We start from the raw sequence: 71,001 nt of genomic DNA on the forward strand, positions 1-71,001 counted from the left end.
CCCACGAAATGCTCAGGCTGCAGTGCGAGGCATGGAGACTCGGACCTGCCAGCCTGAGCAAGTGCCCAATGCCAGGTCCTCCTGGAAGTCTAGGCAATGCCCGTGCTGGCCAGCGGCGCCCCCTGCTGGACAGAGAGCAGTGTGGCAAGACTCCCTCTTGTGACCTCCCCCACGGATTGCAGAGCCAGGGGTGTGGACTTCATCATGTGTGGGTGGAACACGTGACACACGGCCATCCAGGAAGAGCTGGTCATAGTCATCTGGGGAGCTGACTGGATGCTTATGGAGGCCGTCTTGAGATCCAGATCAAATATTGTCCGTGTGTGTGTGTGCGTGTGATATACAGGTTTTAATCCAGGAAGCGAAAGTTGGATCCCAAAATTTCTGCAGGATGACCTAGCGTGGTTATTTTCTGTGGCTTTTCCCTTCGTGGCTCAGTTGCACATACACTGTTTGCATTTTACCCACGATTCTGCCCACTTTAGAATCAAATCCACAGGAAAGATGGATGTCACGTGTGCATGTCTTTTGAGCTCTAACATCCAGCTAGCCCTGTTGAAGTCTTTCACTGAGAAAGTGCCATGTCGTCACTCATCTGTGGAATAAAAAACAAAACAGAAGAACATAGGGCAAGCGAAGAGTAAATAACATAAGATAAAATCTCAGCGGGAGGCAAGCCATAGGAGACTCTTCAAAAAATTTTGTTTTCTCTTTATCTTAGAGAGAGAGAGAGAGAGAGAGAGAGCATGATCAGGGGAGTGGCAGAGAGAGGCGTGCACACAGAATCCAGAGCAGGCTCCAGGCTCTGAGCTGTCATCACAGCGCCGGACACGGGGCTTGAAGTCTCAAACCCTGAGATCATGAGCTGACTGAACCAGAGTCCCAACTGGCTGAGACAGCCACGTACCCCAGGAGAACCCTTAAGTGGAGAGAAGTGAGGGTTGCTAGAGGGGAGGAGTGGGTGGGCTCCATTTGCAACCGGCGTTATGGAGGACCCCTGTGGGGGTTGGCAGTGGGTGTTTCATGTAAGTGAGGAAGCCCTAAATGTAATGCCCGAAGTTCCTAAACCTCCCACAAAAGACCACCAGAGTCGTGAGTCAAAGCCAAGCGGCAAGGGGCGTTTATTGCAGGTTCGAACCTGGACCTCTGCGCACTCGTTGCCGGTGACGCTAAGAGGCCTCGATCAGAGTTGGTATAGGGTTTTTATAGACAGGGACAAACAGCATAGGTGAGTGAGGGTCCTGATTGGTAACTTCTAAAGTAAGGACATTTGTAGTTTTCTGATTGGGCGTCCTTTGTCTGTCCTTCGGCGAGAAGGCTTTGTCCGTTACTTGTGGTGGGAGGAGAAAAAAAGGGGGAAGGGGAGGAATGTGTTAAGCAAGCAAGATTACAGAAGCGAAGGACGCCAGTTAGTTTGTGTACAATTACTATAGTTACTCATTTCATTACATATCAGACTACATTCATTTAGGGAGATTTACAACCCATTCTACTACACGGCGGGTTACATCCAGGAAAGGTCTCACAATGCTCATAGCAACCAGCAAGCAAAACAGACTTCTCAGCAATTGTATTTCTTGTCAAAGATCCACAATACGGGAAGAGAGAACTTAGCTTTAAACTCTTTGGATTGTTCTTTTCATTCCCCCCTTTTTCTTGTGCCTAAAGAGCCAATCTTGGATCTTCAGTTTTCTATTTGTAATGTCTCGAGCGGTTGGTATTGAGTTCGTAAGACCATTAATTGTACAGCATTGAACCTGTCTTGGACAAACTTAATAATTTTGTTTATGATGCAGGGGCCGAATGTGAGAGCGAGAAGTAGGATGGCCAGAGGCCCGAGTAAGGCGGAGAGCAGGGTAGTTAACCATGGGGACGCACTGAACCAGGATTCAAACCATCCAGCCTCTTGTTCTCTTTCCTTTTTTCGTTTATTTAGCCCTTCTCGGACATTGGCCATAGAATCTCTTACTATTCCTGTGTGGTCAGCATAGAAACAACATTCTTCTCCTAGTGCTGCACAGAGACCACCCTGCTGTAGGAACAGCAGGTCTAATCCTCTCCCGTTTTGTAACACTACTTCCGAGAGGGAGGTTAGGGACTTTTCAAGCGAAGTGATGGCAGTTTCTATTCTTTCTATATCTTTGTCAACCGCTTCTCTAAGTATACTAAATCCCTTGTTTTGTATAGTTAAGGCCGAGATCCCTGTCCCGGTTCCGATGGCCCCGAGTCCAAATATGGTTGCCAGAGTTAGAGCCCCTGCAGTAATGAGTTCTCTTTTAGTCACTTTTTTAGGTGCTATTTACATCTGGTCTACATACTCAGCTGTGTGGTAGTATTATAGACTTCATGGGTTTCTAAATTAGAAACCTCCCAAGTTAAAGTATAGGGTATATGGGGGTTGCTTGCAATACTTATCAGTCCGTAGGAGGTGAGCAAGAGTACGCTTATGAGTGCTCCTCCGATCATTGTGGGTCCGGAGCTGCTGCAACAGTCTTGGTATGGGACACCCAGGCCTTTGGTCTTAGCCGGTTTTCGGGGTCAGGTTTTCGACGCAGAGTCAATTTTAAAGGATGGGTCTTACTCTGGTCAACCGTCCAGGCGGTGTTGGCTTCCGGCACGAAGTCTTTTTGAACCGCAAAGGGATCAGCTGGTCGGGCGTGGGTGTAATGGATCCAGGTAGCAATCCCGTCGACTTTGAGAGCAGTGGGTGTGGTTAGGATCACAATGTAGGGTCCCTTCCACCGTGGTCGGAGGGTCTCTTGCTGGTGTCTCCGCACGTATACCCAATCTCCGGGTCGGTAGTGATGCGGCTCAGGAGGGGGCCCGTTCTCATAAATAGCTCTCAATCTGGGCCAAACTTCCTGGTGGGTGTTCTGGAGTTCCCTCAGGGAAATAAGAAGTTCATGATCATCAAATTCAGTTAACATTTTAGACTGTAGGTTGGGAATTATAGGGGGGGGGGCACTCCATACATGATTTCAAAGGGGGTTAATCCAAGTTTTTAAGGGGAGTTCCGCACCCTGAACAGAGCGTAGGGGAGTAAGACTACCCAGTTAGCGCCAGTCTCTATGGTCAATTTGGTTAGGGTCTCTTTTAGGGTTCTATTTATTCTTTCTACCTGTCCTGAACTTTGGGGTCTATATGCACAATGTAGTTTCCAATCGGCCCCAATGAATTGCGCTATCCCTTGTATTACCTTTGAAATGAATGCTGGTCCGTTGTCTGATCCTATTAGGGTAGGGAATCCGTACCTGGGCATGATGTCTTCCAACATTTTCTTTGCTACTACCTGCGCAGTCTCATGCTTGGTGGGGAAGGCCTCTGTCCATCCTGAAAAGGTATCTATAAACACTAGCAAATATTTGTATCCATATTTTCCAGGCTTTACCTCGGTGAAGTCTACTTCCCAATAGGCTCCCGGCCTGGTTCCGCGAGTTCTGGAGACAGGGTTTTTCCCGTGGTTGGTGGCGTTGGTTAGTTGACAAGCTTTACAGCTAGTAACTATCTGTTCAATTTTTGTCCTAGAGTTTTTAATGGTGATCCTAGCATGTCTTATTAAGTCTTGCATTTTTCTTGTGCCCATATGAGTGGCCCGGTGCATTTTGGATAAGACTTTATTTCCCATTTCCTCTGGGAGGATTATGCTGCAGTCCGCTGCTCTCCACCATCCGTTAAGGCACTGAGTCATAGGCAATTTTTGGATCCAGTCTAGGTCTTTTTTAGTGTAGGTGGGGCTTTCTGGTAAACTAGCTGGACCGGGGTCTGGTAGGGTGGTCATTAAAGCACAGTCCACCTGTAAGGCCACCTCTCGGGCCACCTGGTCAGCCAGATTATTTCCTCTGGCCACCGGTGTGATCGGTTTTTGGTGGCCTGGGCAATGTATGATGGCTAGTCGTTTAGGCAGCCAGAGTGCCTTTAAAAGAGCCAATATTTCTTCTTTGTTTTTGATGGTTTTCCCCTCTGCAGTTAACAGTCCCCTCTCTCTGTATATAGCTCCATGTATGTGGGCCGTAGCAAAAGCATATCTGCTATCGGTGTACACGTTTAGTCTCTTGTCTTTTCCCAAAGTCAGTGCCTTGGTTAAGGCCACAAGTTCAGCTCGTTGGGCAGAGGTGCCAGCTGGCAAAGGCTCTGCCCAGTCTCAGTTTCAGTTGTGACTGCTGCCCCCGCGTACCTCTGACCCTGATGTATAAAGCTGCTGCCGTCAGTGAACCAGGTAACTTCGGCGTCTGGCAGCGGATGATCCTGTAAATCTTTCCGAACTCCATGAACCTGTGCCAATATCTCAGCGCAGTCATGGAGAGGGGTATCCAAGTCCGGGTCTGGTAATAGGGAGGCAGGGTTTAGTGTTCGGGTGGGAGCATAAATGATTCTGAGGGGATTTAATAATAGTCCCTGGTAGTGAACCAGTCGGGCGTTACTAATCCATCGGTCAGGAGGTTGTTTGAGGACTCCCTCGATGGCATGAGGGGTTGTGATATGTAACTCTTGTCCCATAGTTAACTTATCAGCATCCTTTACCATTAGAGCTGTAGCAGCGATCATACGGAGGCAAGGGGGCCAGCCAGCCGCTACTGGGTCTAGTCTTTTTGAAAGATAGGCAACGGGCCTGGGCCATGGGCCAAGGAGTTGCGTCAGCACTGCTTTGGCTACCCCTTTATTTTCATCTACGAAGAGATGAAAGGGTTTGGAGACATCGGGGAGCCCTAAGGCTGGTGCCGACAACAGGGCGAGTTTAATTTGCTGGAAAGCCTGCTCAGTTTCCTCTGTCCACTCAAAGGGCGCCTGTTCTCGGGTGACCAAGTAAAGAGGCTTAGCCATCTCGGCGAACCGAGGTATCCACAAGCGGCAGAACCCGGCTGATCCCAGAAACTCTCTTACCTGCCTTCGGGTTGTGGGTCGGGGGATGCGGAGAACGGTTTCCTTCCGTGCATCAGTGAGCCATCGTTGGCCTTCCCTTAACAGATAGCCCAAGTAGGTTACCTCGGATCTGCAAATTTGGGCTTTCTTTGCTGAAGCCCGGTACCCCAGGGCACCAAGTGTCCGGAGGAGATTTTTGGTGCCTTGCAAGCAAGCTTCGGCAGTCTCAGCAGCGATTAAAAGATCGTCAGCGTACTGCAAGAGAGTCACTTCGGGGTTTTGATTCCGGTACTCACCCAGATCCTCGTGGAGTGCCTCATCGAACAAGGTGGGTGAGTTTTTAAATCCTTGGGGGAGCCGGGTCCAGGTGAGTTGCCCATTTATGCCTCTCTCATGGTCGGACCACTCGAAGGCGAAGAGCTCTTGGCTTTTGGGGGCCAGAGGCAGGCTGAAAAAAGCATCTTTTAAATCAAGGACAGTATACCATTGTCTTTCTGGGCTGAGGGCACTTAGGAGGGTATAGGGGTTGGGTACTGTTGGGTGTATGTCCATGACTCGGCGGTTAACTTCTCTCAGATCTTGTACCGGACGGTAGTCTGCACTGTTAGGTTTTCGTACAGGCAGCAGGGGGGTTTTGCAGGCTGAATGGCAGGAACGCAAGATGCCTAAGTCTAGGAGGCGACGGATATGTGGTATGATGCCATTTTTGGCCTCCATTGACATCGGGTATTGTCGGACCCGAACTGGATCTGCCCCCGGCTTCAGCTCTATGAATAGAGCTGGGCGATGTTTATCCAACCCCATACCCCCGGTTTCAGCCCATGCTTCTGGAAACTGTTGGAGCCAGGGCTCTATGTTTTGATTTTGTGAGGGTGGCCCCTGATGGAGTCGATATTCATCTTCTAATCTTAGAGTAAGTATGGTAATGGGTTGGTTGTGAGGGCCAGTCACTTGGGGGCCCCCTGGTGTAAAATGAATCTGGGCCCCCATTTTAGTGAGTAAGTCTCTTCCTAATAAGGGGCACGGGCTGTCAGGGATGACTAGGAAGGAATGGGTGACCTTCCCATTTCCTAGGTCCACAGTTCTTTGGGTGGTCCAGGGATATTTTTTTATTCCAGTAGCCCCTTGTACCCAGGCAGATTTTTCAGAAATTTTTCCATGGGGTCTGATCAAGACCGAATGTTGTGCCCCTGTGTCGACTAAGAATTGAACTGGGTTCCCCTCCACTTGTAGCATTACCCTAGGTTCGGGGAGGGGATCCGAACCCCGTCCCCCCTATTCTGCATCTTGAGTGAAGAGGGCGGGTGTAGTTTTTGGCTGCCACGGTTTTTGACCATGATGTGGCTTTTTCTTTTTAGGGCATTCTCGGGCCCAGTGGCCTTTTTCTTTGCAATAGGCGCATTGGTCCTTATCTAGGGGCCTGTGTTTATCCAGGGGCTTTTGGACAAGAGTAGCCAGGACTTTGGTCATTTTCTCGGTGGCTTTAAGTTGCCTGTCCTCTGGAGTCTCTCTATTATTATAGACACGCTGGGCAATGCGGAGTAAGTCCTGAATCTGTTTTCCCTCCAGGTCCTCTAGCTTCTGGAGTTTCTTTTTAATATCAGTGGCTGCTTGATTTACAAAGGTCATTACAACAGCAGCTTGATTTTCGGGGGCCTCGGGGTTCATGGGGGTATACTGTCTGAAGGTTTCCATTAATCTTTCTAAATAAGCGGCAGGGCTCTCTGTCTTACCTTGTATTATTGAATACACTTTTGCCAAATTAGTGGGCTTGCGTGCAGCAGCCCGGAGACCCGCCATTAGAGTCTGGCGATAAATGCGCAGCCGTCCCCTACCTTCTGCCGTGTTGTAGTCCCAGCTATCCTGTGGGGGTCGGGTCAAGGGAAAAGCTACATTAATGAGATCAGGGTTAGCAGTGGGTTGGCCGTCATCTCCAGGAACCAGCTTTCTTGCCTCCAATTGAATTCGTTCTCGCTCCTCAGTGGTGAACAGGATTCGGAGGAGCTGCTGACAATCGTCCCAGGTGGGTTGGTGAGTAAACATAACGCTGTCTAAGAGACTTATTAAATCTTTAGGATTGTCAGAAAATCGGGCATTCTGGGTTTTCCAGTTGTATAGGTCACTAGTAGAGAAGGGCCAGTATTGAAGTCGGGGATTCCCCGTATCATCGGGAGGCCCTATTTCCCGTAAGGGTAAAGCTACGGTGGAGTCAGGAAGGCGGAGTCCTGGCTCACGTGGGGCCCGCCTACGGGTATGTCCAGCCGGCCCTTGGACTTCGCCCCCACTAGGCATGGGCGCAGGTTGAGCCTCCCTATTCTCCAGTTCTCCTATGGGCTGGGCTACAGGAGGCTCTGCCGGCGCAGCAGGGATAGGGGCAGCTTGCGGAATAAGAGGAGGAACCTGGTAAGGGGGAGGGTCAAGGAAAGGTAAATCTTGGCTGTCGGGGAGAACAGGGGGTGCAGCTGGAGTTGGCGGCTTGGGAGAGCTGATAGGTTTAGCCGCTAGGATTTGACATGACTCTGCTATTAAGGAAGAGGCCATCCAAGGAGGAGGGTTTTCTACTAAATCTTGCCACACCAGAATATAGGGAATCTGATCCGAGTGACCTTCTTTCCCTGGTAGGAAAATTTTTGATTTTACTTTAAGGACCACAGGGAGGCAGAAGGTTCCCTCTGTAGGCCAGTTAACCCCAAAGGTGGGCCATTCAGAGCGGCAATAGGTAATTAACTTCCTTTTGTGAATGTCTAGGCTTAAGCTGTGTCCTCTAGCTTTTACGTCCCTGAAGTTGGCGAGAAGGAGGGAGAGAGGGGTGCTCTGCGTTTGGCCCATATTATGATCCTGAGGAAGAGGAGAGGAGAAGGGGGGCGCCGCTGGCCAGGGGGCGAGAAGGAAAGCCGCAGGGAGCTGGGGAAGGAGGAGAGAGAAACAAAGGATGGAATAATTAATTCTGATTAGCCGAGAAAGCACTTAATTCCAATAAAACATCCGACCCATGAAAGAAAAACAAGAACTAACAAAAATCTTTCGCAGCGGTTTCAACTTTCTGGTGCCGTCTCGGCCAGCCCAACAGAAAGGGTTATGGCTAGGACGGCTGTAATTACAAGGGCCCAGGGGTGACAATACATTTAGACTGACAAAGAAGCACTCTCGTACTCGCCCATCCGCGTCCCTCGCGGGAACTTAGGTGCCTCTTAGCATGGGCGGGCAGGTATAAACCCCCTGCTCGGATCAAAAAAATTTTGACCGCCTTAAGCTGTATGAGGATCACCGCGGAAATCGGGTTAGAGCCCACTCGAATCCCATAGCTTATGCTGTGGGACTACACATAGGGTAAGTCAGGCGCGTGCCCCTGACTCCCAACAATCATTCCATTCAACAGACAGACACACAGACATACATCACCTCAAAATACCGGTAACAATTGGCATGCCTAGATGGTTTTTCCTTTTTTAGATGCCTAGAGATATTTCTTAGCACTCTGGAAGTTCATAGAGAAAATGAAAGTATTTAGTTCGCAGGCGCGTTGGGCGTAAGCAGCCCACAGAAAAGAATCCTGATGGGCCAAAAAAGGCCCCCCGATGGACCAAGCAGGTCCCCAGATGGGCCAAGAAGGCCCCCAGATGGACCAAGCAGGTCCCCAGATGGGCCAAGAAGGCCCCCAGATGGGCCGAGAAGGCCCCCAGATGGACCAAGCAGGTCCCCAGATGTCAGTGGACGTCTCCAACTGACCCCGGCCGGGTGCCCTATAGCGCGTCCGCCAGGGTCACACCAGCTTCCAGACAGAACCGGTTCTCCAGAGAAGAAGCACAGATCAGAGAGAAAAGGAAGAACGTTAGAGCCGGCTTACTTACCGATCGGAATCAGATACGACCCATTGACCAGAAGTCTGGTGGGCTCGGGGGAGATCTCGGTGGGACCTCCAAATGTAATGCCCGAAGTTCCTAAACCTCCCACAAAAGACCACCAGGGTCGTGAGTCAAAGCCAAGCGGCAAGGGGCGTTTATTGCAGGTTCGAACCTGGACCTCTGCGCACTCGTTGCCGGTGACGCTAAGAGGCCTCGATCAGAGTTGGTATAGGGTTTTTATAGACAGGGACAAACAGCATAGGTGAGTGAGGGTCCTGATTGGTAAATTCTAAAGTAAGGACATTTGTAGTTTTCTGATTGGGCGTCCTTTGTCTGTCCTTCGGCGAGAAGGCTTTGTCCGTTACTTGTGGTGGGAGGAGAAAAAAAGGGGGAAGGGGAGGAATGTGTTAAGCAAGCAAGATTACAGAAGCGAAGGACGCCAGTTAGTTTGTGTACAATTACTATAGTTACTCATTTCATTACATATCAGACTACATTCATTTAGGGAGATTTACAACCCATTCTACTACACGGCGGGTTACATCCAGGAAAGGTCTCACAATGCTCATAGCAACCAGCAAGCAAAACAGACTTCTCAGCAATTGTATTTCTTGTCAAAGATCCACAATACGGGAAGAGAGAACTTAGCTTTAAACTCTTTGGATTGTTCTTTTCACTAAATTCCACCCCTGAAACCAAGACTGCACTCAATGTCAACTAAATTTGATTGACATTTGGAAAATGGAGGGGGGACTGGGTGCCTCAGTCAGTTGAGTGTCCAACCTCAGCTCAGGTCAGGATCTCATGGTTCGTGGGGTTGAGCTCCACGTTGGGCTCTGTGCTGACAGCTCAGAGCCTGGAGCTGCTTTGGGTTCTGTGTTTCTCTCTCTCTGCCCCTCCCATGCTCACACTCGGTCTCTGATTATGTGTGTGTCTCTCTCTCTGTTTATTTAAACATTTTATTTCATGTTTAAATAAAACATGAAACAATAGATCAATAAATGTTAAAAATAGATTAAGAAAAAGTATTTTTCCTCTATCGGCTCTGGTATTTGAACATCCAGAATTAAATGTGATTTCCTGTACAAAATTCACGTACTGACATTAGTTCCCACTAAGTGTGGTGTGTATGTTTAATGCAGACTGGAAACAACAACAACAAGAACTACAACAACAACAGGCTTTACCCTGTCAGTGCCATTGGCAAACGACCAGAGATCTCCTATATGGCCCCCCTCCCCTGGGGGGAATTGAAGGATCATGCGCTAATTCCCATTCAACAATGTATTTAGTGAGTCTCGCTCCTAAGAAATACAGGTGTCACTGAGAGCATCCATCCATACCCTGACCTGAAATACCACATTGTTGCCTCGGTGTCCACTTGAGACTGTTTTTCTGAGGTGTACAACCGAGGACCAAGATTGCAATGCAACTGAGCAGAAATCCCTGAGCCTCCTCCCTTGTGGAGGAGACTGTCCGATGGGGGGATGGTGGTCAACTCTGCGGAACAAGGTAGAGCTGCTTGGTGGCTCAGCAAGAAGAGGTGGAAGAAGGTTCCTTTCCCCCATTTGCTCTGCAGCCTCGTGGGAGGGGGATTGTTAAGGGAACCTAATCTAATGAACATGGGCCAGGAAGGCTCCACCCACCCGTCTCCTGAGAAATAAGCATTTATTTGCTCCTTGCCCTTCCAGGCAATTAGCCAATGTTCACATGAACATGTGGAGACTTTACAAAATATATTATGTATACAAGGAAACGCTTTGCACAGTTATGAATTTGTGTTTCCTTCTGCTCCTCTCCTTCGGACACAAGACATTCCTGAAAAGGCTGTCTGCTCCCACGTAGAGCTAGAGTTCTTCCAGTTTCCTGGTCATTTGCCACTTCTCCGTGTGGAAGCACTGAGATTGTGTCAAACTCCTTCCCCTGCCGGTGCATGTTTGGATATCACCGAGAGTCCCCACACGCACATGTTTGGGCACATGTACTTTACCAATACACAGAGAGTAGGGAATGGGATGATGGGACCGTGAGTCCCAGGCATTTTCACAGGGACTCCCGGTGCTCTGCCTTGTTTCCACCTTCATGCCTCATTGGCCACTTCCTCTGACCCTTTCAGGCTCTGAGAGTGCCCGATGATCCTCGGTGCTGATGGAGGGGAGAAACCTTCCAAATACCCAGCATAATCCACACCTCTCCAATAACATCATTACAGCCAGCCAGCCTTAAAGCTCAGGATTCTCCATGTCAACTGGAATGCCATACCTCTTGAATACAGCCAGATTCATGGTCCCTCCACATGTCCCGATCACACCCACCTACAACACACAAAATGTGGCCTACAAGGTACTGGGAGTGAGTGAGTAGTGAGTGAGGGCGGGTGAGTGTGCACGTGGGCAGGCGTGTATCTCAAAGCCTGTAGTGGGATCCCTGCACTGCTTCCTGAGACCTCTGTCCCTTCTTGTTCTTCCTCTTGGTAGCTCTGGCTCTGCCGGTGAGACAAGGGACTCGGTTAATGGCCGTTGCCCTCTGAGGTGGGATGTCCCTGGCTGAACTGTTGAGCCGGTAGATGTTTGGTTCACGGTGATCCTTTCCCATCTCATCTGTGTATTTGGACTGGTGAATTAGGACTGCGTCGGGGGGAAGAGCAAATTCTAGCTTCCTGAGGTTGAATTCAGACTTGGGACGGTGGCTTTCTTGGAGGAATCTCCACTGGTCTAACGTGATTGCTGGCAGTGGCGTCTCTTCCACGTGATCCTCCGATGGTGGCACCTCGATGCTGGGGTCGGTTTCAGGCCCCCCTTGGGCCGCAGCCGTGCCTGCGTGGTCAGCCTGGAGGCATGTGGATTCCCCAGCACCTGGCTCACTCCCACGGTCTCTTTCCAATTCACTCTTCTGGATGTAAAAGAGGACATAGGCGTGTTGGCTCAGGGCAGACGTCGCATCACTGGCGGTCACCTTCGCATCATCCATTTTGTACCACTGGCCGTTCCCAGCTTTGATGTAACAGAAGTAATGTCCGCTGTGACAATTCCAGCCCGCGTGCACCAGCACGGCATAGAGCACATAAGTCAGCGACCCCCCGTTCCGCCCAGACACGTAGCGTCGCATGTCAAGGCGCTCAGGATATTGCACTTCCTTCGCCAGTTTGCTGCCCGTGAAATGGCAGAATCGTTTCAATACGAGCATCAGGACCTTGGAGCAAGTGTGCAAAGTCAACGTCTTGGAAGCAGGTACCTTGTCGAGACAAGTACTACAACGATAGGCATTTTCACCATCCAACTGTTCGGGCTTCACCAAGTGTTGCAAAGCTTGGCTCACACTCTGAGCTGCCCTGATATCCAGGCTAATGTCCAGGTAAGGGTCCAAAGTGCTGGAGACACCCTGGCAGTGGAGACACTGGATTTGAGACCTCCAGTACCCCCCAAAGATTTGCCGGATGAGGGTGGCGTCGTGAGCCTGAGGCTCTGAAGGCTTGTCCTCACGCAAACACGCTTGCTGCATAGCGTCCAGAGTGAACATCAGAAACTCATGGGCATCCTCCTGCCTGTGTGTGTGGAAGGCAGCGAGCAGCTTTGGCGGAGGCCGGATCACATCTCCCGGACGGCAGAGGGCCCGGGTCACGTGAGCCTGCAGAGCACACAGCACGCAGAATGGCTGCCTCCCACAGCTTCGCGAGTGCTCCTGGGACAGCATGTAGCTGGCGAGGGGTGGTGTGTACGTCAGACACTGCAGCGCCGCATTCGCATAGCACGTGTTCCCCAGGTTCTGCAGGCCAGCCCCAACCACAGAAGGTCTCCTCCAACTCACAGGTTTCTTTGCGGGGGGCAGACCTGTCGACGTGGGAGCCCGGCCGTTAGGCAGGTCGCAGGGTGTGTGCGATGACGGTGACGGCTTCTCAGGCAGAGTGGGTCCCCCGTGGCTTTCACCACCACGCATATTTGACCCGCAAGGTTTGAGGTTTGGAAAGACATGGAACTGAGACTCCTCTCGGCAGTGGGGAGAGGGCGTCTCCACGTCTCCTGAAACGTGGAGCCTCACGTTGCAGAGCGTTGCTTCTCTCCGGAGGCCAGTCTCAGAATGATGGCTGTGGCCCTCTCCTCAGCCCTCGTAAAGCTCGCCCCACCCAGCTGACTAGGACCACGTCATCCAATCAGCTACCAGCTGGAGGTGGATGAAGGGTCTCAGGGTGTGGTCACTCTTCTGCAGACAGACAGACGACTCAGCCCAGCCTTCCTCCTGCCCCTCCCTCCTCCAGAGGCACACACACGTTTCACCACTTTCTCCACCTCCCTCGTTTCCATTGCTCCCTCTCTGGACAGACGGACTTGGGCATTTCCAACCTAGAGGAAATCCTTTTTTGAGTATCCACTTTGCTTTTAGGTAACACAAAGTGTCAAGGAATGACGGCCATGAATTTTTCAGGCTATGGAAATCATTTTACCAATTGAGCTCTGGTATCATGTAGGAGCACCTCCTCTCCGTCAGCCAGAATGTATGTGACACCAGCAAATTATTCTGGAATGAGTACTGTCCATGGATTTGATTCTCAAACTCCTGAACTGTCTCCATGGGATCTGTGTATACAACTATCATGAAGGTCCTTTGCAACATGTCTGTCTACCAAGGGGTGGCCGAGAAATTGTCCCAAGAAATATCCTTTGCCTGGTTTCGGGCTTTGTAAATGCTTTCTTCATTTTGTAGCTCCCTTCCCAATAGGAGAACAAATCCTAAACCCATCATTTGCCAAATCGTCACTGGTATTACTAGCAAATCACATAGCAAGGTAGGTATAGGTTCCCGTGGTTCAGGACATGTTTGTTGTGGATTTGTGACATTTATAGACGGTTTGACATTGGAATTTAGACATGCATGGACCAATGTCTCCTCGTGGAAACTGTGGCTTTAATGTGTCAGTATCTCTAGATCAGATTTCAGAACTGACCAGGTCTACTGACATTGTGCTTTCTTCTCTAATATTTGTTTGTTTTTCACTTTTAACATTTTAATTGATTGATTTTGAGAGAGAGAGAGAGACAGAGAGAGACACAGAGAGACAGAGAGAGACAGAGAGCGAGAGAGAGCGCTCATGTGGACAAGCCAGGGAGAGACAGAGAGAGAGGGAGAGAGGATCCTCAATTAAACAGTCACCTCCTCAGGGTCACCAACTAGGAGGAAAAGGCTGCGAGCACGTGAGGTGTCTCACTGCCAAACACACTCGTGTGAGGGGAAGGAAAGGGGCAAGGGGTCAAGGAGGACACACAATGGGATGCCCAAAAGGAGTCTTCAGACTCTTGTGACCACAGCCTCAAGACACAGGCACTCTCCCTGCCTGGTGCCCTCCAGCCCCACCCACGGCTTCCGTCAGCCTCTGCCTGGCCTCACTGCATGGGACAGGACCACGGCCCCACCCTTACCCGCAGCATCCTTACCCCTGCCACACCCACGCCCACACCTCATCCCAATGCTCTCCGCCCTCAGTTGGCCCGGCCTCACGTCCAGGCTGTCGCTCCACCGGGCCAGCCTGGCGCCTGCCACTCTCAGGACCACACCCCAAGGAGAATCTACCAGAGAGTGGGCAGAGGAGGGGGGCGAGCGAGGCCAGGGCACAAGCACACCTTTCCCTGTTCTTCAAATATCCGTTGGCAGGCACCAAGTTTGGGCCTGTTTCTGCAAGGAATCATCTCTCCCTTTGGTTGTCATCTCCTCCTAGAAAACCGGTTGTGTTTTCACTGGACGGTGTTAGATGGTAGGAACTCTCACGTGACTGGTCTGAGCAAAGCAAGTTGCCCTATTTAACGTAGTGACTTGAGCCAGTCCATTCCAGACCTTCCTGGAGCATAAAGCTGACCCCTGTCCCAAGACGAGACACCTGCTCCTGTCTGAGTGCCTGGCCCTGACAAGTCCATTCTCCCGGGTCTGGAGCCTGCCCGTCTTCAGACTCCACAAACACCCCCTTGCTTCTGTAGCCTCAGCCCCGGCCGCCTGCCATGTGGGCAAAGAGGCCCACAGAATTGCTTCCAAAGAACCCTTTGAGCACCTTATTCTCTGTCCTCTCTCATCAATCGCTCATCACTCTATGTGTCTATCTCCTAACTCTCGTGTCTCCTTCCCCTCTCTAGTATCTATCTGTGGAATGTCTTTCTCATCCTTTCCTTTGTATCTCTTCTATGCCACCCTCCTTGACGTGACTTGTGAATGAAAATGCCTTTGAGAGACATGTGGACAGCAGCCCCTCATGCTGATTGATTTCCCATGCACATGTTCTTTCAGTTCATGGGTTTTTATGTTGACAGACAGAGAGAGACAGACAGAGAGAGAGACAGAGAGAGAGAGAGAGAGAGAGAGAGAGGAAGGGAGGGAGAGAGAATGTGGGGGGGGGGTTAGAGAGAAAAGGAGAGAGGCAATCCCGAGGAGGGAGGGAAAGTCAAAGTTCAGTCTCCCCAACCCTGAGATCATGACGTGAGCCGCCGCCCCCAGGTCAGACACTTCTCTGACTGAGCCACCTAGGCATCCCGACCCTCATCGGTTTCGAATTCACCTCTAGCATTGTCTTGTTCCCAGGACACTTGGAGAGACTTTATCTTGAAAGGAGAAAAGAGGTTAACCTGTGTTTCTTTGCTGCTTCTGAATACTTAGTTGTTCTCCACTAGGTGAGGATCCAAGTCCCAAGTGCACTTGGGAACAAACGCAGGATTCTACTCTAAGTGACGGGAAACTACAGTGTACACACAAGAAAGAAAACCATGCACATTCGGTCGTCTCTGAGCAAATTTTATTAGCTGTGGTAACACTACACACAACGTTGCACTATCAGGGAAAAACAAAAATGCAGACAGCATGTAAAATATTCCCCGATATGATCTGCAGAAAAACGGTATCAGTGAACTGTTCTAAAACAAAAGATTGCCTCCACTTGCCCAGCCCAGACCGGAATCATTCCTCCGGTGTCCCCAAATTCAGACATTCGCAAACCCACTACGCATTCATTTCACAGATCCTTAACTTTACATTCGAGTGGACGACCTCTTGCTCTCCTGGCGCTGGATTTCTCATAGAATCTACTGAAACGAAAGAAACGAGACCTCGTTGATTGAGACGGAGCAGGTGGACCAGAAGGTGTAGATGCATAAAGGAAAAGTGCGCCACGAGCGTCCGCACGTGGGCGCTCAACCCACTCCCCGCCCCAAGCAGGACACCAAACACGGCGTGGACGCAAGTTGTCGTCCTTGCAGGTCTTCGGGGGAATTGCTGCTTTAGCAAGAAGAGGTCACGGCCCTGCCTTGCCCGCCGCTCCGCAGTCACCTGCTCGGGGTCACAAGAGCCAGAGGACGAGTGTCCGAGGACATGAGGTGTCTCACTCCCGGTCGCTCTCCTCCGAGGACGAGGAAAGCTGCAGGTCATCGTGGAGGATGCTCCGGGAGACAGGCACACAGCCTCCCTCAGACCGGTGTGTGACGGGCGGGCCCTGGCCAGGGGGGACTGGCCTCTCGGGAGGTGGCAGACAGGGAGCTGCCATGAACCTGGAGCTCCAGCCGCCTTTGTCCAGGCGGCTGAAGACCATTCGCAGGGGCTGGCCGGGTGCCTGCGGACAGGGCGGACACGGGGGCAAGGTGCACGCCTGGAGAGTGTCCAGGTGAGGTTGGGGGCATGGAGGCTGGAGGCCCCTGCTTTGCAGCGAGGCAGGCGTCTTCCTGGTCAGCTGGGCTGCCCCCGTGGGACCACATGCACTTCTCCTTGCTGGACGACACAGACTCTGGCGCAGCCCCACGTGGGTGCTCCCTGTGCTCTTGTGGGGTGGCTGGAAGGGGCTGCAACGGGGTTTCTTTCGGGGGTTCTGGCACGTGTCGTGGGGGAGCGGGGCCCATCTCTTGCCTGGTGTCTGGATGTGGGGCTGGGGACACAGAGCCAAACGGGTTGGAGGAGGATCGGGGCTCACCTCAGGACGCTGGGCTGGTGCCTGGGCGTGGCCAATGCCACGCGCCTTGGAGACAGCCCTGGGAGCTTCGAGGGAGGCACATCGGGGCCGGTGTTGTCTCAGCTGGACACCGAGGCCTGGATCCCGGGCAGAGCGTTGGTGTGCCGGGGCAGGCGGGGCAGGGGTCCCCACTTGCTGGGCATCCTGTCGGCCAGCAGGCGGGAAGGTGCTCGCCGCAGGTCTCCCGAGAGGAGCAGCCGACGGGGACAGCTGTGTCGTGTCAGGCGTCCCGCTAGGAGGCTCAGCCGGGACGTGCGGCTCCAGCACGGACACCCTCTTGGTGGTGTACACGGGCATCGGCCTGTGCGGATGCTGTGGGAACACACAACACACAGACAACGGCCGTGAGTCCTTCCTCCCCACCAAGGACACATGCACGACAAGCACAGCAAAGAAACAGACAGAAACGCAAACAACCGGGAGAGACGGGAAAGGATTGTACTGACAGAGGACAAGTCCTCCAGCTCAGCGTCCATCGGGAAGAAACACTGGGCAGTAGCCCCTTGATGCTTTGATTCCACGGGAGCGACGGACCAGAAAGGTTGTGCATCGTGCCTGCCTCCCGAAGTGGACAAGCACGTCCATTCAGGCTTCCAGGGAGAGGGCAGGCGTCCTGCAGGTGGAGGTTCGCGGTGGGGGCTACTGAGTTTGAATGGCCAATGGGGCGGGTGTATGTGTCACCAGGGAAAGATGCCTGTGCCTCCTAAGAGGTCTAGGTGTGGGCACAGCGTCCCGAAATTCTGTTGGCACGCCCACCCGGCACCCGGTTAGCACACATGCCAGGAAGCCTGCCGGATCATGGACACCCAGCAAACGTGGCTGGAAAGGACCCGCACGGAAATCCCAATGTTGAGAATCGGGGTGGACCCCCTTCCTCAGCCAGGAGGGCCGGCAAGCCCGTCACATCCCCGTCCCCAGGAGAGAACGAGAGCAGGGACGGGGGACACTCACCCTCACATAGTCACAGGATTCTGTGGAGTCCCTCCAGGCTCGCTGCTGCCTTCCAGGGCCCATCCTGGGGAATCTCTGCAGCAGCGCCTTCCTCTGCTGGGCTTCTCGCCTGCACGACCGAGAACAGGAAGGTGAAGGGGCGGCATTTCGTGTCTTCACCTGGGGAGCGAGCGATGGGGCTCGGGCAAGATCTCCTTTCTTCATCGGCCCTCCTGGCTCCCACTCCAGCGAGCCGTCCAGGTTGGCCCAAGACGGCCTTGCGCTGAGAGCCGGCTGCGCCACTGCCTGTCTTCTGCCGCCTCCCCCTGGCTCCCTACCGCAGGACACACAGCCTCAGGGACTCCCCCAGAGCAGCGCAATAGGCTCGTGAGGTCCCCTGGGGGGCGGGGAGCTCCTTTCTCTGCCTCCCCCACCCCTGTGTGTGTCTGAAGACGACACAGCACCCAGTGTCCGGGTACAGAGACACAGCGACCTGAGCTGCCGGGCCACGGGCAGGCCGGAGCCGGCCGCATCCTCACCTTTGTCCCTCTCCCATGTCCCTCGCAGCCTGGTTGAAGGGCCCGGGCTTGGGCTGGTCCTGCTGCTGGCGTGGTTCCACATTCTCCTTCGGCTTCCTGGGGACAAAGGCCTGGGGGGCCAGGCACCCGTCCCAGCGCTTCATGGGGCACCTGGTGCTGGATGCGTTGTGCCCAAAGGCTCCGCAGTCCTTACACTTGAGCTGCGGACCAAGGAGGAGGGGCTCAGTGAACCAGCACCAATCACAGTCCAACTGCAAAGGACATGACAAGGACACACTCGGGGAGCGGAGGACTGGCGTGGGTGGGCCAGGGCACATCGTGGACGGCTCGGGAGGTGCCAGGAGATGGAAGTTCCTGGGACTCTACCCAAGCCTCTGTGAGGGACGGACCGGGAGTTGGGATCGCAGGTCTCAGGCCGCGTGGAATGAGCCCCACGCCACGATGGGGACAGACACCAGGCTGGACGTGACCCTACGGCCGAGGGAGCTTATCCCAATGGGCAGGCTGCTGAGATGCCAAGGCAGGCCACCGTGGGCTGGGAAAGGACGACCGACTTGCGGACACAGAGTCTTCATTCCCTCGTCACGTGCGATCCCCGGCTTCAGAGGCATGGCTCCCCCACCCCCACCCGACCCAGCCCCTCCAACCCGCCCACTGGTTCACCACGCCTCCAGGGCTCCACTCACCCGAGGATCCTCGTCCTCTAGCCTGGGAACCCTGGGCGCCATGGGTGCTCTCCGTTGCCTCTTCCCGTTTGGGGCTTTCAAGGGTCTGGAAGGTGCGTGCTGGGCGTGACCACCCGCCATCTGCCCCCTCTCCTTGAAGGGTCGAGGCAGCCTTGCTCGAAGATGGGTTTCTGGACTTCCTGAGTCAATGGGAAAAGGAGAGTCATTGCCACAGACACAACGACTCCTTCATGAACCTTCCTCCCCCAGCGGGCATGAGGGGGCGTCATGCCCACCAGGTCAAACACGGTCCTCACCTGGGAGGTGGGACCTCTCCCTCCTGCATGTTCTACACGCTCTCCCGTGGACCCACCCGCAGGACGGCACCCTCAGGCAAGGCCGTGGAGGTGGTCTTGCGTGGCTCACCGGAGAGACTTTCGGGAAGTCTCTCCCAGCGCCCTCCGGAAGGAAAACCACACACAAAGTCCCGACCCCCATGGGCACCGCAATCCACGCTACGGCGATACTCCCTGTGGCACCCAGGGTTGCATGTGCAAAGAGAAGGATGCTTGCCTCTCCAGAATGGACCTCTCCTACCTGACTCCCAGAGAAACCACCCTCGAAGACAAAGTCAAGGAAAACGTTTCGTGTCTGCTCGACTCGGCTGCAAGCTTCCCCACGCAGGGCCTGAGCCCTTTTCTTTCACGTGGCCTTTACGGGGCCCCACGCTGAACTCACGTGTCAGCGGTGGCAAATGAGCATTTGCCGTGAAATTCGGGTGAACAAGAAAATTCCTTAGGCTCTGAGGCCCCACGGCGACATGGAGCAGGATGCTGTCACTGCTCCCGCACGCCCTTACACCAGTCAGACTCTGGGGTTCGGTTCCTTTGGAAGCAGAACCTCATGTGCTCAGGAACACCGAGAGCCACGACTTTCCTCAGTCTCTGTTCTCACAATAGTCTTCAACACTAAAGCGTCCTTCACCTGGTGAGTCGAGGTGCATCACCACCTCCATTTCCTCCCTGTCCCGCTTCTGTGCCAGCTCTTGTGAGCCCCAGATCGTCCCAACCCACCTGAAACGCCAATGTGCTCCTCCTGTGTGTCAGGAGACGTCCAGAGCGGCGGGTGGCAGGCGGACTGCCGTGGAGGAGACTCAGCGTCCGGCGTGCCCGAGGGACGGTCAGTGAGGGACGCTTCCTTCCTTCCCGGACTCTTAGACCCGCCCAAGGTCACGTGACCTCTCGGGCACTTTAATCCCATGCAGCCCATCACCTTGGTGCTCCTCACGTCTCCACACTAGGAACGAATCCTGGAGGTTTAGCGATTGCTTGCCGTTGTAACTGGTATGCACGCATGTGGAGATAGACGTTTCAGAACACATCTTCACCCTTGGACCAAGAGACTCGTGTGTGCATGCCTGTTGCATTCGTAAACTGGTGTTTCTCGTGGGTCTCCAGGGAAGCTTGCGGGGCCCCTGGCCTCACGTCCGTTCCTGTGGTTGGGGGCCCCTTCGGCGTCCTCCGTGTCCAAGCTTCTCCCTTTCCCAACGGGAGCGGTGTGTCCATGACCTATTTGCGGTGTCCCTTCACTCCACACCCTGCCCTGCCCTCCCCGATTCCCCTTTCCGTCTCTAGGGCGGTGACTGCGCTCGCTGGGACCTTCGGAGGAATGGGATCCTATGTCCCGTGTCCCCTGGGAACTAGCTGCCTTGGCACTTGGTCTCGTGACCCAAGTCGCTGTTCCTGACAAGTCCCTGTGTTGACGCAGGGGGCTCCCTGTGGCCGACGCCCCTTGTTTGGGGCTCTTTGTTCTTGCCCATCAACTCGGACGTTCTGTTTAGCTTTTGCTCCCATTGGGGGATGTTGGTGTGATTGCCACCATTGCTCCTGGCCTGGCCTGGCTGGCCTCAGCCACGGACACTGTGTCAGGGAGATGTCTTTGGGATCCTGAAGGGCCAGACCCAAGGGACAAGGTGCAACCCCATCGGCGGGGCATTCCTGAGTGTCATGCAAGCCAGCACCTTTCTCCCACAGCAGTGCGAAAGCTAGCGGCCCCGCTGGCCGAGGTGGAGGGCCTGCGTCGGCAGTGCCGTCGGCACCCTGGATGGTTTCCCTCCTTGAACGCTGGCGTGTGTTGGGCGTCGTGTGCGCTTTTCATTTGGCCTTTCCTATCTTCTCCGGGAGGCTGCTCCCGTGGCCTCTGTCCACTGCCCTCAAGGCATGGCCCTCCCCCAACCTGGTGCCCTCCAGCCCCGCCCACCGCTTCCTTCAGCCTCTGCCTGGCCTCCTCACTCCATGGCACCATACCACGGCCCCACCCTTACACGCAGCATCCTTACCCCTGCCACACCCATGCCCACACCCTTTCCCAATGCTCTCAAACCTCCGTTGGCTTGGCCTCGCTTCCAGGCCGTGGCTCCACGGGGCCAGCCTGGCGCCGGCCACTCTCAGGACCACTCCCCAGGGAGAAGCCCCCAGATAGTGGGCGGGGGAGGGGCCGAGCGAGGCCAGGGCACAAGCACACCTTTCCCTGTTCTTCAAATAGCCGTTGGCCCCCTCCCTGCTTGGTTTTGTACCCCTCCCTGTTTTTATATTATTTTTCCTTCCCTTCCCTGATGCTCATCTGTTTTGCACCTTAGAGCCTTCATATGAGTGAAGTCATATGCTAGGTGTCTTTCTCTGACTAATTTCGCTGAGGAGAATACCCTCTACTTCTAGCCACATAGTTGCGACTGGCACCCTGTCTTTCCTTTCGATCGCCGCGTAATGTTCCATTGTTTATATATATATATATATGTGCCACCGCTTCTTTTTCCATTCCATGCATCTATGGACATTCGGGCTCTTTCCATACTTTGGCTATTGTTGATAGTGCTGCTAGAAGCTTTTGGGGGCGTTTGGGTGCAGGTGCCCCTTCGAAACAGCACCCCCATATCCCTTGGATAAATACCTAGTCGTGCAATTGCTGGCTCATAGGGTCGCTGTGCTTTTGATTTTTCGAGGAACCTCCATACTGTTTTCCAGAGTGGCGGCGCCAGTTTGCATTCCCACCAGCAGTGCAAAAGAGATCCTGTTGCTCCGCACCCTCGCCAACATCGGTTGTTGCCTGAGTTGTCAATGTTAGCCTTCATGACACGTGTGAAGTGGTAGCTCATTGTGATCTTGATACGGATTTCCCTGATGATGAGTGAGGTTGAGCATTTTTTCATGTGTCAGTTGACCATCTGGATGTCTTCTTGGAGTAGTGTTCTGTTCATGACTTTTGCCCATTTCTTCACTGGATTCGTTGGTGTTTGGCTGTTGAGTGTGATCAGTTCTTTATCGATTTGTATACTGAGCCTTTCTCCGATGTGTCGTTCGCAAATATCTTCTACCATTGATGATTTAGCGGATTTGTTAGTGTAGCTGATCTGTTTCCTTCACGGTGCGGAAGAGTTTTCTTTTGGTGAGTTCTCAATAGGTCGTTTTTCCTTTTGTTTCCCTTGCCTCCGGAGACGTGTTGAGTAAGAAGTTGCTGTGGCCCAGATCACAGAGGCTTTTGCCTGCTTTCTCCTCGAGGGTTTTGATGGCTTCCTGTCTTACACTTAGGACGTTCCTCCCTTTTGAGTTTCTTTATGTGTACGGTGTAAGAAAGTGGTGCGGGTTCCTTTTTCCGCATGTCGCTGTCCGGTTTTCCCAGCACCACTTGTTGAAGAGACTGTCTTTATTCCATTGGATGTTCTTTCCTGCTTTGTCAAGGAATAGTTGGCCATCCATTTGTGGGTCCATTTCTGTTCTCTTGAGCTGAGTGTCCGTTTTTGTGCCAGTACCGTACTGTCTTGATGATTACAGCTGTGTAATTACAGCTTGACGTCGGCGATTGTGATGCATCCGGCTTTCGTTTCATTTTCAACAGTGCTTTGGCTCTTCAGGGACTTTTCTGGGTCCATACAAATTCTAGTATTGTCTGTTCCAGCTCTGTGAGGAGTGCTGGTGTTCTTTGGATAGGTGTTGCTTTGAGTATGGAGATTGCTTTGGGTGGTACTGACATTTTACCCATATTTCGTCCTCCCAACCAGGAGCGTGGAATATTTTTCCATTATGTTTTCTGTCTTCTAAAATTTCATGTAGTTTTCAGTGTATAGATTTTTCATCTCTTTGGTTACATTCATTCATAGGTAGTTTATGATTTTGGGTGCAATTGTCAATGGGACCGATGCTTGATTTTTCTTCCTGTTGCTTCATCATTGGTGGGTGTATCGGAATGCAGCCCGTTTCTGTGCATTGATTTCATCACATCCTGCAACTTTGCTAAAGTCATGGATCAGTTCTAGCAGTTTTTGGTGGAATCTTTTGGGTTTTCCATATAGAGTATCATGTCATCCGCCAAGAGGGAACGTTTGACCTCTCCCGGCCAATTTGGAGGCCTTTGAGTCCTTTTTGTTGTCTGATGGCTGAGGCTAAGGCTTCCAATGCGATGGGGAATAACAGTGGCAAGAGTGGACCTCCCTGTCTGGTCCCTGTCCTTAGGGGGAAAGCTCTCAGGTTTTCCCCATGGGGGATGATATTCGCGTTGGGTCTTTCGTATATGACTTATATGATCCTTCTAGCCCTACTTTGTTGAGGGTTTGTATCAAGATAGGATGTTGTATTTTGTCCCATGCTTTCTCCGCATCGACTGAGAGGATCGTGTGGTTCTTGTCCTTTCTTTTCTTAGATGTGATGAATCCCATTGATTGCTTTGTGCATATTGAACCAGATCTGCATCCCAGGTGTAGATCCCACCTGGTCGTGGCGAATCATTTTTTGGATATATTGTTGGATCCGATCGGCTAATAACTTGTTGAGGAGTTTCGCATCCATGTTCGTCAGGGAAATGGGTCCATCGTTCTCCTTTGTCGTGGGGTCTCTGTCTGGGTTTGGAATCAAGGAAATGCTGGCTTCGTAGAAAGAGCTTGGAAGTTTTCCTTCCGTTTCTCTCTTTTGGAGCAGCTTCAAGAGAATAGATGTGAACTCTTCTCTAAACGTTTGGGAGAATTCCCCTGGAAAGCCATCTGGCCCTGGACTCTGTATTTTTCTTTTCGTGGGGGTGGGGGGAGGGGGAGATTTTTGATTACTAATTCATTTTCTTTACTTGTTTTGGTCTGTTCAAATTTTCTTTCTTCCTGTTTCAGTTTTGGTAGTTTATATGTTTCTTGGGATTTGTCCATTTCTCCCAGATTGCCCATTTTATTGGTGTATAATTGCTCACGACATTCTCGTAGTATTCTTTGTATTTCTGCTGTGTTGGTTGTGATCTCCCCTCTTTCGTTCTTGATTTCCTTTATTTGGGTCCTTTCCTTTTTCTTCTTGAGCAAACTGGCTAGGGATTGATCAATTTTGTGAATTCTTTCAACAAATCAGCTCTGGTTTCATTGATCCGTTCTAGTGTTCTTGTTTTCTTTTTTTTTCTTTTTGTACTTGTGTTTGTTTTTGTTTTTGTGTTTTTTTTTTTTTTGTTTTTTTTTGTTTTTTTTTTTTTTTTTTTTTTTTTTTTTTGGTTTCCGTAGCATTGATTTCTGCTCTAATCTGCATTATATCCTGTCTCTGCTGGTTTGGGGTTTTCTTTGCTGTTCTTTTTCCAACTCTTTAAGGTGAACGGTTAGATTGTGTGTCTGAGCCGTTTCTTCTTTCTTTCGGAAGGCCTGGATTGCTATAGACTTCCCTCGAATGACCCCCCTTGCTGCGTCCCAGAGGTTTTGGCCTGTGGTGTTACCGTTTTCCTTGGCTTCCATGGACTGTTTAATTTCCTCTTTAACTTCTCGGTTAGCCCATTCGCTCTTAAGTAGGGTGTTCTTTAGTCTCCAATATTTCTTCCATTTCCACATTGTTTCTTGTCGTGATTTCGAGTTTCATAGCATTGTGGTCTGAGAATATGCACGATATGATCTCGATCTTTTTGTCCTCGTTGAGGGCTGATTTGTGTCCCAGTATGTGATCTATTGTGGAGAATGTTCCGTGTGCACTGGAGAAGAATGTCTATTTGCCTGCTTTAGGATGAAATGTTCTGACTCTATCTGTCAAGTCCATCTGGTCCAGTGTGTCATTCAAAACCATTGCTTCCTTGTTGAGTGTAGGTTTAGGTGAGCTGTCCGTTGCTGTAAGTGGGGTGTTGAGCTTCCCTCCTAGTATGGTATCATTATCAATGAGTTTCTTTAAGTGTGTGATGAATTGATGTATCTATTTGGGCGCACCACATTTGGTGCATAACTGTTTACACTCGTGAAGTCTTCTTGGTGGACAGACCCAATAATTATGAGATAACGCCCTTCTACGTGTCTCGTTAGAGTCTTTATTTTAAAGTCTACATTGTCCGATATGAGTATGGCTACTCCTGCTTTCTTTTGTCAACCATGAGCATGAGAGATGGTGTTCCATCCCCTTGCTTTCAATCTGAAGGCGTCTTTAGATCTAAAGTGGGTCCCTTGTAAGCAGCGTATGGATGACCTTCTTTTCTCACCCATTCTGTGACCCTACGTGTTTTGATTGGAGCATTGAGTCCATTGACGTTTAGAGTGAGTACTGAAAGGTATGACGTTATTGCCATTGTGTTGCTTGTCGAGTTGGAGTTTCTGGTGGTGTTCGCCGATCCTTGCCAGTGTTTTCTGCCTGTGGTCTGTTTTTCCCTTTTATGTCTTTTGTCCCCTGGGAGAGTCCGCCTTCAAATGTCTTGCAGGGCTGGTTGAGTGGTCAGGAACTCCTTTAATTTTTGCTTGGGAAACTTTCCGTCTCTACTTGTATTTGGAATGACCGCTTTGCTGGACAAATAAGTTTTGGCCGCATCCTTTTAGGATTCAGTGCGATGACTATATCCTGCCACTCATTTCTGGGCTGCCAGGTTTCTGTGGATAGGTCTGCTGCAAATGTGGTCAGTCGTCCCTTGTAGGGGAAGGACTTTTGTTTCCCTTGCTGCTTTCATGATTCTTTCCTCGCCTGAGTATTTTGTGAACTCGACTAGGCTCTGCCTTGTTGATGGTTGGACGTTGTTGAATCTAATGGGAGTCTTCTGTGCTTCCTGGATTTTGTGTGTCTTTCCCAGGTTAGGAAAGTTTTCTGCTGTGATGTGCTCACATAACCCTCCTACCCCCTTGTCTCTCTCTTCGTCTTCTGGGACCCCTATGATTGTGACGTTATTCCTTTTCAATGAGTCGCTGAGTTCCCGAATTCTTAAATCCTGCTCTTTTGCTTGAGTCTCCCTCTTTCCTTCTGCTTCGTTATTCTCCATTGCTTTGTCCCCTCTATCGCTGGTTCCCTGGTCAGCCTTATCATCCTTGCCGCTGTGGCATCTGTTCCAGATCGCAGCTCACTTTTAGCATTGTTTATTTCATCCTGGCTAGCTTTTACTTCTTTTATCCCTACAGAAAGGCATTCTCATCTACTTTCGCCCCCAGCTGGTATTCTTATTATCGTGATTCTAAATTCTGGTTCAAACGTCTTGCTCGTATCTGTGTTGGTTAAGGGCCTGGCTGTCCTTTCTTCCTGCTCTTTCTGTTGGGGTGGATTCCTTTGCTTCGTCACTTTGGAGGAAGGAAAGGAATGAATAAGATAAAAGAATTCAAAATTTAAAAATAAGAAACAACACACACACACAAATCACACAAATGGTGCTAGATCCTAGGTGAGTTTTGGTCTGGTTGTTGAAATGGGCTTGAAAGATGAGAGGAAAAAGGGAAAGAACATAAAAAAAGGAAACGTTTGAACATTTGGAAAAAAGAATAGGATGAAATAGGATAAAATGAAATGATGGAATTCAAATCGAATTTGACAGATTTACAAAAAATTAAACGAATATAGTCGAAAAAATTCAAGGAAATTATTTTAAACCATGGAAAATAACAACATATGTTTTCTCTTTCTGTCTTCATGAGAAAGAAAAGAAATGAAAAAGAAAAGAAAAGAGATGGACCCGCGAACAGACTGAAATACGATTGAAGTTACATTGTTGTCCCCTAGAAGTCAAAGGATGAAGCACTTCGTAGTCCATACGCTAAGAAGGCGGAGACCCTTGGGTTCCTGAAGAGCCAGGTTGGCCCAGTTGGGCGGTGCTAAGTGTCACGGCTCTGTCCTCCACTAGATGGCGCAGCTAGCCTACAAGCGCGGATTGCTGGGGCGCTTGGAGGTGCATATGCGCATGTGCGGGAGCGGAGCCCTTGGCGTCACTCAGGTGCCCAGGCTGTAGTATCTGAACTCGGCTGTCTGCAATCAGCAATCCTAGCCCCATCCTTTCTCTCCGGCTTCTGTCCACTCGCCGCTTTTACGCTGTCCGTGCCCAGCCGTCAGGTTGCCAGGAGACACCTCCCTCCTGGGATTTACCTCCCAGGCGGCTGTGTTTCCCGACCCCTCACTTCTGAGGGCCCGCGGCTGAGACCTGCTCAGATCCTCTGCGTGAGGGTCTCAGCGAGCAGTGGCCGGGTGCCGGCCGCACCCAGGAACATTGGCCACACCGTGCCGCTGCCGATGCCCAGAGACTGCGGCTGGGTGCCAGCCTGCGCCCGAAAACGTTCACGCGATGGTGCAGCAGCAGCGTTTCGAGCATTATGGACAATCACCACACACTTCTGGTACCGGGCTTCCCCCTTAACGACCTTGTTCCAGCACCAGCGAACGTGGCTGTTCTCCGGGGTCTGCTGGGACCTCTGGGGTCGGCTGGGGTGGCCACACAGACTCTACCTCGTGTCCTCGCATTAGGGGAACCCCTTTTCTCCGTGTGGTTCCAGACACCCCTTCTCCACACCCCCAGTCTTCACTCTGCTCTCGGGGATCGCCCTTGCGACCAGAGCACCGCCAGGTATCAGATGCGGAGTTTCGCACTCTGCCCTCCCCCTGTTTGCACAGTCTTCATGGAATTAAAACCCGCTCCTGTCTCCTTCCTCCCGTTTTGGTTCAGTCCCTGTGGCTCTTTCCACATTTCCGCTTTCTCCCCAGCTGCTTTTGGCGGGGGGAGGGGAGGGCGAGGGGATTGCTTTCCCCATATTCTGCCCCTGTCTCCGTCCTCTGTCTGCAGGCAAAAACAGCTCCCTGCCCTCTGTGGCTTCTCTCTTCCCCGGTTCACCTCGGTGCGCCTCGTCCCCCCTGAGTTCTGTGGTTCAGGTTGGGCAACCCGTTGCGTGAATCCTCAGATCAGATTTCGAGGTGTGCGGGATGCTTTTGTGTTGATATGGATGCAAGACGCAAAAAATACTTCCATGCTCTTCTGCCATCTTGGCCCCTCCCCCCACACTGCCTTTTCTGTATCGTCACGAATACCCTTACGAATTGCAGGGTGACATCTCTGAATTAAGCTTTCCGTGACAAATCCAGATTAGGCTGGCTGGATTTGGCGAGACCAAATACCGCTGTTCCTATTGCCGTGATCGCTCCCACATCACCGCACGTGAGGCCACCTCCTGGTTTTCCCCTATGCAGTCTTCTTTGCTAATTGTCAAGAGTTTTTAAAATTGAATGTCTTGACTTAACTGGATTTACATTTTGAAAGAAAAGTTCCTGGAATGTCTGGAAAATAGATCGTCACCAGAGGCCCGAGCAGCTCAAGGTTGTCAATTTTAGCTCAGAGTCCAGGGTCCAGCACGGCCAAAGTTAAGTCACAAGGAGGGAATCCTAGACCCACCAGACCTTCTGTAAATGTTCACGGTCGCCTTTATGCCCCACGAAATGCTCAGGCTGCAGTGCGAGGCATGGAGACTCGGACCTGCCAGCCTGAGCAAGTGCCCAATGCCAGGTCCTCCTGGAAGTCTAGGCAATGCCCGTGCTGGCCAGCGGCGCCCCCTGCTGGACAGAGAGCAGTGCGGCAAGACTCCCTCTTGTGACCTCCCCCACGGATTGCAGAGCCAGGGGTGTGGACGTCATCACGTGTGGGTGGAACACGTGACACACGGCCACCCAGGAAGAGCTGGTCATAGTCATCTGGGGAGCTGACTGGATGCTTATGGAGGCCGTCTTGAGATCCAGATCAAATATTGTCCGTGTGTGTGTGTGCGTGTGTGTGTGTGCGTGTGATATACAGGTTTTAATCCAGGAAGCGAAAGTTGGATCCCAAAATTTCTGCAGGATGACCTAGCGTGGTTATTTTCTGTGGCTTTTCCCTTCGTGGCTCAGTTGCACATACACTGTTTGCATTTTACCCACGATTCTGCCCACTTTAGAATCAAATCCACAGGAAAGATAGGTGTCACGTGTGCATGTCTCTTGAGCTCTAACATCCAGCTAGCCCTGTTGAAGTCTTTCACTGAGAAAGTGCCATGTCGTCACTCATCTGTGGAATAAAAAACAAAACAGAAGAACATAGGGCAAGCGAAGAATAAATAACATAAGATAAAATCTCAGCGGGAGGCAAGCCATAGGAGACTCTTCAAAAAATTTTGTTTTCTCTTTATCTTAGAGAGAGAGAGAGAGAGAGAGCATGATCAGGGGAGTGGCAGAGAGAGGCGTGCAGGCAGAATCCAGAGCAGGCTCCAGGCTCTGAGCTGTCATCACAGCGCCGGACACGGGGCTTGAAGTCTCAAACCCTGAGATCATGAGCTGACTGAATCAGAGTCCGAACCGGCTGAGACAGCCACGTACCCCAGGAGAACCCTGAAGTGGAGAGAAGAAAGTGAGGGTTGCTAGAGGGGAGGAGTGGGTGGGCTCCATTTGCAACGGGCCTTATGGAGGGCCCCTGTGGGGGTTGGCAGTGGGTGTTTCATGTAAGTGAGGAAGCCCTAAATTCCACCCCTGAAACCAAGACTGCACTCAATGTCAACTAAATTTGATTGACATTTGGAAAATGGAGGGGGGACTGGGTGCCTCAGTGGGTTGAGTGTCCAACCTCAGCTCAGGTCAGGATCTCATGGTTCGTGGGGTTGAGCTCCACGTTGGGCTCTGTGCTGACAGCTCAGAGCCTGGAGCTGCTTTGGGTTCTGTGTTTCTCTCTCTCTGCCCCTCCCATGCTCACACTCTGTCTCTGTTTGTGTGTGTGTCTCTCTCTCTGTTTATTTAAACGTTTTATTTCATGCTTAAAACATGAAAACAACAGACCAATAAATTTTAAAAGTAGAATAAGAAAAAGTATTTTTCCTCTATCGGCTCTGATATTTGAACATCCAGAATTCAATATGATTTCCTGTACAAAATTCAAATACTGACATTAGTTCCCTCTACGTGTGGTGTGGATGTTTAATGCAGACTGGAAACAACAACAACAACAACAACAACAACAACAATAGCAGCAACAGCAACAGCAACAACAGGCTTTACCCTGTCAATGCCATTGGCCAACGACCAGAGATCTCCTATATGGCCCCCCTCCCCTGGGGGGAATTGAAGGATCATGCGCTAATTCCCATTCAACCTTGTATTTAGTGAGTCTCGCTCCTAAGAAATACAGGTGAGACTGAGAGCATCCATCCATACCCTGACCTGAAATACCACATTGTTGCCTCGGTGTCCACTTGAGACTGTTTTTCTGAGGTGTACAACCGAGGACCAAGATTGCAATGCAACTGAGCAGAAATCCCTGAGCCTCCTCCCTTGTGGAGGAGACTGTCCGATGGGGGGATGGTGGTCAACTCTGCGGAACAAGGTAGAGCTGCTTGGTGGCTCAGCAAGAAGAGGTGGAAGAAGGTTCCTTTCCCCCATTTGCTCTGCAGCCTCGTGGGAGGGGGATTGTTAAGGGAACCTAATCTAATGAACATGGGCCAGGAAGGCTCCACCCACCCGTCTCCCGAGAAATGAGCATTTATTTGCTCCTTGCCCTTTCCAGGCAATTAGCCAATGTTCACATGAACATGTGGAGACTTTACAAAATATATTATGTATACAAGGAAACGCTTTGCACAGTTATGAATTCGTGTTTCCTTCTGCTCCTCTCCTTCGGACACAAGACATTCCTGAAAAGGCTGTCTGCTCCCACGTAGAGCTAGAGTTCTTCCAGTTTCCTGGTCATTTGCCACTTCTCCGTGTGGAAGCACTGAGATTGTGTCAAACTCCTTCCCCTGCCGGTGCATGTTTGGATATCACCGAGAGTCCCCACACGCACATGTTTGGGCACACGTACTTTACCAATACACAGAGAGTAGGGAATGGGATGATGGGACCGTGAGTCCCAGGCATTTTCACAGGGACTCCCGGTACTCTGCCTTGTTTCCACCTTCATGCCTCATTGGCCACTTCCTCTGACCCTTTCAGGCTCTGAGAGTGCCCGATGATCCTCGGTGCTGATGGAGGGGAGAAACCTTCCAAATACCCAGCATAATCCACACCTCTCCAATAACATCATTACAGCCAGCCAGCCTTAAAGCTCAGGATTCTCCAGGTCAACTGGAACGCCATACCTCTTGAATACAGCCAGATTCATGGTCCCTCCGCATGTCCCGATCACACCCACCTACAACACACAAAATGTGGCCTACAAGGGACTGGGAGTGAGTGAGTAGTGAGTGAGGGCGGGTGAGTGTGCACATGGGCAGGCGTGTATATCAAAGCCTGTAGTGGGATCCCTGCACTGCTTCCTGAGACCTCTGTCCCTTCTTGTTCTTCTTCTTGGTAGCTCTGGTTCTGCCGGTGAGACAAGGGACTCGGTTAATGGCCGTTGCCCTCTGAGGTGGGATGTCCCTGGCTGAACTGTTGAGCCGGTAGATGTCTGGTTCACGGTAATCCTTTCCCATCTCATCTCTGAATTTGGACTGGTGAATTAGGACTGCGTCGGGGGGAAGAGCAAATTCTAGTTTCCTGAGGTTGAATTCAGACTTGGGACGGTGGCTTTCTTGGAGGAATCTCCACTGGTCTAACGTGATTGCTGGCAGTGGTGTCTCCTCCACGTGATCCTCCGATTGTGGCACCTCGATGCTGGGGTCGGTTTCAGGCCCCCCTTGGGCCGCAGCCGTGCCTGTGTGGTCAGCCTGGAGGCATGTGGATTCCCCAGCACCTGGCTCACTCCCACGGTCTCTTTCCAATTCACTCTTCTGGACGTAAAAGAGGACATAGGCGTGTTGGCTCAGGGCAGACGTCGCATCACTGGCGGTTACCTTCGCATCATCCATTTTGTACCACTGGCCGTTCCCAGCTTTGATGTAACAGAAGTAATGTCCGCTGTGACAATTCCAGCCCGCGTGCACCAGCACGGCATAGAGCACATAAGTCAGCGACCCCCCGTTCCGCCCAGACACGTAGCGTCGCATGTCAAGGCGCTCAGGATATTGCACTTCCTTCGCCAGTTTGCTGCCCGTGAAATGGCAGAATCGTTTCAATACGAGCATCAGGACCTTGGAGCAAGTGTGCAAAGTCAATGTCTTGGGAGGAGGTACCTTGTTTAGAGAAGTGCTATGATGATAGGCATTTTCAGCATCCAACTGTTCGGGTAATTCCTGCTGTACCTCATACCATTTATTTATTTTTCTGAGCAGCATCCTTAAATATTCCAAGTTGTCCTCCAGAAGTGGGATCAACCCTTGATACCATGGAAGCTTCTGGAACGGTATCCTTGGCACACTTCATCCGTTGAAATTTAAAATCCCTTCTATGGCCAACCAACTGCTAATGCCAGCCTAGAAGCCCCAGAAAGTTGTCCTTGTCCAACTGAACTGCCACAATGTTATTTTAGTCCAAACGGGGCCCCACAGCCACTCTTTCTTCTCAGAAAAATGGGAGATGGAGTCTCCGCTCATGTGATCCTCCACAGAAGCTGCTGTATGTGATCTGGAGCCCTGGAACCACCATAGATGAACATGGTGGTATAAGAATGGCTTTCTTGCCTAGCCTGAGTCTCTGGAAGTCATCTAAGTCCAGCGTACACTGGTGCAGTACTCGAAGACACTTTGGAGACTGGGAGCTGCCATCCTGCACACCCCACAACTTTTCTGAGTCTTCCATAGGAATCTAGGGACCACACTGAAGGCTGCGTCCTCCCTGTTGGTATAGGGGCACTGTAGGTGATACCCTCCTCCAGCCCAGTCCCGTCTGATCCTCTGCAGATATTTTTAAGTGACCTTGAAGGTGTGAACTGAGAAGTCTGGAGCTCCAAGGGCTGAGTGGAGAAAATGCAGAACTGGTCCCGAGCAGTGGGGGCTAAAATAGTAATGACAGGTTGAGTGTCCATTTGACACTGGGATTTTTTGTGCCATTGTGGGCATGCAGTCCTGCCTTCTTCAATGGGGACCAAACTCGTGAAATCTGGTGGCCATCCTGTTGCAAGCATACTCAGGATCCCCCTCCCCCTGCTCCCCTCCCAATTGGATTTGCATGCAGTTTTCCAATTTGTCCCAGACCCTCCTCCAGGCTGGCTTTTTTCCCCCTCTGGTTGTTCACCTTTTCCTCATGTAACAGATTTCATGTTCAGACCTAGGGCTCTAAACACAATCCATCCCATAAAGCTTGGTACAGTCACTTTGTCATTCACTTAGGGGTTTCTACACCCAACTTGCTTAATTATCAGTATTTCTCATATTAATAGCAGTGTAATTAATATTACTAATGATGACTATTGTAATTCTTTATTTTTATCAGTAAATTTTTTATCATGAATTATTTTTGTTGATGCCATACTACATTATATAGTCTCTCTTTTTTTTAAAGTTGTTTCTTTATTTTGAGAGATAGAGAGAGAGAGAGAGAGAGAGAATGTGTGTGTGCATGAGTGAGTGGGGGAGGGGCAGAGAGAGAAAAGAAGAAAGAGAATCCCAAGCAGGCTCCGCATTGTCAGCGCAGAGCCCAACATGGGGCTTAATTTCACAAACCGTGAGATAATGACTTGAGCCAAAATCAAGAGTTGTACACTTAACTGACTGAACCACCCAAGCTCCCCTATAGTCTCTCTTTTCATAAAATGGATCAGACTTTTTGATGATGATTATAAAGGATTCTCCAGAAGACCTACAATTCACACACTCGCTTCTATGTCCCCACTGTATGAGTTAAAGTGTGTTCCTCCAGTGAGCCTCCTGAAATATTGCATGGCCCTCTCTAGAGGCATTGACACGTCTGTGATGATATGATAGTAGAACCCTGAGGAGGACTTCCTTTGCCAGACTGATCCTCTAGAAAAATGTTTGTCTGCTTGAGATTTTTTTTTTTTTTTTGTATGCAGTGATGTCTTTCTGTAGAGATGGTGGACTTATCTCATATCTCTTCTCTTTCCTGATCCCTCTCCATTTCATCCAAGCTAAAAATTTCATCCAAGCTAAAAATTTCATCCAAGCTAAAAATTTGTCACCACACACAGAGTTAGAGCCAGCCATCATTCATTTAACACACCTCCACACTTTTTAGAAGCATCAATTCATATTACGTTTCTGAGTTAAAATCATAGGCTAAAGATAAATTGATAAGCAAAATGTGGTCTATCCATACAATGGAGTATTATTCAGCCTTAAAAGAAAGGAAAGAAAGGAAATTCTGATGCATGTTGCAACACACATAAACCAGGAGGACATTAAACTATGTGTAATCAGGCAGTCACAAAAAGACAGATAGTGTGTGATTACACTTATACGACGTGCCTGGAATAATCAAATTCACAGAGACAGAAGGTAGAATGGTGGTCACCAGGGGACGGGGGAGGGGGAAACGGAGAGTTTGTGTATAATGGGTAGAGTTCCAGTTTAGCAAAATGAAAAGAGTTCAGGTGGTGGATGGTGGTAATGGTTGGACAACAGTATGAATGTAATATCACTGAACTGTTTAATCCAAAATTGTTAAGATTGATAGTGTTACAATACATAATCTTCTAAAAATAATGAAAAGAATCACAGGCTGAAATGCTTTCTGGGTCCTCTGTCTGAGACAGTTCATTCCTTAACATGATTGTTGCCATGCAAAAGTGAACCTCAAATTATTTCACTGCTTGCTCAGTGCTCAGCTAACATGTTTGTATCCTTTCTGTACCTCTTACAACGATGTCAAACTGAATGTCTTTGTCCAATATGCTTGATTAGTAGTAGGTTTATTATTTTGAGGGAGAGTCACAGGTGTTTTGCTGGTTGTGGGCTTGCTTGTGTTTTCAGCGTGAATCAGTCTCTCTGGCTGCTAAACCAATTGAGCACCACATATTCCATCTCAGTGAAGAAAGACAGACTTTTCTTTTGTTTTTAATTAATTAATTAATTTTTTAAATTTACATCCAAATTAGCATATAGTGCAACAATGATTTCGGGAGTAGATTCCTTTATGCCCCTTACCCATTGAGCCCTTCCCCCCTCCCACAACCCCTCCAGCAACCCTCTGTTTGTTCTCTGTATTTAAGAGTCTCTTATGTTTTGCCCCCCTCCCTGTTTTTATATTAGTTTTGCTTACCTTCCACTATGCTCATCTGTTTTGTATCTTAAATTCTTCATATGAGTGAAGTCATATATTTGTCTTTCTCTGACTGACTTATTTCATTTAGCATAATACCCTCTAGTTTCATGCATGTAGTTGCAAATGGCAAGATTTCATTTTTGACTGCCAAATAATACTCCTTTGTGTGTATATACCACCTCTTCTTTATCCATTCATCCATCGATGGACATTTGGGCTCTTTCCATACTTTGACTCTTGTCGATAGCACTGCTATACACATTGGGGAGCGTGTGCCCCTTCAAAACAACACACCTGTATTCCTTGGATGAATACCTAGTAGTGCAATTGCTGGGTCATGGGGTAGTTCTATGTTTAATTTTTTGAGGAACATCCATGCTGTTTTCCAGAATGGCTGCCCCAGTTTGCATTTCCACCAGCAGTGCAAAAGAGATCCTCTTTCTCTGCATCCTCGCCAACATCTATTGTTGCCTAAGTTGTTAATGTTAGCCATTCTGACAGGTGTGAGGTGGTATCTCATTGTGGTATTTCCCTGATGATGAATGATGTTGAGCATTTTTTCGTGTGTCAGTTGGCCATCTGGATGTCTTCTTTGGAAAAGTGTCTATTCATGTCTTTTTCCCATTTCTTCACTGGATTATTTGTTCTTTGGGTGTTGAATTTGATAAGTTCTTTATAGATTTTGGATACTAACCCTTTATCTGATATGTCACCTGCAAATACCTTCTCCCATTCTATGGGTTGCCTTTTAGCCTTGCTTATTGTTTCTTCATTGTGCAGAAGCTTTTTGTTTTGATAAGGTCCCAATAGTTCATTTTTGCTTTTGTTTCCCTTGCCTCTGGAGACGTGTTGAGTAAGAAGTTGCTGCAGCCAAGGTCAAAGAGGTTTTTTCCTTCTTTATCCTCGAGGATATTGATGGCTTCCTATCTTACTTTCAGGACTTTCATCCATTTTGAGTTTATTTTTGAGTATGGTATAAGAAAGTGGTCCAGGTTCATTTTTCTGCATGTCACTGTCCAGTTTTCCCAGCATCGTTTGGTGAAGAGACTGTCTTTATTCCATTGGATATTCTTTCCTACTTTGTCAAATATTAGTTAGCCGTACATTTGTGGGTCCATTTCTGGGTTTTCTATTCTGTTCCATTGATCTGAGTGTCTGTTTTTGTGCCAGTACCATACTGCCGTGATGATTACAGCTTTGTAATCAGCTTGAATTCCGGGATTGTGATGCTTCCCACTTTGGTTTTCGTTTTCAAGATTGCTTTGGCTACTCGGGGTCTTTTCTGGTTCCATAGAAATGTTAGGATTGTTTTTTCTAGCTCTGTGAATAATGCTGATGTTATTTTGATAGGGATTACAAGATAAGGATATTTTCTTGTACCATCCTATCAAGGAGGAGTTTTACTCTGGTTCATGTTTTCAGTCTGTGGAGATTGAAACATTTTTACATTTTTGAAAGTAATTTTAAACTACTGAAAGTCTTTGTCTTTCTTGTCACATTGAAAGTTCATGTTCTCCTACATTGTGGTGGTTTATAGTCTATTCTTCCATATTATTATTATTATTATTATTATTATTATTACGGCTGCCATTATAAAGACTATTGTCATTATTGTTGTTAATCACCATGGTCATAATTATTACAGCAACTATGATTTATTATTGTTGCTGCTGCTGATAGAAAACCCTGAGTCAATTTGCTCTATCCAGGAAGGGTGTCTGGTTTACTGAAGAGGATGATGGAGATTTCCCAAAAATACATACAAATTGACAGATGCTTCCAGGTCCCTCCTGGTGCCCTTTCCTGATATGAGCATCCACAAATTTTCCAAGTTTCCTTCCAGGGTCCTGGAGTAGTCATTTTGACAGTGGAAGCTTGGTGAGGGTACCTTGGCCTTCCTGAGCCTCTGAGAAACATTATGAGTCACTCCTGGGAGCAGCAGCCACTTGTGCCTCTCTGTAAGACCTGGGGGGCTGGGCAGCCATGGCCCGTCAGGCTCAATGAAAATTTTCCTAAGACCCATAGAGAACCAGAAATAGATGGAACAAGTATGGGAGGAGGTCCCCACCCTCTGGAGCATTTGCAGTATTTCTAGGTATGCCCCAGAACCATGGAACTGCTTTTCCTGCCCTCCTGTATAAGCCCTTACTGGACTGGAAGCACCATGCACAGCAAAGAGGAACCGATTTGGGTGCCAGTCAACAGCTCCAGGCTAAAAAGCACAATCTCATAAATCCTGACCTGAAAGTGATAGGAAAGAGCAGGTGGCGAAAGGGGCAGCAGGGAAGGGGGGGGGGGGCTGAGAAAGTGCTAGAGCCTTAATGTTAAGCATGAGGGCGGGGGCTTCAGAGGACGGGGAGTGGGGTAATGTCCCTGCATCAGGCTTTCAAGGAGACACATCTCCCTGAATGACACACATGCACACACACACGCACACACACAAATGAACTAATATTAAGAGTGTCCCTGATGGGGCGCCTGGGTGGCGCAGTTGGTTAGGCGTCCAACTTCAGCCAGGTCACGATCTCGCGGTCCGTGAGTTCGAGCCCCGCGTCAGGCTCTGGGCTGATGACTCAGAGCCTGGAGCCTGTTTCCGATTCTGTGTCTCCCTCTCTCTCTGCCCCTCCCCCATTCATGCTCTGTCTCTCTCTGTCCCAAAAATAAATAAACGTTGAAAAAAAAAATTAAAAAAAAAAAAAAAAAAAAAAGAGTGTCCCTGAATGACAGGTGGTTTTCCAGATGTATTTTCACATCCGATCACTTTTTCCTCACTAGTACATTATTTATAGAAAGAATATTATAACTCCAGGTTTGCTTTCAAGAATCTAGGTTCTTCCCCCCACCTACTCACCAACCAAGCTGAGTTTGCAATGAGTTATACAGCACCACTAATTGTTGGTAATTTTTGAAAGTCTCTTAAGGGCACATAGAGTTTCATTTTATTTTTTTTCCAAATTGGGGGGGGTGTTTCAAATAAATAAGGAAATATATAAAGCATTTGTTCATTACTTAGAAAATGTTTATAATAAATTATTTTAAATCTACTACTGGTTTCATTTTGGTTACTTCAATTAATACTTGATCCATACCTCTGTAAGAAAGATTAGCTTATATATTTTCCTTCAGCACCATCCAGATGTTCCAGAACCGTTTTAGAGTTTCCTCCCACTTTTCCCAAGTGGGCAATGACATGAGTGAAGGGTAATGGTTCTTTATTCTAGGAAAACTAATCTACACGTACTTTGTTTGTTTGTTTGTTTGTTTGTTTGGTTAGAGAGAATGTGAGCCAGGGAAAGAAGGAGAGAAACAGAGAATCTAAGGCAGGCTCAATGCTCAGGGCAGAGCCCGATGCAGGGCTCAATCCCACAAACCATGAGATCATGACCTGAGTCATGAGTCTGATGGTTAATTGACTGAGCCACCAAGGACCCCCAATCTACACATATTTTTTAAAGTCAAATTTCCTTGTGACATTTATTTTACTTTTTTTTCTTTAAGTTTTTATTTTAATCTCAGTTAACATACAGTTTAATATTAGTTTCAGGTGTACAATATAGTGATTCAACACTTCCATACATCACCTGTGCCCATCACAGCACGTGCACCCCTGAATCCCCATCACCTCTTTAACCCATCCCTGAACCTCCTTGTGACGTTTTTTTTTAAATGATATTTTCTGGAGCACCTGGGTGGCTCAGTCAGTTTAGCATCAACTTCAGCTCAGGTCATGATCTCCTGGTTTGTGAGTTTGAGCCCTGCGTGGGGCTCTGTGCTGACAGCAGGGAGCCTAGATCCTGCTTCCGATTTTGTGTCTTCCTCTCTCCCTGACCCTCCCCCACTCACAATCTCTCTTTCTCAAAAATAAACATTTTAGGGGCATCTGGGTGGCTCACTTGGTTAAGTGTCTGACTTCGGCTCAGGTCATGATCTCATGATCCGTGGGTTTGAGCCCTGCATCCGGCTCTGTGCTGACAACTCAGAGCCTGGAGCTTGTTTCAGATTCTGTGTCTCCCTCTCTCTCTGCCCCTCCCGCACTCACACTCTGTCTCCCTCTGTCTCAAAAATAAACATTAAAAATAAACATGTTAAAAAATGACATTTTCTAAAGGAAGGTATCCTAAAATGGGTTCATTTTACTTCAGTTGGTTTAGCCTCTATGATCCTCTTTCCTGGAGCCCTTGGCAAACCCTCCATCTCAGGTCATGGTGGAGTAAGAGACAGGAACCTGGGCAGGGTCCTAAGTCCTACTGATTAGGAACAGATCTGAGGATCAGAAACGGTCCTCTGCCCACGGGCCCTCCCGCTTTGGGGCATCCCCACATGTCTGCACGTGCCTTGCCTTTTCCGTGTCTGGGTCTCAGGATCACCACAACCAAAAACATTCCTGTCTCAATCTCAGTGGGCGTCAGCCTATAGGGTCTTCAGCCTATCGAGTAGGTAGGAGCCACCCCTGCTCTCTGGGACTCCACTTAACTCTGCTATCCTATTCTCACCCTGCACACATCAGAAGAATTTTCACTTGAACTTGGGAGATCCCTTGGCCCCTCCATCCAAACACCCTAATGACCGATCCCTCTTCCATTGTGCGCTGCACCCTGAAGGCCGGCAGGGGGCGCGCCGACCCGCCGCCTTGGGCCAGCGTGGAACGCATGCGCGTGGCGCCCCTTGCCCTCGACGCTGCGTCCGCACGAGAGCTCAGAGACGCGTTCCCTCTGGGGCGACGGAGGAGGCGACGCCACGGAGGACGAGAGCCCCGTATCTGCCGTGAGTGATGTCCCTGTGCGGCCGCTGCGGCAAGTGTCTCTGAAAAAGCTCGCTGTTGCCCGCCCCGCGTGTCTCCCTTCCTCTTCCCTTTCCCGTGGAGGCTTTTCCCAGGGCCTGTTTGCCGGGCGGGCCCGTCCATCCGGGGCCTGTGGGGTCGAAATCGCAGCATGCTGTGGGCGGGTGCAGGGCTTCGGGATTGCCTCGGGGGGTGTGGGGGGCCCCGGTGCGGCTCCGGGGAGGGGGAAACCGCGTGGGCCGTGGGGAGAGGACGGAACAAAATGTCGGGGCGTTCGACGGAGGCCGGGGCACGAGAGGCGCCTGGGGAGGGCGCGTCCGGCCGCGGGCGGGTGGGGCGCCGTGTGGGTGGCCGCGTGAGGCTGTGTTGGGTGCCGTGTGCGGCTGCATGGGGTGCTGCGTGCGACGCTGCACTGGCCTTCGTTCACTGGGGGGGGGGGGGGGGGGGGGGCGGTTTGTGGTAGAAAGTGAAAGTGTCATAGTTTGAAAAGTACCGAAATGTAGAAAGGTCGGTGTGTTAAAACGCACGACTGTTATTTTAAATGTCAGTATTTTGTCCACAGCCGGGTGAGAATTGATGATAATTGGACTTTCCAGGCCCTCAAGGAAGTTGCCGTGTCTGTATTTTAAAACAACGCCCTTAAAACAGCTTATCCCGTATCCGGGGTGAGGTCTTGCCACGACTGAGGTTTTCTCGTGACCCGGCAGCAGTCGTAGATCGTTTTAAGTAAAAGTCGGGTCACCGAAACGTCTTTTGTAGGACCTCACTGTGACACGTGGATCTGAAATAAGCCTAGGACCCTGGCGAATTTATACAATATTTCCAAAAAGACAAGGAAGGAAAATACGGATTTTGAAAGGAAAGGTTGTCCTCAGAATGAAAATAGGACGCCTACCATCTCTTCAGAATGGTTTGTTCTACTTTATTGCAGAGATATTCTGAGACCTCTGAATTCTAAATTTTATTTTTTTTAAAAAAAAATCCGTTGAAACGCATTGCGCTTCTACTCCCATCTCTTCTAAATTGTGGCTCAGTTATCCCGATAGGTCCTAGTATTTTTAAACATTTTGTAGTATCGACTTACAGTCCTTAAGACATAGCTAAATAGCCTCAGAGAGCTGCACGTTGGGTTGGTTTTCTCTTCCTTTGTATTAAAATATGCACCCTTGGCATGGAAGGCCTTAAAAAAATATGCACTTAGTGAACCCTCAAAATGTTCTGATTCTTGAATATATCAGAGGTGTGAGAATAAACACGTCGCACGCCCGCCCCCCATTTTAATTTCAGAAATGTCCCCAGTGTGCTTCTCAGTTTTTGAAAATAAGTTCAAATCAGGCAGCAGGAGACCAGCTGCCAGCTCAGAAAGGTGCTCTAGAAAGGCAATAATGCTGTACTTGCAAAAGTGCCTCTTAACCTGTTTGACCTCGTGGGTGGCGCTCAGTTACGAAGGTGACAGGAGCGGGTTCCTCAATTAGCTACTTACCACAACAGTTTATGGGTCAGCCGTGCATCCCCGAGCCCAGGGAGTGGGGTGTCCCCCGGGTGCCAAAGACAGCCACGAAAGGTCTGCAGTCTAGCTTTTGAGGTGAAAAGGGGCTTTCCAGGCTCAAAAATAGGGCCTGTTCTGACTAGTAAGGGGACAACAAGGTTTCACTCTAGGTTTAGGAATGTAACTAAGGACAAAGAAATATAGATGAGCCAAGGCTAGAACTCATTTCCTGCCTTCCTCTCAGACTTCTTTTTTTACTTGATAGAGTAACAATATATTGATTTCAGGTATACAGCATAATTTGATATTTGTATATATTGCAAAATGATCACAGAGTTACAGATTTTTTCTTTAAAAAAATTTTTTTTAATGTTTATTCATTTTTTGAGAGACAGCATGTGAGCAGGGGAGGGGCGGAGAGAGAAGGAGACACAGAATCTGAAGCAGGCTCCAGGCTCCGAGCTGTCAGCCCAGAGCTGGACGCAGGGCTTGAACTCACGAGCCATGAGATCATGACCTGAGCGGAAGCCGGACGCTTGACGGACTGAGACACCCAGGTGCCCCCAGATTTTTTTCTTATAACGAGGACTTTTAAGATCTGTTCTTAGCAACTTCCAAATGTGTAATACAACATTATTAACTATAGTCACCATGGTGTATATTTCATCCCCATTACTTATTTCCTTTATAACTGGAATTTTGTGCCTTTGACAAGCTTCACCCACTTTGCCCACTCCTACCCCCTGCCTCTAACCACAACCAATCTGTTCTCTGTGTCTATGGGTTTGGGTTGTTTTTTGTTTGTTTGTTTTGTTGTTGTTGTTTTGTTTTGTTTTGTTTTTTAAGATTCCATGTATAAGCAAGGTCTGTCTTTCTTTGTCTGACTTACTCCACTTAGTATAATGCTGGTAAGGTTCATCTACATTGTCCCAGATGGCAAGATTTCCTTTTTGTTAATGGCTGAATGGTATTCCATTGTGTGTATCTATACTGCATTTTCTTTATCATCCATTCACCCATGGGTAGACACTAAGTTTGCTTCTATGGCTTGGTTATTGTAAATAATGCTGCAGTGAACATGAGGGTGGCATATATCTTTTTGAGTTAGTGTTTTTGTTTCCCTCATGTAAAATACTCAGAAGTAGAATTGCCACATTGAAGCCCTAGAATTATTTTGGTAGGCTAAACCCACTGGTGAATGCTGATTATCTTGCTGTAAACTTCCCTGTAGCGCTTGCCAGAACAGGCCCAAACCCACAATGTAGTGAGGCCTTTCAGTGCCTTTAGAACACAAACAGCGTTTAAGAATCACTCGGTTTTTCATAACTGTATCTAAATTATTTAATTAATTAGAGGGGAAATTTTTTTTTGTTAAACTAGTTATTCTTTGGTGATATTTATTTTGATTAACATCCAAGGTAAACAAGGTCTGTCCCTTGCATCGTAAATATGATGAAGTTACCAACTATGTCAAAGTGAGTCCACAAATAAATATATGTCTATTCCTAAAGTAAGTGAAGTTCTGAGCTTGGGTCTGTGGTGATGGCATACTCAGTAGCCACACAATATCCCAGGTTTTCCATGTACTTAGGTTCTGGTGAGTTTTGAAGAAAAATTTCCCCCATCAGATCCAATCTCCTTTATTTTGCCATAATTATTAACTATGAATGTGATTGTTTATAATGACAGGGGCCATTTGTAGTACCACGTCTGAGGGTAGGTTAGGTGATGAGGACATGGAATTTCTGTTTATTTATGATTCACAAATCATAGTCAAAGAGACCCTTGCTTAAAATGCTGCGGGTGATTTTTCTGCAGGTAATTTTGGCAATGAAGAAAGGAGCAAATAAATAAATGAATGCATAGTAAGAAATTAATGAGTAACCTGAAGGAAGCAAAGTCAGGTTCTACTCAAGGCAGCAAGACTACCTAAGGAACTTAGGTAGTAGTTTAAAGAAGGGATCTCTGAAGAAATGGCATTTAATCTCAGATTGAAACCTAGCGAGTATGAAGTGACCATATATATGTAGATACCAGAGTAGAAATGAAAGATAACAGTGCTCAGTGTAGAGATGACAGCAGTGCTTAGCTGTGCGGTTCTGAGAAGTGGTGTCAAAGATTAATCCTTGGATATCTGGTGGATTTGTTATTGGACTCGGAAGACTAGAAGACAGATTTTTATTGTGGAAGAGTTGATGGCTTCATTTCAAAATCTGTTTCCTTTTACGTGCGTACAGTACAGGCAGGTGGGGATTACAGCCCAGCAGTGGAGTCTGGGTATGTTTTTAGTTTTCAGTTTAGAAATAACCATGGGAGAAATTGAAGCAAGTGAAAGAGTGTTGTGAGATTTCCAAGACAGTATTGTAAGAGGAGAGAAAGGGGGTAGAATTGAACCTGGGGATATTTCAACACTGTTGTTGAAGAAACACCTTGCAGAGGACTTCTGGGAGGAGTGCCTAGACTGTTTTAAAGGCAGTTAGGAATCTGAATTGTCAAAAAAGCCTAGAAAAAGAAAGTTCCCAAACAGAGGTCACGTGCCAGTACTGCTTTGATTCCAAGTAAAAGGCTGAGAAACACTCACTGGATTTAATCATGGGGGAATAACTGATCTTAACAAGATCGATTAACTTGGAAATCAGAACTAATTTTTGTGATTCAAAGTGAGAGAATGTGAAGAAATTGTTACCAAATATTTAATATTTCTTCAGGTTCATTTTGAAGGGAAAAGGTCGTGTATCAGCAGCTAGATATAAATTGGTTTAGATGTTTTTCTTTGACGAATGGTGAGACTAAATGAGTTTAAGGAGATAGATGGGGAAGTGATGAAGGGGTTACTGGTAAAAGAAATTTGGTTTATAATCAAGAACATAAAATATTTGAGGAAGTAGGAAAGAAGGGGATGCAATTGGAGAAGTTGGATTTAATGAGGAATAGCGATGACTTTTCAGTTTTTACAAGACTGGAAATACTGACGGGTTGGGAATCAGGAAATAATTGTAGGTTTCTTGCCAGTGAGCTGAAATATTTCTTCAAATTATCTGTTTCATTTCTGCAGTAGGAAATGAAACCATTTTTGAAAACTAAGGAAAAAGGTGAGATTTTTTTTGTGAGATTAGAAAAGCACAGGTAATATTAACACATTCATGAAGCATGGCAGAGCAATTGTTAAGCCAAAGTCAGGTGCTAGATATTTAGAAAAAGCTTTTGGCAGATTTGTGACACTGTATTTAGACCAGCCCAGTACCTCGTTCTGATCTGTGACAGATGCAGCCATGGGACTATGAGATATTGGAGTCATCTGCAATTGGAGTTTTGAGTAGTAGATGTTGGAAAGAACTAAAGGGCATTTGAATTGTTGGTCTTGGTGTGTGTATGTTGGAATGAGTAAGTGTATGTTCCGCTGATCAATACAAATTAGAGGTGGAGGCTAATTTTGGAAATTAGGGTCACTAAGATGGAGGTTCCCATGTAGTAGGACATCCTGGGCATGGGGAGAAATTATGTGAACAAGTTGAAAGGAGGAGGTTTTGAGAGAAGAGTCTGGTCATTGATCTGACCGGTGACATACGTAGGTAAAACTGGTCCCGGTGTCCTTCAAGATGAAATTCTTTAGTTATTTCACATTCACATATAGAGTTAATTTTAAATTCTAGCTGTCAATTTGTATCCATGTAGTTTTGTCCTATAAATAAAATTTTTTGAATCTAGTGCATATAACTCATTAAGTGTATAAGTAATCTGTAAAGGCAGAGTTATTGTTGAGTATTAAGTTCAATGTATGTAAGCAGATATATGTAAATTCCACTCACAGAGTCTCTTTTTTTTTCAATATATGAAATTTATTGTCAAATTGGTTTCCATACAATACCCAGTGCTCATCCCAAAAGGTGCTCTCCTCAATGCCCATCACTCATCCTCCCCTCCCTCCCACCCCCCATCAACCCTCAGTTTGTTCTCAGTTTTTAAGAGTCTCTTATGCTTTGGCACAAGAGTCTCAATTAATACAGGTAGATGTTTTCTCTTTCCAGGTCCTCACGGTCAGTGGGTTTTAATCATATCCTTTGCCGGACGTGTTGTGAATGTGGATGCAGTATATTTAGTTATAAACATTGTTTTAGGTAGCACTTTAGATATGACAAATTCTTTTATATACTTAAGTCATGAAATGCAGACATAATCTTGTTGATAAAAATAACTAGAACTCCAGGCCCCAAGAAGTCAATAAGATACCTCTAAAACTAAACCCCTCAGTCTATATTTTATGAGCCTATCTGGTCTGTGGGGATTGTGCAGCAATCCGTAGCGTGTAGCATTGTGACATATATACTTCTGCTTCTTTCCTGTGCAAGGGGTTGTATGTGCTAGACTTGCATGATAGCAGAGTCACTGAACACTTGAACAAGGGTTGGGTCATTGAAGTGTTCCAGCCAAACTTTAAAGAGATTCCATGGTTGCTTCGCCACATGTCCAAGGCCATGAGTGATACAGGTGGGTTGAGGCACTAACACTGCCTGAAACCCACATGTGGAGGAGCCAAGGTGACTGAGGGAGAGTATAGGGCCCTCGTGAGCTGAGATGGGTGTTAGAAAACAATGTTAGTGGACCTCACCAAGAATGATAAAATATGAAATTCCAAAATGGTGTCCTTAGTTCTGGATACAAGAACCTCCATGTGACAGGAGTCAGAATCTCCTAGGATTTTGGTACCAGAGATGTAATTAAGACCTCTGAGTATCAAGTCTAATTAAACTAGAAACCCCTATGCTTTTGCTATCTCTATAACGGGGATATTAATAGTTTCTTTATTGTTGACTTTATTATTGACTTCTTATTGTTGATTCTTGGAGAGGAGAGCCCCCTTCCCTGTTTGTCCTTGTTTACTATGCAGGTACATGTGAGTTGAACCGGGTTGGGGGAGGGGGAAGTCGTTACCGTGTGAAGATTTGCATTTGCAAGATGGGCATACCTAGGAGTATTGGAAAAGACAAGTCTCGTGGGTGCTTTCTCTTTCCTCAGCTTTGTCTGCTTAGTTACTGGACTGTCCCTTGGCGAGAATACGCAGGAAGAGAGGAGCGACTGAGTTCTAGACCATGCAACCACAGGTGAGTAGGACTTGTTCTTCCTTCTCATGGACACCTGTTTTTCCAGGGGATGAGCAGATTTCTCTCCATGGCTTGGATCTTCTGTGTGCCCCCACCCCATGTCAGTCACACTTCAGGACTCAGAGAGGCTTGTGGCAGGTCCAGGTTTGATCAAGAAATAATCCCCTACCCAGTATTGCACTACCGTATTCCATTCCCCATCCCCTTAAGTATGTCCTTGCAGAAAAGTTGTTTCTTCTCATCCATCACATGGCCTCAGTTGAGAAGTGACTCACTCATTAAGTGTGTTAGTGTCTGCAGTGGGCTTAGGCATGTGGTGATACAGGTGATAGAAATGAGAATGAGCAAAAGTTTACAGGCCTGTAGAGAGGCAGGTGTTTCTTCAGGGGAGTTCATCCATCCAGGGTTTCAGATACTGCAGAGCAGGGCTCTGCAGCATTGACACTGGGGGTGGGAGGCAAGAGAGCTATGAGCAATCATTTATTTATTTTCCCCAATTTTAAACTTACTAAAGGTTTTCTAGACTCTGCTTGAGCATTTTAATAATTTAAGCATAGAAAAATTTTCCTTACCACTTTTTTTTCCAAACCAATTTCCCTCTTTGAAATTAAACTTTGTTCAAATTTGAAAACAAATTTCTGGCGAAAATTTTCCTAATTTGGGTTGTGCATTGAGAGGGATTATAATAGAACTAAACCTAGGGTCCTGTAGCAAATTTTGCAGGACTAGAAAGATCAGGTTCAATCGAGAGGCTTCCCTTACCCATTAGCATTTAGACGGGATGATGTTACAGGAGGGATAGTGATAACCAAGGCTCGGAGGTCCCAGAGAAGATCGAAGTGCACAGCCTTACCACAGGAGGGTCAGGGTAGGACATTCCTTATGTACAGCAGTCTTAGGTCCCTTGGGGTTTTGCTTATGAACTGTCTGTCTTCTGCCTTCTCAGGAGCATGTGGGTTGCGTAGGGATGAGAGAGGCCACACTTGCTTGTCCAAATTCTGTTAGAAGCCCCATTCAGTCCTGCAGAAAGTTGGGCACTATTGTGTCCAGGTTATTTCCACTGCACCTCATGAGACACTCATTTGTAATGAAGCTATGTTTACAAAGTGTGAGTGTGTGTGAAAGACACATGACGAGGCAGCATAGAGAAACATGTGACTAGAACCCCAGGCAGATTTTGACGTTTCTGTGTATACAGCCACTCATCTCCGGCACCGTCATGTCCAGCATACTCCCCTGATAGGGGAGGCCCTGGCTGCACCAAAATGTCTCTGATGTTTTAGGAATCTGTGACCTTCAAGGATATAGCTGTAGACTTCACCCAGGAAGAGTGGGCCCTGCTGGACGCATCCCAGAGGAAGCTGTACAGAGATGTGATGCTGGAGAACATCGGTCTTCTGGTGTCTGTGGGTGAGTCTGTCAACACTGATAAATTTATTCAGCAAGTATCCAGCTTTCACTTAATCCCTCTGCTCTCAGCCCTCATTCAGATTCTTTCATGGTTCTTAACACTATTTGAACGTAATTTGTGTTTTCTTATACTTACCTACACCTATTTTGTCACCCCAAAAGAATATAGTTTTCCTGACCCCTCTTTTGTGCCTTTCTTGCTTCTAGGTCTGTAATGCCCAGGACTCTGCTGGGAATTCAATGAATGTTTTAAGTGAATGAAAGCACTAAATATTACTAAATAACTGTTTTCTATATGGTCAACTGGTAGTTAAAAATCCATTTGTGGAAATTATACCTATTACTTATTTTTTTAATGTTTATTTTTGAGAGAGAGAGCAGGCAGGGGAGGGGCAGAGAGAGGAGGGCACAGAGGAGCCAAAGTGGGCTCTGAGCTGTCAGCATAGATCCCGATGTGGGGCTTGAACTCACAAACCATGAGATCATGACCTGAGTTAAGTCAGACACTTAACCAACTGAGCCACTCAGGTGCCCGATGTTTTATTAGCCTTTTACCTATTTTCAGAGAGAAATTAAGTTGTTCTGGTGAAGCTTCTGTGTACTTGTTTTATTTATTTTTAATTTACTTATTTAAATTCAAGTTAATTAACATACAGTGTAATACTAGTTTCAGGAGTAGAACCCAGTTTTTCATCACTTACATACAACAGTGCTCATCCCAACAAGTGCCCTCCTCAATGCGCATTACCCATTGAGTCTACCACCACCCCCCCCCCCCACTCTCCTCCAGCAACTCTGTTTGTTTCCTGTATTTAAGAGTCTCTTATAGTTTACCTCCTTCTCTGTTTTTATCTTATTTTTCAAAGTTAATTTAACTCTACTGTGGGAACATGTAATTTCTCCTTTGTTGAAAAACACTAAAGATTCTTCACTCTGTCTTTGATCTTGGTCCTGCAAATCAGCAACAAGAAAATCTCCCTGTGTTGGCATGGTGTCACGATGTTCTTCTTGCTCTGGTGAAGGACCTTAGTATTTTCAGTGTTCAAGGTACTCTTCCTTGGGCTCTCCTTTGTTGTTCACCTTGTTCTTCCTTGGTATCCTGTCCTGAAATTAAAGATCATTCATGTTTCTCTGTGCAGGATCTAAAATCGGTATGTCTTTTACTCCCCACAAACAGGGTATCAAGTTTGCAAATCAGATGTGATTTCCCAGTTGCAGCAAGGAGTGGAGCTGTGGAGGGAAGGGAGAGGATTTCTCCAAGGCGCGATTCCAGGTGAGCTCCAGGCTTGTGTGTGCTCAGCCCTGGGAAGATCCTGATACAGGGAGAGCAGGACAGGGAAATGTCAACAGCAGACATCTTATGTCCTGAAAACACTTGATAGTTTTCACTTACCTGAAATGCCTTTCAACTCACTGATATATTCCTTCTTTTCACATTTTTCCCCTGTGGAAGAGTCAGTATTTGAAACATACACAGGCCTTGCATGTTTTCAACAGTTTTCTTCCTCTAAGGCACACTAGCAGTTCATTTTATTTACATTATTTTAGACAGAAAAAGTAGCCTTATGAGGCAAGAAGATGTCTGCAGAAAGGACCCATCTAAGTGCATGTCAGTGGTAAGTTTCAAGGGGGTGAACCCCCCCTGCACATTAATGATATGGGACTGACAGATTTTAGAGTGCAGCACACAACTGTGATTTGAGTAAATGCTGCCCAGCAGAGAGCTTTGGGTAGTTTGAAATTAGGGAAAAAATTAAGGTATTGCTCAAAGACACCACATGAGTTCTTCTAAAAGGACAAACATAAACATGGTTCATGCATCTAGTCTTTGAAACTAATGAAATCTTTCAAATAAATCTGATATCTCTGCAGTTGAGATGTTATGAAAAAGGAAATCTCTTTGTATTGCAGAAAATAATAGGCATTGCATGTATAACTAACACAGGGAAGATTTTAACAGGAGATTTTCACTGCATGGTCAAAGTAGGAGTCGTGTGTAGAGAAAAGAGTTAACGAGTGTATGTGAGAAATTCTTTAACAGCCTCTCATCTTCGAACAGCGGAGATTTCACACTAAAAAGGATACCTATGAATATGATGAATGTGGGGAAGTTTTCCCTTACAGATCCATGGTGACTCAGTATGTGCTAAATCACATGGTGGTGTGTGGGGAGGGGGGAGCCCTATAAATGTAAGGAATGTGGGAAGGAATTCTGCCAGAGGACTCTGCTTTCTATGCACAAAAGGACACACACTGGAGACAAACCCTACAAGTGTAATGAATGTGGGAAATGCTTCAGCCAGAAGGCTAAGTTTGACTCACACCAAAGAAATCCACACAGGAAAGAAACCTTATACATGTAAAGAATGTGGGAAAGGGTTCCATTGGATCACTTCACTTTATATACACCAGAGAACCCACAGAGGAGAGAAGCCCGATAAATACAACAAATATAGGAAACACTCCAGCCAGAATGCTAACTTCTATTCACACAAAACAAGTCACAGGGGAGAGAAAACCCACATCTGTGATAAATGTGGAAAAAGTTTCTATCATCCTTCCTCCTTCAGTCAACATAAAAGAAGTCAAACTGAAGAGAAATAATAGGAATTTTTTCGTCAAAATTGTCACCTTAAACAGCATGAGTAATTTTACACCAGAGAGGAGCCCTGTGTATGAAATGAATGTGGCCAAAGTCTAGGTAAACGTCTTACCCTTTAGTTAAAATAATCACATAGAATGGAAAAGCCTTCATCAGTGTCTGACCTCGGTTTGCATGAAAGAACCCGTATGATAAATGTGAGGCAGGACTGCCTTTGTACTCCACTCTAAGCACCCCAGAGAGCTCACAGAGGGAGAACTGTATGCACGCAGTCACTGTGCCTTCACAACGTGCCATCACGCGCAGTCTGTTCTTTAAGCGCCGTGAGCAAATGCTATGGCAGAGACTACAAAAAAACTCTACCTAGAGAAGCCTAGAACCCACACTTCATCAGAGTATTCAGACCTTTGCCAGATGGCCTATTACAAACAATGTAAGATGAAAATAGAGATTTCTGTTGTGATCCAGGAATGTTTAATGAAGAATTTGTAACAATAAAAATTAAATCCTTTCAATAGATCAGTACTTGAAATTAGTAAAAATTGTTCCTCAAAAGGCTAATATGTTGTTCACTTCATCTTTTTATGCAGCTTTCACCATAATTACAGACATGAGTCAATCATAAAATAACCTAAATACGCTGAAAGATCATAATAAAAAATAATGTGATTGACATGTATCAGTGTTGAGGGGCATTCACTTTCGAATGTCCCCTCTCTATAAAGAGAATTTTCCTTTTATTCTTCTTTTCTAATCTTATACTCTAATAAACTTTTGCCTGCTGCTCAAAAATAAATCCAGGTTTAAAAATACATGTACATGGTAAAAATTAATACACACATGCAAGAATAAACATTTGGTTTGTGAATAAAGTCCAGTGTTAAAACAGTACTCCTCTTTTTAAAATGTCCAACCTGTCCACACTTTCCTACTTGCACAGCCACAGTCATTCTTACCTCGAACACGACAGAGGAGGAGAGAGTGGGGATGTGAGGCCAGGAGACCAGGGCCCGATCAGGGTAGGATAAACATGGGCAGAGGGAGAAGTGAGTACAAGTGGGTGAGGAGGCAGCTGTAGGTGCATGGCTGGCATCTGAGGTGCCAGGTGATGTTGGAGCAGGGTAGATTGAAGGGAGCATTTGGTGGCCTTAGGTGTTGACGAAAGCAGAAAAGAGGGAAAGGCGTAAAAGCCAAGTTACTGAATGAGGATGCACAAGAGGGAATCTCCAGGTAGACTCAAGGTCATAGGCCAAGCCACTGGAAGTGACCAGAGCAGCGCTTTGGGACAGGTATTGGTGATCCACGGTGGGCACAGGTCTCAGAAAGAGGGTCCAGGTAGGGAGGGTTAATGTAGGTTAAAGGATAGGATGGAGGAGTATGGGGTACACTGAGGGGAAATAGGGGTCCAGCTCTGAGGTGAGGGATTGGGACCATGGTAGATGGTCTGGGTGGAATCGAAGTCTTTTTCTTCTCTCCCAGCACTTTCTGCTAAACCCCCAAGCAGTTATTCCTTATATATTACAGCCTCAGACTCTCTGGGTTGGAAGAGGATCAACAGTAATTTTGAGGCAGTATTCAAAGTCTTGCCCCCAAGATTATACCCGCTAGTGTTCCCACCTGTATAATTTCTTTCCTTTGCTTCTGTTCTGGACCTTTGAATGTGATAGAATATCATTCTCATCATGTGGCAGTGGGGAAGAGGTTTTGCAGATGTGGTTGTCGAATTGGTTGTCTATAAGGTGATCCCAAGGACGTTTTTCCTGAATAAGCATAACCTAATCAGGTGAGCCTTTTTGAAGAAGATCTGCAGGTCAGAAACAGCATGTCAGAGAGACGTGAAGCCAGAGACAGTCTGCTGCTGGTCTTGAAAAAGTGAAGGGAGGATAATTAATAAAAGTAAAATATAGGGAGTGGAGAGGAATATCGAGGAAGTGGGAGGAGGAGGAAGACACTTCTGAGAACACTTCTGTTTGGAAGCTTGGTTTGGGAACGTTTGCTGTACTAGCAAGGAAATTAAGTGAAAAGGATGAGTGGGGAAAAATTGGAAAACAAACGAGCCTAACTTTTTATCAAATAACTACCATAATCACAGAAAATAAATTAAAAAAATACCCAAATTCAAGTAATTTTTGAGCACAGTGTTTTTATACACTCAAGTGAAATACAACAAGACTTGCGAATTATTCTTAATGCCTACTTGATTTGATTATTTTTTTCAGTGGTGTGAGTGTAGCAGTTTTTAAAGTTTTTATTTTTAATGTATGACTGAGTATGCGATTAAATATATTTAGGTGTTTTTCAGCCAAAAGTTTACCTGGTAATAGAAAATGGAGATACAGATACTTGAGAAAGGAGAAGATAAGTTTCAGGGCATTTGGATTGGAATTAGACATAATTAGCATGAATTGACAATCTGCGTTCTTGTGCATGTGTGCAGACATGTGTCCTGTGCCCTGAAAGGGCCTAGAAGTAGGGAGGGACACCTCAGTTGCAATGACAAATATCACTCAATTACTGGTTTCTAAATTTCCTTCTCGCTAATTGGAGCTAGGCTTTCTTGGAGAAGGGGTTGATTGAGGTGGGCAAATGCAAGATTGGTATTGAGTAGAGAAAGTACAGATGAGTCTAAGGTATCTTTTGCTGGAAAGTAAGGAGGTGCAAAAGGAGAGTGGACAGGTGAAAAGGAAATAGGGGGCAGATTGAAGGGGCTCCTATGGCCACATTTGGGACAACCGTATCATCAAAATAAAAAATAAAAATAATGAATTTTTTTAGCACAATGAAAGATTAACATATTCATACACATATACATACGTGTCTTCACATGTGGCAGGAAGTGAAACATCACAGTAGAATACTGGCTAAAAAATGCAGAGGGAACAGTAGGAAAAACACCACTTGAAACTACCTTAGTGAAAAAGGTTAATGTTAGGTAAATACTTTAAGCATGTAACTGAAACATCGATGAAAAATAATTGACATCATAATGAAAAACATTGACATCATGTGGTTCCTGGTGTAAATCACTGAGAAAGACTAAACGTCACTTGTGGAGTGTTCCTAAAAAATGAAAACAAAAAGAATAATACCACGTAAACTAAATCCCACCATTAGAACACAGAAGGAAACACCGTTTTGGGGAATTCTGGTGAACAAGTGGCTCATACTCTACACAATGAGTTTCACAGAAGACAAAGCTGAGGAAAGTAGCAAGCTAAGACAGCTAAAAGCAATGCATGAGCCAGAACTGAATCCTAGAGAGCAGAAAATTAATAACATTTATGTTAGTACCAAAAGAATGGAATGCTTAAAATACATTTAACACAGGTAGATCTGTACTCAAAATATTTTGAAAGAAATGAAATAGACCATAAAAAAAGGAAATATTTAAATGGCCTAAATGAAAGTGATTATGGGTTGGAAGATTTAATATCAGATGGCAGATTCAGTGTAATCTTTATCACAGTTGCAGCTGACCATGAAATGCACGTGGAGATCCAAGGACCCAGAAAAAGCAGCCTTGAAAGAAAAAAAAAATTAGAGTGTTCACACGTCCCACTTTCACATCTTACCACAAAGAGACATTAATCAAGACTCTATTGCTGGAGTATGAATAGACTTCTAGATTAATGGGCTAGAATCAAGAGTTCAGAAGTAAATCCTCACATTTATAGTCAATTTATTTTTGATAGGGGTTCCAACAATATAGTTATTTTCATAAACGGTCCTGGAGTAACTGGACATCCACATACAAAGAAAAGAAATTGTACTCCTACCTAATATGCAAAAAAAAAAAAAAAAAGCCCTCAAATGGGTAAAATAGCTAAATATAAGAGCTAATATCACAAAACTCTTAGAAGAAAACAAAGACATAAAAATTTGTGTTCTTGGGAGCACGTGGCGGGCTCAGAAGAGCATGTGACTTGATCTCAAGGTCATGAGTTTGAGCCCCACAATGGGTGTAGAGATGACTTAAAAAAAAATAAACTTAAAAATACATATATTTGTGTTCTCAGATTAGGCAGTATCATAAGCATGTGCAACCAAATAAAACTGATAAATTGGACTTCATCAAAATGAAAATGTGCTTCAAAGGACGCTAATAAAGTTGAAAGACATCCCACACAAGGGGAGAAAATTAGTTGCAAATCAGAGATCTGAAGAGGGAGTAGTATCCAGAATGCATAAAGAATTTATACAACTCAAAAATTGTCTAGAAATAAAAATTAAAAATGGGCAAAAAACTTGAATAGATCTTTTGCAAGGAAGATATAAAAGCAACCAGTAGGAATAACAAGATCCTCAAAGTCAATGGTCATTAGGGAAATGCAAATCAAAACTGTAAAGGGATAGCACCGCACTGCCACTAGGATGGTTCATGCAAAGACGGTGGAAAGTGAGAGGATATGGAACATTGAACTCTCATCCTTTCCAAATGGGAATGTCACATGGTGCAGCTGATTTGGAATGCAGCCTGGCTGTCCTTCGAGAAGATAGAGCTACCATATACTCAGCATTTCAGCTTCTGCTGACCTATCCATAAATGAGAACATAGGTTCGTGCAAAAATGTACGTGTGAGTGTTCTTAGCAGTTTTCATAATAGCTGAAAAGTGGAAACAACCTAAATGCCCATAAGTTGAATGAAAAAGCAAAACGTGCCATACTTGAACAGTGGAATGTTGCTCAGCTATTTGAGAAAGGATGAAATGCTAAATACATTTACACTGATGAACCTTGAAAGCTTTCTATTAAGTGAAAGAGGACAGACAGGAAAGATACTTCTCATTTAAATCTGTTTATGTGAAATACCCAGAGGAGGCAGGTCCACGGAAACAAAGTGGAGTAGTGGTTGCCAGTGACAGGGAGGAGGGGGGATGGAGAGAGTCTGCTAGTGAGGATGGGGATTCTTGGCAGATGATAAAAATGTTTTGTAATTAGTGGTGATGGCTTCACAGCTTAGTGAATATGCTAAAAGAAAGTCACAGTTTAAAGGGTGAATTATATGGAACGTGAATCGTATCCCAGTTGAAAAGGATGACACCAGTTACAGAACCCGAATCCTGGGGTGACCTGTGACCTGGGAGACGAGAGAGCTCAGCAGGACCCAGAGCATCCCCGCGGCTGCCGACAAAGCAGTGGGCGCTGAGGAACCTGAGGGCAGCAGGCTTGGCCCCTGTGCACCTGGCCTTGCCCTCCCCATCTTGGGAGTTTGCTCCAGCGCTCCCGGAAGAGTTCCTTCTCTCCTTGAAGTCATCGCATCGGACTTTCCTTTGGGGCTCCTCCTCAGGAATGAGAGGGGTGAGTAAAACAGGAGCAACCCTGAACTCCTTTCGCTGGCCTGTTTCCTTTAGGTGTTGGCCAGAGGGGGACTCAGCACCAGAGAGCAAGGTCGTAATACCAGGATGTGTGGGATTTGGCGGGAAGATGCTTAAGAGACTGGCATCTTTTGTGTGCATGGCTACCAAATGTAGCGGCAGTCATGACACACCTTTCGGCTGTTCTCTCGTGGAAGGTGCACCTTGAATTCTGCAGAGATGTGATGCGGGTGAAAGCGGAGCCTGTGGAACAGCCTGATAGAAATTTGACTCACTGACCCATCCGTCACCTCAGCCAAGAGCATCTGCCTCGCGGTTCCCATTCTTGGCTCTGTGAGAATCCCATCCCAGACTCCACAGCTGCAGATGGGGTTGTCGCACACTTGAGGTCAGGCAGGAAACCTAACAGAGGACCATGGGTGGGGAGTGAAGACCCACGGGCAGAGGCCACAGCCTTGCAAGAGCTCAGTTTCTTCCGGGTCTCCTGACACCGTGATACCCCTTCATCTGCCTCACTGAGTAGTGCCTTGATGGATGGGGACCTGTGGCACACACACGGCCGTGAACACCTTTTCTTTGCTCCTGTCGCTCCAGGGCTCCAACTAATGATGGCAAATTCTCCATTCCACGTTTTTGCGCCGCTGCTCACGCACACGCCCACAACCAGCAGCTTATCGTGGCCCCACGACGGCTGGCAGTCTTTGTGCCAGTCCTCATGGGGGGCATTCCGCTCAGCTTACTGACCGTGCATTGTGGTAGTGTGTTTAAACATTGAGAACACAGATCCGGGTTTGTAAAATAAAGTGTGTATGCCTTTACGCACATGCAGATGTTCATACTTTATACACAGCTGTCAGTGACCTCCAGCTAAAGACTGCCCGAAACGTGCCTGCGATTGAACAAAAATTGGATTTGTTACTCCTTTCATTTAGAGACAAGTTTCAAAATGGAACTTTGGAAATTCTCAATAAGAAGGTCTTAGAACGAGCTGATTTTCACTTGTGTTAGTTGATTTCAGGGGGCAGTTAAAAGTTAGAAGAAGATCTAGATATTTTCTGTCAGCAGGGATAATTGTTTAACTGGTGTCTTATGAAACCTTCTCTCTCTGGAGGTATGAATAGAATAAGACTACAGCTGTATCTTGTAAAGAAGCAGCGATCACTTATATAGGCTGAGAGAGGGAAGGAGTTGGTATTTTGTGGCTTGGATGATGTCTCTAGTTTGTGTCTGGACATGACAGCTGGGTGGAATTGTCTTCCTCTTGATCTGTCATCAAGGTTTGTCACACAACGGCCTGAAATGATGTTGCTGTTCTGCGCAATTGGTTATGTTCACCAGGAGCACACCACGACCTGGCTGAGGGTCCAGACCAGTCTGGGGATGGCATGGTTTGCTTCCTGCTCGCACAATTTAGAGAGAAGCAGGGGCAGAGGTGAGCTGGAACATTCAGGCTATTCGTTCTGGACTCTAGGTCTCTGGTAAAAACAAGTGGAATAAAACCTGACAGAAGATGATGGAGCCATGTAAGCTTGACTGAAGGGTAGGGGAGCTGGCCTTGGGGTAACAGTGACCTTCAGCAAAGGGATGAGCCAGTGTCCAGGCAGCCAGTGAGCCGTGGTCTGTTCTCCTTAGGGATGATCCCTCCCTGGTGGCCCTCAACTTCCCTTGCGTCAAGAACACATGTTTGAGAGGTGCCTGGGGGGCTCAGCCTGTTAAACGTCCGACTGCGGCTCAGGTCATCATCTCCTGGTGCGTTAGTTCTAGCCCTGCGTCCGGCTGTGTGCTGACAGCTCAGAGCCTGGAGCCTGCTTCGGGTTCTGTGTGTCCTCTCTCTGCCCCTCCCCCACTCGTGCTCTGTCTCTCTTTCTCTCAAAAATAAATAAAAACATTAAAAATTGTTTTAAAAAAGAGCACATGTTTGCTCCTGCCTTCCAGCTCTGCTCTGCCAGCTCTGTGCACCAGCTCAGTCCCGAACAACTGCCTGAAATGCCGGTGCTGTGGGATTTAAGGCTGGTGTTACGACTTTGTCACTGCCAGATGCCAGCTTGGAGAGGGTGGGAAGTAGAAAGGCTGAGCAGTGAGCCACACTCAGTGTGTCACAGTGCCCCCCCCCATGTCACATTTGAGAATATTCCAAATAGTAAGTGAATTGATAAAGATTTCTTCCATGAAAATCATTTTGTATGGAACATTCATGACAGTGAAAAGTAGTCAAAATAAAAACTAAAAACCTTGGCTTTTACTCTGAAAATTGATGGGTAAACTATACATGATGTAACAGAATGAAAGGACACTGCATGTCGGCCCTGACTGGAGAGGGCAGAGGAGCCGCTGTGCTCGTGGGCATGTCCACGTCACGTACCTGGGATGCTAGGTTGACTTGGGAGTCACTCTCCTCTGAGCTTGCTGGGCTGAGTCTCCTACAGAAAAGTCTCTAGGATTTACATTTATCTCCACGAAACTAGTTTTTCTCCTGCATTTTGGGGCTCAGTGGCAATTTTCTCCTCTAGACAGACCTCCTTTCTATTTCCCAGACTCCTCTGGCTTTTTAATTTGATTCAGGAGAATAACAAGGGGAAGATATGAGTAAGTACTAAATCCTGTTGAATGATCACTCTAGCATAATACAGGAACACAATGGTATTTTGTTATTGCCACTATTGTATAGGAATTACCATATTTTAAAAACATATTAAAACTTGATGTTGGAAATCTATTACATCTTGGTTTTTAGAGAACTAGGGTAATGTAAAAATATAGACGAGTCTCTTAACTTATGCGTGATGTATATTGCTGGTTCATATGAAATATGGAGATTCTTGTGTTCCAGTCATGCAGAGAGTGAAATAATTCTGTTTTAAGCTCTATCTTAGGGTCTGTCATCTAGCCACATTTCATGCTGGGCTCACTCACACACTGCAGAACTGTGAATGTTCAGAGGAAACTTTTCTAAAACAATTAAAATGGCATAATTGTATAAATTACATTGAGATGCAAGCAATTATGAAATATGAAATTAGTATAAACACAGCAAATATTTTTTGGCATAGGCTGAATGTTTTCGATTAAAATAGTTTAGTGGGTAGTTACTTGAATATTCAAATAAACTGCTCTTTAGCAGAAAATGATATATTTACAGTATGCCATAGTGCAAACCACTTAACACTTCATGTGAGAACATGAATCAATATTAGGGATTCTTCATTAATGTAAAGTGAATAATAATGATTTTATTATGTGGAAAATGAAAGGACATTAAAATATAACTTCCTGGTATTCCTTTTTTTTTTTTTTTTGAAAATACACAATTTTTAAAAATTTGATCAGCACAGAGGATTTTTAGGGCAGTGAAAATATTCTGAATGATGTTGTATGATGGATCTATGTCATTATACACTTGTCCAAACCCATAGAATGTACAACCAAGAGTGACCGTGAGGTAAACTGTGGACTCTGGGTGATGATGTGTCACTGTAGGGCTATCCTTGGTAAAAAACAAAAGACATACCCCTCTGGCAAATGGTGTTGATAAGGGGGGGGGGGGGGGGGGCGGGTGCTGTGCATGTATAGAGTCAGGCAATAGATGAAAAATATCTGTACCTTTCTCTCAGTTTTGTGGTAAACCTAAAACTTCTCTAAACAAATACTTAAAAAAAAAATCATTAACTGGAAAATGCCAACACTTTAAACATTGTTTTCTTTGTTGGCCAAACAATACCTCACACAACTTCTATATAAATATTTCTGGGAAACTTAGAAAACATTCCGTTAAAATTTTATTGACATTAAGTATTATATCAGACTAATAAGTTAGTAATGTAGAATATATTAGTAGTACTTCATAATTTGGTATTAATAAGGTATAATTACTTTCAGGAATTACTGCATAATTCAGTATTAGTAGTCTAAGCACAGATTATATAAATAATTCTATTGATATTGATACTTATACCCTTAGACTATTTCATTATAATTTAAACATAATGTTTTCATTAATTTATCATTAATGTTGCAGTTATTATTTTATTATTTAAAGTAGCTTTTCCATTTTAATATTGGATGTTGTATCACAGTTACTTCTATCAAAGTCTTCTCATTGGTTTCTCTTTTGAATTTCAGACATGATTGCGGTCAGCCTATCATTGAATCCCGCTGTTCTGAAATCTAAGGGTTCTCACTGCCTGGGTGCTGCAGGAAGAAATGTAACTTTTTCACCTCAGTCATAATTTGATAATTTGATTTCTAATGTTTTAATTAAAATAATTTTTAAAATGTGAAAATCCCTAAATTTTCACTAAATGCAGTGCAGATTGGTACAGATCAACTACAGTTCTTTTCGTTTAATCCAGAGTTTTCAGAACTCTTCCGTCTATATGTGGTCATGAGTCAACAGTTGGTGACCTTTCTCTGGGCTGCAGTTTTCCCCAAAGAAGAGCTGCACAGTTTGGCTTTAGGAACTAATAAACTGAGTTAGAGCTACCTTTGCATTTTATTTATTTATTTATTTATTTATTTATTTAAAAAAAAAATTTTTTTTTCAATGTTTATTTATTTTTGGGACAGAGAGAGACAGAGCATGAATGGGGGAGGGGCAGAGAGAGAGGGAGACACAGAATCGGAAACAGGCTCCAGGCTCTGAGCCATCAGCCCAGAGCCTGACGCGGGGCTCGAACTCACGGACCGCGAGATCGTGACCTGGCTGAAGTCGGACGCTTAACCGACTGCGCCACCCAGGCGCCCCTACCTTTGCATTTTAAATGTAGTGATATTAATCAGTTCAGCACAGTGATCACCCAGAGATTGCTTTCCTCCGCGGAAAAGACTAGAAACTTGGTGATCATTCTCCTTGCCGTAGTTCAGGCTGATGTACTCAGAGAACTAGGACTGGGCTGGGTATGGTGACAGGGAGGGTCAGTGAGCAGTGGGTAAGGGAAACTCATGTCCTCAAATGGCTTTCTCTTGGAGCTGGGAACTCCGGAACCAGTTCTGGAGATGGTTCCACATTCAACATCTTCTGTGCTTCAGAGTCTCCAGGTCTTACACTTGTCCTGCAGAGGAAGTCCTCAAAGGATTTGAGCACCTGTTTTCTTATTTGGGAGGTTTGGTCCGTGTGCAACTATAGTGTCACGAGACACCAGTGGGGTAAAGAAACTTGGTTCCCGTGGGTCATCTGAGGACCCGGAGCGAGGTGACAGGGATGGTCACAGATGCACAGTAATGAGCATACAAGAGTGCAGATGATCTGTTCAGTTAATATTCCTAACCTGTGACAGATGAGCTCGTGTCTTCAAGGGTGTCCTACCGCCTGTTCCCCCAAGGCCTTAGCTACAGTGCTGATGGAAGAGGGGCTGACCTCTGGGAGAGGAGACAGGCACCTCTCAGGCGGTCGGGGCTCCCAAGGTGGCCACGGCTCTGAAGCTGGTCGGTCGGCTTGGACCTTTTCTTGGTAAACTAAGCACATTTTACAGAGATGTTTAAAGTGGCGACAGCTCCAAGGGTGGTTTTCCCTTCCTGTGGACAGTCCCCCGGTAACACGCACTGAACCCAAGACACAAGTTCATCGTGATGGGCCCTGAAAATTTCAGCTGCCTCTGAAAATCATTGTAACATTATAGATGGCAAGATTGGGGAACTGTTTTCTTTGAAATTCTGTTTTCCTTTTGGAGATGAGAAGACTAGATTTAACTTCTTACATGAGCATGCCCATCTCTGAGTGTGAGAAAAAATAACTCTAGAAAGGAAAACCTGAGGGGTGACATCTGCAAGGTGGAGGGGTAGGAGGGCCCAATGCTCATCTCTCCCACAAAAACAATAAACAACTACAAACTGGCAAAAATAGCTCTGGGAAAGCTTTGGATTATGACAGAGCAGCAGCAACAACGTTGCAGAGTTCAAAACCCAAGGACGGCCATAAGAAGATCCGGGAAGCATTTTACCAGTGTAGCCCCGTCCCCGGTCCAGAGCAGCTCGGGGTCCGGTCCGTCAGATGAGCCTCAGCCCACTGGAAAGGGAAAGGAGGACAACCTCACCTCGGGGAGCATTATTAGCCTTTGCTGTCGAGGTCTCCCACAGTCTGCAGCAAAGCTGAGCCAGCTGACAGAGTGGTCGCTGCACAGACCTGCCCCCGGGGGCTCTGGTCATTGCTGTGCTCCGTCCCCCAGGACGGGGACGCTTGGGTCGCCACAGTGCCTCACCACGTACGGGGCCCGGAGCTGCGCCTGCTCTGAGTTCCACCCTCAGCCGGGGCGCAGCTTTGTCCCCCCAGCACCAAAGCATCCTCCTCTGTCCTGCGACCCAGCCCTGGTTCCCAAGTCCCACTTGGGCCATCGCTCCCTGGGCTCTGCTGCCCCGAGCCCCGCCCCCAGGCCTGGCCGCAAATACTGTAATTCCCAGCGCAGGCGAGGGCGCAGCGAAACAGGTACTGCCATGCGTTCCTGACAAAATAGCCTTTCTGGTAGCAGTTTCTATGAATCAAGAGTCGAGTTCTGTTAGGCAAACACTGAGCTCTTCTTCCGTGCCAGGTGTTGCCGCAGGCGGATGACAAAGGTGCACCCTTTCCATGACAGATGGTGTCCGGGGAGGGAGACAGACCCCGGGAGCTCTGTCTCAAGGGGCAGATGCAGAGACCTCGGCCAAGTGGGGTAAATGCGGGAGCGCCACCAGGGTCAGCCTGGCCTGCTTGGGAGGAGGATTGGAGAAATGGCCCTGAGCTGAATCTTAAAGCATGACTAGAATTACTTGGGTGAAGATGAGCAAGGAGAAGGACGAGAAGGGAAGGACATCTGGGCAAGGGGAGCGCGGACGCAGGCCTGGTGTCTGCGGGAGGAGGGAAGTGCTGCAGCCTGAGCGCGGCTTCCGGAGCAAGGGCTTCACCCCAGAGGCCTTGTGAGGGCTGGACACGGGGAAGGATGCCGTAGATACGTACCGTTTAAAATCCTGCGTGAAAGTCACCGTGGATTATTTCTCAAATTTAAAAAGTAACAGACGGAAACAAATGACCCCCACTAGTCATTGGGCAAAGGATTGAATAGACATTTCTCCAAAGAAGACCTTCAGTTGGCCAATAAGCCTGTGAAAAATGTTCAACATCACTAGGCAGGCAGGACTGATGAAATGGAAATGACCATGAGATGTCACGTGACCCCTGTTAGGATGGCTGTTTACAAAGTAATAATGTTATCAAGGATATGAAGAAGCCACAATCCCTGTGCATTGCCCATAGGGGTGTAAATGGTATAAAATTTCCACAGTGGAAAACAGCTCAGCAGGTCCTCAAAAGGTTAAACACAGAATTAACCATACAAGCCAGCAAACCCTCTACTAGGTATATAGCCCAAATCGTTGAAAGCGGGGGGGGGGGGGGGGGGGGGTGAGATACTCAGCATCATTTGCAATCAAAAGATAGAAACAACCCCAAATGTCCATCAACAGATGAATGGATAGACAAAACATGGTATAGAGGTGCAGCCTGAAAAAAATGCAATTCTGACATAGATTAAATTACAACAGGGATAGACCTTGAAATCACTGTGCCAAGTGATTTCAGCCAACCCAGAAGGACAAATACCGTGGGATTCCACTTACATGAGGTACATGTAGTGATCAAATCCAAAGAGACAGAAAGTAGAAGTAACTGGGGGCTGGGGAAGGAGTTATCGGGGAGTTTCGGATGCTGAAAACATTCTGAATTTTGGATAGTGGTGATGGTTGTCCAACAATGTGAATGTACTTAATGCCACTGAATTATATACTCAAAAATCATTAAAATGGTAAATCTTTATACGTATTTTACCACAATTCTTTAAAGAAAAAAAGAAAAGACTGACCTACAAGTTGAAGGACAAATGGACACAGGATGTCTATTGTTTGTGACAAAGGTGTGGGGCAATCTGAGAAAGTGTGAGCTCCCCTTTCCACGGTCAAGGTCAGAAACCCCGCTACTGCAGCCCCGACTCACAGCCCAGCTCCAACGTCATGGTTTATGTCTGTCTCCAGACAGCTGGGAAGGGTGTGTATTCTGCTAACTCAAGCGACAGAAAACAGAAAATTCGGTCAATTTTGTTTGGCTTAAGTGTTGGAGCTCTCTAATGACCCAGGATGTGTGCCTTGGGACAATCTAGGCAAGTGGTTTGGAAGTTTAAAGATCCACATAAGCGCGTCCTACGATTTAACGTATCTATTCGTGGTTCAGCTGCAACAAAAAGTCTTCCATATATGGTCTCCAAAAGTCACGGACAAGAATGCTCACAGCAGCACCTTCATTAGTTAACCCCTACAATATTCACATCATGCCCGTTAACACAGAATAGGTAAGTAAATATTGAATAGCCATTAAACAGAATAATCAGCAATGTGAATTAGTGACCTACAAATCGGCCAATGATTAGAACAAATTTAACAGACTTAGCCAGACACAAAAGGACACATGATCTGTAAGTTCAAGCTTTTAAGGACAAAAATGAATCCATGCCGTCAGAAGTGGTGGGAAAGGCTACCTTTGGGATGATGAAGACTGACCACGTGCGCAGGGGTTGAGTGGCAGGTACTGGTCATGACTCCCACTTAGTCTGGCTGCCAGTGCAGTGGATTCAGTTTGTGAAAATATATCAAGTGTTTCAGTTCCAATAACAATTTCTGAAAAAGTGGAAAGCAGGCTTTCAAAATGCTTTAAGGAATTCAATAGTGACGTGACGTTGGAGAGAAGGTTATAGTGTCTGGATATAAACCAGATCTAGCCAGACGTGCACCATGATGACAGCAAAGATTGTCAAGGCACAGGAAGACCCACAGAACTGGCCACGGTGTCTCCAAATTCACATCTATTTTAACAAATGGCCCAGCAATGAAGAAGACTCAGACCCAATTTTCCTCCGCTTGGTGGGCCAAGGGCTTGTTCTGGCTGCCTCCTCCTCTCCTTGAGAGCGGTGAGTGTTAATGTTGGATAAAAGTGCACTCTGGTAAAGGCCGTTTTAGGTGATTTGAAAAAATTTATTATCGAGTTATTTTAGTAATTTGTAGAAGGTTTTTGATGTGGAAAAGGTTAGTATTTTCTGTTTTGTTGGTTTTGTTTAGGTTTCCTGAAATAAGGAACGTTTCCGAGTTCTTTCAGTAATCTCTCAGTAACTGGAGACCCCACACACGGCCGCGGGAAGGTTCCTGTGGTCTCCCCGCTCTGCTTCTAGTCTCCACACTTCATTTAGGTCTCTGCTGTGCCCTCCCTTCTCTCTCGCCCCCATTTCTTTAACCAAGAGGAACGTGGACACAAGCATCCCCACTTGATGCATCCCCCATGGCCACCAGGTGGCGCTAAGACCCTGTGGTTTGGGCTCCAAGTTTCTGATCAGAGACCTGAGGCTCTGGGAGGAACTAGGACCCCTCAGAGCACAGGGGAACCGTTGGCCCCGCCCAGGGTCTCATTGAAGGACGCACCACATTCTGGTGAAGGGAGGTCGCGTGAGGAAAGACACAGAAGGAGCATGATGTTTTGAAGTGGAAAAGCATTTCTGATGGGCCCGTGAGCTAGGAGTGGGGGAATGCAGATCAGGACAAGGAGAGGGGAAAGGATTTATCATAAATTGTAAAGATTCTATTAAAAGAACAGCCTGTAACTATGCATCTTAGGTGACAAAAGATAGTGATAAGAAGCCATATTATGTACCTTCCATATAATTCTATTACATTTTATTACTTTATCAAAAGTTCAGCAATAAATAAGACAAAGAAAAGGAAAGTCAACGAATCAGTGTAGTAATTTGACAAAGTTCATTGTGCAGACGCCAAAAAGACAGTTTGGGACCCAAGAGCATAGAAACCAAATAGGGAATGAGGCTTGGGAATAGATTGTTACAGACCAGGTTATATAATGAGAAGAGAGTGACTGCTCATTCTTCACAGTGACTAGGTATACTATTAAAATTTTTTTTAATGGTAGGGAATTTCTTTCCGGTTATCTCATATCAACTTTGGGAAACCGTTTTAGTTTTGCTTTTTGATTTCCAGAGACATGAAAAAGAAAATGACTCAGTCCGAATCTGTCTTACAAACTAAGCTAAATGATGGTTTGCTTATCCCACTAAATGAATTTCTCGGCTTAGGGAATTTTTTACGCTGCCTCCATTTGTCTTGACCTTAACAGGCTTTAATAGTGTCATCATTATTATAATAAACAAAAGAATGAACAAGTAAGTGAACAAAGAAGCCTTCACATCCGCTGCTCGCCTCCCCCAATGTCCACTAGGTGGTGCTATAACCCCGTCGTTTCCTCTCCAAAACGCAGAGGAATCAGAACTGCCATCAGACACTGGTCCCTGAGGGCCTGGGAGGAGCTAGGACCCCACGATAAAACAGGGGCTGCTGGCCCCTCACACGGACTCAGTGAAGGAGTCACCACATTCTGGGAGGGGAGACTGAGTAAAAAAAAAGCACAGAAAGAGCATGATTCTTTGGAGTGGAATACAATTTCCCATAGGTTCATGGGCTAGAGGAGGGGTGGTGGATTTATGTTTATTAAATTGCAGAGATTCTATAAAAATAAAATAAATTCTATAAAATAGATTCTATAAAAATAAAATGCATCTTAGGTGACAAATTAGAGTTATTAAAAAAACCATGTTATATACCTTTAATATACTAGTATATTAAATAATATGTGTATATGTCAAGTGTATCAGTAACAGAAGTAAATGCAATGAATAACTGAATAGTACTTAGTAAAAGTTTATTGTGCACACACTAAAAACAGTGCATGACTTACGACCCAGGAAGACTCACACCACATATAGGATGAGGCTCAGGACTGTATTGTTATAAAGTAGCTTGTAAGAAAGAAAAAAAGTAGCTTGTATACCAGGAAAGCAGTGAAAATTTATTCTTCACAGTGATTGGTAATAATATTATAACTCTCTAATCATAAAGAATTGCTTCCTGGCTATTTGGAAGCCAGTTAACCTTGGGAACCAGTTCAAGTTTTGCTTGTGATTTACAGAGGACACGCAAAATATGACACAGAACCAGTGAGTCTCAGAAAATAACCAAATTTGAGATGTGCTTGTTTTGCTAAATTTGTTTTCCCTGCTCAGAGAATTTTCAAAGCTGGGCTCCATTTCTTTTAGATTTTAACAGACTTTAATACTACTGTCATTATTATCATATGAAAAGGATGACCGGCTACATCTCCCACGGACACCAGGTGGCGCTAAGTACCTGTCCCGGGGTTTTGGTTCCAGGAAGCTGATCACAGCCGCTGTCAGACCCCCTGGCCTCTCTCAAGGACTCCGTGAAGGAGGCACTACATTGGGGAGAAGAGGTTGTGTGAGGAAAGGCTCAGAAGATGCATGATTCTTAGGAATCAAATAGCATTTCCCATGAGCTCAACCAGTCGTGTAGGAATAAAAACCAAGACAAGGAGGAGGTGAAAAAAGGATTTATCATAAGCTGCAAAGACTCTATAAAAATAAGGGCACATAACAATGCATCTGAGCAGGTGACAAAGGAGTAATAAAAAGAACCCATGTTATGTAGCTTTAATAGAGTATACAGTAAAAATTATATATATGTGAAAAGTTAAGCAATACTTCAGTACCACCAATAAACTGTTGAATAGTACTTGGTGAAAATTCAGGACACACGCAAAAACTTTCTGAGCCTGAAGTACTCCAAACATGGGATGGGTTCAGGGATATATTGTCACAAACCAGCTTATATTCAGGGAGAAGAATGACTGTTTCTTCTGCACAGTGACTGGTTATAAGAATGTTCAGCGATGTGGAACTGGTTACTCGATCCTTCATTTGAACCTTGAGAAACACTATGTTTTCATTACAATTTCCAGAAGCAGAAAAAGCCAAGACCCAGGGTCGGTTGGTATTGGAAAATATGGCAAATGAGCTTTGCTTATTTGACTAAACTGGTGCTGTTGCTCGGGAACTTTCAACACTAGTCTTCGGTTGCTTTTGACTGTAACAGACATTACTCCTACCGTGGTTGTTATCACTGTTGGGAGAAATGGATGCATTCACACCTGATGCACCCACCAGGGCCAGCAGGTGGCCCCAAGACCCTCCGTTTTGGCTCCGGATTGCTGATTTCAGAGTGCCTGGGGATCTGTGGGGAACCAGGACCCTATAGAGCCCAGGGGACATGTTGGCCCCTCCCAGGGACTCACTGAAGGAGTCACCACATTCTGGGGAGGGGGTGTTGAGTGAAGAAAGTGACAGGATGATGAGCATGGTGCTTTGGAGGGGAATAGCGTTTCATGGGCTCATTGGCTAGGGGGAGAGGGGAAAATACAAGGACAGAGAGGAGAGGGAGAGAAGATCTGGATTTAATTACAAACATTCTGTAAAAATTATCGCCAATGTCAGTGCATCCTATCAGGAGACAAAGGAGAGAGTGATAAAAAGGTCTTATGTCATGTGACTTTAATATAATAATATATAAAATAATGCATAGATATATGCATAATGAAGTAATAATAGAACTAGAGTCAATGAATCCTTGAGTTGTAATAAGCAAGTTTTCTGCGCACACACTAAATATTCACTCTGTGATCCAAGAGCACTACATGCATGCAACCTAGGAGGAGGCACAGGGGATGTTGCTATAAAGCACACTATGTAGTGGGGAGACACTGGCTGTTTATGGTTCACAGCGATACATTGTGCTACTACATTTTTTAAAATAATGGGAATTGGTTGCTCGTTACCACATATCAACTTGAGGAAATAGTTTAGATCTTGCTTGTGATTTCCATAGGCAAAAACAAGATATAACCAGACCAAATTAAAAATCAGGTAAAGTAAGTTCAGCATGCTTCGCTAACGTGGTGTCGTCTGCTCATGGACTTTTCAAGGCTGTTGCCCATTTGTTTTGGATTTTTAACAGGCTTTGCTAATACCGTGATTATTTTCAGTTTTAGGAAGACCACACTAGCATCCGCACCTGTTGCATACGCGATGGCCAGCAGGTGACGCCAAAACCCTTGCGTTTGGGCTCCAGGGAGCTGATAGTTTGGCTGTCAGGGGCTGAGGCTGTCAACCTGAGGCCTTGGGGGGATCTAGGACTCCTCAGACCACAGGGGAGCCGCTGCCTTCCCCTCCCCCCACCCCACCGAGACTCAGTGAAGGAGACACCACGTTGGAGAGAAGAGGTTGCATGAGGAAAGGCACAGAAGAAGCATGATTCTTAGGAATCAAATAGCAGTTCCCATGGGCTCATGGACCAGTGGTGAAGGAATGAAAACCAAGACGAGGAGGGGGAAAAGGATTCATCATAAGCTGCAAACACTCTATAAAAATAAGGGCACATACCAATGCATCTGAGCAGATGACAAAGGAGTGAGTAATAAAAAGAACCCATGTTATGTAACTTTAATAGAGTATACAGTAAAAATAATCTATATGTGAAAAGTTAAGCCATACAGAAGTACCACTGATAAATCGTTGAAAAAGAACCTGGTGAAAATTTATGTCCCCACCCCCCCCCCCCACCCCCCAAATCTTTCTGACCCCAGAGTACTCCAAACATGGGATGGGTACAAGGATATATTGTTATAAACCATCTTATATTCAGGGAGAAGGATGACCATTTTAGTGACTGGTTATAAGAACATTCTTCAGCGATATGGAATTAGTTACTGGATCCCTCCTTTGGACCTTGAGAAACACTAAGATTTCTTCACTATTTCCAGAAGCAGAAAAAGCCAAGACCCAGGGTCAGTTGGTATTGGAAAATATGGCAAATAAGCTTTGCTAATTTGACTAAACTGGTGCTGTTGCTTGGGAACATTCAACGGTGGTGTCCGTTTGCTTTTGACGTTGTAACAGATGTTACTCCTACCGTCATTATTATCACTGTTGGGAGAAATGGATGCATTAACGCCTGATGCACCCCCCACAGCCAGCAGGTGGCGCTAAGATCTTTCCCTTTGGCTCCAGATTGTGGATTTCAGAGTGCCTGGGGATCTGAGGGGACCCAGGACCCTACAGAGTCCAGGCGACATGCTGGCCCCTCCCAGGGACTCGCTGAAGGAGTCACCACATTCTGGGGAGGGGGGGTTATGTGAAGAAAGTGACAGGATGATGAGCATGGTGCTTTGGAGGGGAGTAGTGTTTCATGGGCTAGGCGTAGAGGAATAAATACAAGGACAGAGAGGAGAGGGAGAAAGTATCTGGATTGAGTTACAGAGATTCTGTAAAAATTATTGCCGATATGAGTGCATCATAACAGGAGACAGAGTGATAGAAAGGACTTAGGTCGTATACCTTTAATATAACATATAAAGTAATGCATAGATATATGAATAACGAAGTAATAATAGAACTAGAATCAATGAATCCTTGAGTTGCAATAAGCAAATTTGCTGCGCACACACTAAATATTCACTCTGTGATCCAAGAGTGCTACATGCAACCTAGGAGGAGGTACAGGGATATGTTGTTATAAAGCACACTGTGTAGTGGGGAGACACTGGCTGTTTATGATTCATAGCGATACGTTGTGCTACTACATTTTTAAAAATAATGGGAACTGGTTGCTCGTTACCACAAATGAACTTGTGGGAATGGTTTAGGTCTTGCTTATGATTTCCATAGTCAGAAACAAGATACAACCAGGCCAAATTGAAATTAAAAATTAGATAAATTAAGTTCAGCATGCTTCACTAACGTGGTGTTGTCTGCTTATGGACTTTTCAAGGCTGTTGCCCATTTGTTTTGGGTTTTTAACAGGCTTTACTAATACCGTGATTATTTTCCATATTAGGAAGACCACACTAGCATCCGCACCTGTTGCATACGCGATGGCCAGCAGGTGGCGCCAAAACCCTTGCGTTTGGGCTCCAGGGAGCTGAGAGTTTGGCTGTCAGGGGCTGAGGCTGTCAACCTGAGGTCCTGGGGGCAACTAGGACCCCTCAGAGCACAGGGGAGCCGCAGGCCCGGCCCAGGGACTCAGTGAAGGAGACAGCGCGTTGTGGGGAGGGGAACTTGAGTGAGGACAGGCAGAGAATGTGTGTGACGCTTTGGAGCTCCCTCGAATCTTTTATGATTTAGGGGCTAATGGTGGTGGAATAAAAATCAGGACAAGCAGGAGAGGAAGAGGGTTTATCATAAATTGTAGACATTCTCAGTAATACAGTCCATAGCAGTTTATTCAATTTGTGGCATAGGAGGACATGAAAAAAATCAGATGTAATATATAGTGTATAATA

At 46.8% G+C, this 71,001-nt stretch overlaps 2 protein-coding genes across 8 annotated transcripts; one reads left to right on the top strand and one right to left on the bottom strand.

Annotated features, from left to right (window-relative positions):
* Positions 1-10,847: 10,847 nt before the first annotated feature.
* On the bottom strand, positions 10,848-12,674 carry LOC123584337 (ubiquitin carboxyl-terminal hydrolase 17-like protein 6). The gene has a single exon (XM_045452130.1). The coding sequence runs from the start codon at positions 12,639-12,641 to the stop codon at positions 11,112-11,114; it is 1,530 nt and encodes a 509-aa protein (XP_045308086.1). The 5' UTR covers positions 12,642-12,674; the 3' UTR covers positions 10,848-11,111.
* Positions 12,675-27,114: 14,440 nt separating this feature from the next.
* LOC123584344 (zinc finger protein 705A-like) lies at positions 27,115-60,276 on the top strand. 7 transcript variants are annotated; one of them, XM_045452192.1, is made up of 6 exons: positions 39,739-39,861; positions 46,383-46,468; positions 47,752-47,878; positions 49,056-49,151; positions 49,427-49,494; positions 59,916-60,076. In XM_045452192.1, the coding sequence occupies exons 2-6, from the start codon at positions 46,457-46,459 to the stop codon at positions 59,919-59,921; spliced, it is 309 nt and encodes a 102-aa protein (XP_045308148.1). In that variant the 5' UTR covers positions 39,739-39,861; positions 46,383-46,456; the 3' UTR covers positions 59,922-60,076. The 7 variants fall into 7 exon arrangements, with proteins under 7 accessions (XP_045308108.1, XP_045308148.1, XP_045308099.1 ...); XM_045452163.1 differs by lacking the exon at positions 49,427-49,494 and adding an exon at positions 40,637-40,787 and having other exon boundaries at positions 39,750-39,861; positions 59,916-60,276; XM_045452152.1 differs by lacking the exons at positions 39,739-39,861; positions 49,427-49,494 and adding an exon at positions 27,115-27,619 and having other exon boundaries at positions 59,916-60,276.
* Positions 60,277-71,001: the final 10,725 nt, after the last annotated feature.

The sequence above is a fragment of the Leopardus geoffroyi genome, chromosome B1 (genome assembly GCF_018350155.1).
Source record: "Leopardus geoffroyi isolate Oge1 chromosome B1, O.geoffroyi_Oge1_pat1.0, whole genome shotgun sequence".
NCBI classification, from domain to species: domain Eukaryota; kingdom Metazoa; phylum Chordata; class Mammalia; order Carnivora; family Felidae; genus Leopardus; species Leopardus geoffroyi.

What these genes read in the sequence shown, in the direction of transcription:
- LOC123584337 (XM_045452130.1), bottom strand. Translation starts at nt 12,641, where the DNA reads ATGCGTGGTGGTGAAAGCCACGGGGGACCCACTCTGCCTGAGAAGCCG.
- LOC123584344 (XM_045452152.1), top strand. An exon ending in CGGTCTTCTGGTGTCTGTGG is followed by an intron (nt 47,879 to 49,055) that starts GTGAGTCTGTCA and finishes CCCCACAAACAG; the next exon opens with GGTATCAAGTTTGCAAATCA. An exon ending in TCTCCAAGGCGCGATTCCAG is followed by an intron (nt 49,152 to 59,915) that starts GTGAGCTCCAGG and finishes TTTGAATTTCAG; the next exon opens with ACATGATTGCGGTCAGCCTA.